Genomic DNA, 60,948 nt, shown 5'->3' with positions numbered 1-60,948 from the left:
TCTGGAAGCTTGTGTGGTTTTTTCTGCATTTTTATGGTTTTCTGTGACCATTGGGCCACTCTGCTGTTTTTTTAAAAAAAAATTCTGTGGGTTTTGAATTTCTGTGTGCTGGGTGGCTGGGGGAACAGTTGAGGAGGGGTTTGCAACAGTTGGGGAGGGGTTTGCAACAGTTGGGGAGGGGCTGGGGGAACAGTTGGGGAGGGATTTGCAATTTCTGTGTGGTGGGTGGGTGGCTGGGGGAACAGTTGAGGTTTTTGAAGACTTTGGTGATTTTTAAAGTTTTTCCAAAACTTCTTTTGCAGCCATTTGAGGATTTTGAAGACTTTGGTGATTTGCAGCCATTTCGTAAGTTAAACTTCTAAAACTTTTTTGGGGTTTTTTGGATTTTGGGTTGGGTGTTTGGAATCCAAGGACTTGGTTCTGGGTTTGAATTGCTGAATTTCTTTTTCTTTTTCTGAGTTTATGAAGGTAAGAGCTGTGCTGCCATGGGACCCAAGAAGACTGCTGCTGCGGAGGCCGGCAAAAGGAAGAAGGAGAAGGTGACGTTGGAAATGAAGAAGGAGATCATCTGGAAGCACGACGGTGGAATGCGTGTGACAGACCTCGCCAGGGAGTACGGCAGGAACCCATTGACCATCGGCACCATCCTGAAGATGAGGGAGAAGATCCTTGCGACTGATGCAGCTGTTCTGGAGGAGGTCGAGAAGTTGCTGCTCATCTGGTTAGAAGAGAAGCAGCGTGCAGGGGACACAGTGACTGAGGCCGTCATTTGTGAGAAGGCCAAGGCCTTGCACGCTGACCTCGTCCGGGAACAGCCAGGAACCTCAGGCGAGCCAGAAGTCTTCAAGGCAAGCAGAGGCTGGTTTGACCGCTTCAAGGCAAGATCTGGAATCCACAGCGTGGTCAGGCATGGAGAGGCTGCCAGTTCTGATGTTCCTGCGGCTGAAGACTTTGCAGCGGAGTTCCTGGAGGCTGTGAAGGCGGAGGGCTACGTTCCACAGCAGGTCTTCAACTGCGACGAGACCGGGCTGTTTTGGAAGAGGATGCCCAAAAGGACTTTCATCACACAGGAGGAGGCCAAGTTGCCTGGTCACAAGCCCATGAAGGACCGTCTGACCCTGCTCTTCTGTGCCAACGCAAGCGGCGACCTGAAGATCAAGCCCCTGCTGGTGTACCACTCAGAGAACCCACGGGCCTTCAAGAAACACAAGGTTGACAAGGAGCAGCTGAGTGTCATGTGATGATCGAACAGCTTGGGTCACACGTGTGCTGTTTGTGGACTGGGTCAATCTTGCTTTTGGCCCTGCTGTCAAGCAGTACCTGCTGGACAACGACCTGCCGCTGAAGGCTTTGCTTCTGATGGACAATGCTCCTGCTCATCCTAAAGGCCTTGAGGTGGACTTGCTGGAGGAGTTCAGGTTCATCAGAATCATGTTCCTGCCGCCTAACACCATGCCACTGCTCCAGCCGATGGATCAGCAGGTCATCGCCAATTTCAAAAAACTCTACACCAAGGAGCTTTTCAGGCGATGCTTCGAGGTGACTGATTGCACCACCATCACCCTGCGGGAATTCTGGAAGGACCACTTCGACATCGTCACCTGCTTGAAGATGATCACCACGGCCTGGAACGGGATCAGCCAGAGAAATTTGAATTGCGCTTGGCGCAGCCTGTGGCCGGACTGTGTGGCACCAAGTGACTCTGATGCACCAGAGTCAACAGTGGTGCAGGACATTGTTGCCTTGGGGAGGACCATGGGCCTGGAGGTCACAGAGGAGGACGTCAGCGAGCTGGTGGAGGAGCACGACCATGAGCTGACCACCCAGGAGCTGGTCGAACTGCAGGCACAGGCAGAGGTTGTGCAGGAGCAGGCCTCGCTGGAAGAGGAGGAAGCAACTGAGGAACGGCTGTCCTCCAAAGAACTGAGGGACATTTGCCAGAAGTGGAAGGAGGTGCAGGCTTTTGCACAGCGGCACCACCCTAACAAGCACGTGGCACATGACCATGCGAACACTTTTGATGCGACGGTCATGTCGCCTTTCAGGGAGCTGCTGAAAAGGCGGATGAAGCAGCAGACCATGGACAGGTTCCTCAGCAAGAAGCAAAGAGTGGAAGAGGAACCTTCTTCGAGTGGTCCCCCAGAGTCTTAGAAAATGTATGTACTGTGCACTTTGTTGATTTTTAAATGTTTTTCTGTCATGTTTAGAAACTTAATTTATTGTTCCTTAAATTTTTGAAATGCTCTTTACAGTATGTGTGACTTTAAAGAGCACTTAATAAACTGTTGTTGTACCAAATTTGGCTTTGTTTGGACTTTTTTTGACCATAGGAACGCATTAATTGATTTTCAATGCATTCCTATGGGAAACCGTGCTTCGCAAGACGAAAAATTCGCTAGATGAAAAAACTCGCGGAACGAATTAATTTCATCTTGCGAGGCACCACTGTACCTGAGTCTTGCCCTGCCATGTCTGCTTATGCTAATCTTGTACCAAGGACTTGTCTGGACATGTTTGGCAAGGTTAACCCCTCCCCTTTGAACTGTATTCTGGGATGTGGTGGGAAAGTTTTAAAAGTCTTTGTCACCCCATCCTCGGGGTTCAAAATTTGCTCTTTGAACCTATTGCACAATAAACTTTGGTCTACAGCTATTTGCTCCGGTTGGCTAGACTCCTTCCTTTATTCCGCAGGGACCCGCGGGCTCTGCCCGACAAGCTGGGTGACTGAGCAGCCTCACACCCAGATTTTTCCTTAACAAGGACCAATCTCTCGAAGCATTTCAGCACTACAGATGTTAATGCAATAGGTCTGTAGTCATTTAGGCAGTTAGTTGCTGTTTTCTTTGTGACTGGGACAATGGCGGCTGCTTTCAAGCATGATGGAACACAAGCTGTTTGCAGAGAGATGTTAAAAATCCTTGTCAGGACCCTTGCTAGTTGATCGGCACAATTTTTTTACCACTATCCCCAGCATCCCACCTGGACCAGCAGCTTTACTGGGATTCACCACCCTCAATGCAGCTTTCACTTGAATAAGTGGCTGAGAGTTTGTAGGCTGGCAGGCAGGAACTAGCAGGTGAAGAAGATGTTCAGCTCCTCTGCCAACAAACCATCAGCCTTAACTGTGTTCATCGTATTGTCCTTGTAGTTGGTTAGATGCTGCAGTCCCTGCCACACTTGTTTCGTGTTGTTATCGGCTAGGCATTTCTCCACCTTAAGCTTATATTGTTGTTTTGCCGCCTTAATGCCTTTCCTGAGCTTTGTTCTTGCCCCTCTGTACAGTATATATCTGTGTTCCCTGCCTTGAAGGCAGTATCCCGAGCTTTCAGGAGTGACCTTACTTCAGCAGTCATTCAGGGTTTGCAGTTCCCATAGACTCTAATGCACCTCTCCGTTGCTACATTATCGGTGCACACTTTGATATAAGAAAGTACAGTGACTGTGTACAGTATCTCTGCAGATCTTGATGTTCAAACATGCTCCAATCAGTACTTTCAAAACAATCCTGGAGCTGACTGAAAGTGCCCTCTGGCCAGATTCTAACTGTTTTTATAACTGGCTGTATTCTTCGGACATAAAAAAAGTGAAGAATGGTCGAATGAACCTAAGTGAGGGAGGGAAATTGCCCTGTATGCCTGCTTCAGATTGGAATACTGTTACGGAAAATCTGGGTGCGTAATTACCCTGCCACCCAGCTCGTTGGACTAAGTCCGCGGGTCCCTGCGGAGAAGAAAGGAGCTCAGCCAGACGCAGGAGCAAACTACGAAGATCCAAGTTTATTGTGCAACAGGTTCAAGACGAGATTGAACCCCGAGAATGGGGCGACATAAACTTTTAAAAGTTCCCTCCACGTCCCAGAATACAGTGCACGAAACGTCATGAATACATTATGGGAAGGTTGGGTTTCGCGAGTTACATCATGAATATATTTCACACGTCATGAATATATTTAAGAAAGGTGGGGTTACATTAATTAACATTTGAGATAAGGGAGGGGGGAACATGCAGAGCGAGAGATATACATAGATAAGCATTTATTGAGTACCGGTGGTGGCAAGACAATGGGCCAGAGATATGCATCGTCTGCCACCTAATATTGCCCGGAGGAAGGGTTAGGCGAAACGATCTGACAGGATTAAGAAGTTCCTGTGTACGTGACCTGCCGTTTCGGGGATTATGGAAGTAGGGGTAGCATCATGGAGTCCAAAGGGAACTGAGTTGAATGACACCAAGAGCGAAGAAATCGGAGTTACGGTTGATTTTATATCAATTTCCAAAGGTTTCAATGCTGTCCAACCCATTCCGTATTGTTGATCAAAAGCGGAAACAGAGTGGATACATTATAACAAGAATGGATACATTGTAGCAAGATTTTGACAGTTTTACGAGATCCGGGGTTTCGGATCCATTGTTCTCGCAGTGGGGGGCCGTCAGCAGCTTGTCAGGAGTTAAATGAGGCGTGCAGTAGCTCCCTGAGCTAGCTTCTGCAGGGCGAATGCATGGCTGTGATTGGCTAAAGCGCGGCCCAGTATAGTGAATGGGGATACAGTATGATACGGTCTACTCACGTTAGAAATAGGGCGAGAGGAAGGCATAAGAAAGATGGGGCTTATTTCGCCCGTATAAAGATAGGAAAGAGAGCCTTTTATTTATAAGGCAGGGGTATAGTGTGGTGCTTGTGTAACGGTGTGGGGGCTGAGGGTTCTAGGCAGAGCTGGGCACTGTCGAGGTCATCGCCTCGGGCCCCTTCAGGAAGCGGTGGGGAAGGATGGGTACCCCCCCCCTTTCCTCCTTCCATATCAAATACACATGATCCAAAATATTCTTCCCTCTAGTGGGGAAATTCACATACTGTTTGAACTTAGGAAAAACTGTCTTCAGGCAGGCCTGATTGAAATCCTCTGCCACAACAAGGGCACCCTCTGGATGGATTTGCTGCTGCCTAGAGATGACGTCATATAGCTTAGAAAGTGCCACTCTGACATTAGCATCAGGTGGAATGTAAACGGCTATGATAATTATCACAGCTACTTCTCTAGGCAGATAAAATGGCCTGCTTGTAACTACCATCAATTCCACATCTGGGGGAGCAGTACGTATAAGCTAGTCTGCTGTTAAGACATCAACCACTGTGTATATAAATACAGATTCCTCCTCCCCTAGCCTTACCAGAATTACTGTTTCTATCAGAGCGATAAATTACTCAGTTTGTCAGCTCCACCGCTGCATCTGGTACTGCTGAATGTAGCCAGGTTTCCGTAATAATTGCCACACAGCTCTCACGAAGAGGCTTACTTGCTGCCATCTGCAACTCTAGTTTGTCAAATTTATGGACAAGAGATCTGATATTAGTCAGGAAGACACTTGGCAGTGCTGGTCTGGTGGGTTGTTTTCGAAGCCGAGTCAACAAACCAGTTCTGCACCCATGCTTTTGTTTCCGCTCCTTTCTCTTTCGCTTCTGTCAGCACTTCCCCCTCCCGACGACAATCCATGGAGATCCTGGAGATCTCACTATGCAATTTGGTATACTGTGGGACCGCTGAAACCCTCTCGTTATCTCTAATTTCCTTTCAAGCCCGATGTTTACCAGCTCTATGTGTGAGTAGGTGAAGTCTGCTCCTTGCACCACATCCATACACATATTATTCCAAACAGCACACACCCTTCTCGGGAGCTCAAAGCTGCAGCGTGTGAACACGCCACCATACGTTATGTTAACGGAGAAATCCGAGGGCTCCCTTGGACAAAAAGCAAGGACACCAACCAGGAAAATTGGAGTAAAACAGCAGCCAGTAGGCTTGGTCTTTATTAAGGCTGTCGCGACAGGACTCCAACTCACTGCAAGACGAAGCAAGATGGAAGCCCCGAACAAAAGACCCCCAACTTTTATTAGGTACTAATCCCCATGCTATTGTTGGGATATGAGTACTACACAGCTGCGAACAAGCAGCTGGATGTTTACATCACATGATGGAACTAACTGTGAGACAGGATGTTCCAGGGATTTCTCAGGGATTTGTTCTCAGTGTAATATGAGACCTTCCTGTTGCTTGTGTGAAGGAGGTTTGATGCAGTTGCTCGGAGGAGACTGAGTCAGCAGACATGTTTTTTGTACAGTTGTACAGTCAGAAATAAAGTAGAGATGAAATAGACTTTCTGACTGTTTTTCTTTCTCCTGCTGCTATGCAAGGGAGCAAGGGGGTGTGCACCTTTCATCAGGGAGGTGTCGCCTATCAATATCTCCCTGGTCTGCCGGGATGCCAGCCAGGGTAGGTCACCGGAGACAGGCCCTGACAAGCCTGGGAAGAGGAGTCAGCCTTTCCCGAGGGGGCAAGTTTTCAACAGCTACACCCCTAAGACTACATCATGATCACATCATTGACACATCACAGAAAAGGAGGGTTTGAGGGAGGAGTTGGGGTGGTAGTGTGGTGTAGTGGTTAAGAGCGATAGTCTCGTAATCTGGGGAACCGGGTTCGTGTCTCTGCTACTCCACATGCAGCTGCTGGGTGACCTTGGGCCAGTCACACTTCTTTGAAGTCTCTCAGCCCCACTCACCTCACAGAGTGTTTGTTGTGGGGGAGGAAGGAGATTGTTAGCCGCTTTGAGACTCCTTAAAGGGAGTGAAAGGCGGGATATCAAATCCAAACTCTTCTTCTTCTTCTTCTTCTTACCTGAGTGTCCTGTCACCTGTCCAATTCCTCCTTTCCCCCTCCCCATGAGCACATTCCAGAGGACAAAGAGGAGTTCACGGTTTCCTGCTCCCAGAGGGAAGGGTTCGTCACTGTCCTTTGTTTTAGTCCGTACTGAATCCACTTCCATATGCAGGTTCTTTGTGAGTGAAATGGTCCACTGTCTGGCACCATCAGGGTTGGCATGCCAGCTGGGGTGGGCTGACGTGATGGTATGCTTGGGGGATTATGGCTGCCCTATGGCAAGCCTCCCCCTTCGATAGTCCTTCCTCCATGGTGCAGAACAAAAGTGGAACGGTACAGATCTGATATATGGCTGATTTTCTATGAATTTATAACAGAAAACACTTCAGAGGTAAAAACATTTTCACTTAAAGGAAGCACTTGGATACATTTTGATTGGATCAGTCACAGTCAATTAAACCCGGATACATTGCATTAGCAGCTGTCAACAGCCATTGAGAGGAAGACATAGGCCCTGCAGTACCTGCGTGGTCAACCTGCATTAAACTGGTCAATCTGCATTCAAGATAGCGAACGGGGTTTCATGGAAACAGGCTTACGATTCAAGCGCTTCCTTATTTACGGAAGACTTTTCAATAGAGTTTTATTAAAGGTAATGGCGCGTATGGTGTGTGTGTGGGGTGCTTGTGCAAACTGTATGTTGGGGGGGTTCCTGCAACAGTTATAAATTACATAATAATAAAAATGCATAATAAAATGCATAAAAATAAAAACACATGACAAAATACATAAAAATAGAAATACATTTAAAAAATACATAAAAAATAAAAATACACCATGAAATACATAAAAATAAAAATACACCATGAAATACATAAAAATAAAAATGCACAATTGCATTCCCGCTTTTGGGGGGTTGGGCTAGGAGAGGGTGCTAGAAAAGGGAGGTTTTTGGTGCAGTCTGAGCCACAACATGTTTTGCTCCCTCCTTATGTACCGGTAATCTTGACATGCCCTGGGGCGAGGTTTTGGCATATCTCGAAGCCACTTTCTGTTTTTCTAGTCTTGCTTCTGCTGGCAGCCAAGCCCCGATCTCTTTCCAGGGAGCGAGGAAAAGGCGTGTGGTGATCCCAGAATGATGGACAAGGGAAGGGTACCCCGGGGGTCATCTAGCCCAACCCCCCTCCACGAGATTCCCCCTGCAATGCAAGAATCCCCCAAGAGAAGGGACACCCAGGGTCATCTAGCCCAACCCCTTGCAATGCCAATACGAGGTTGGCAGTGGGGGCCAGGTGGGCGTAGCTTGCGCTCGGGTAGGTATGGCATCCCCCAGGTTAGAACATCAGGTTAGAGCCCCACCTAGTGGCTGTTTTTTCCAGCTCCCAAACTTCTCCCGCAATCCAGGTGGGAGACAGGTGCGCCTCGGAAAAGGAGTCAATCCGGTCTCACTCCGCTTTCCGTTCTTTCCCCCCTCTCGCTGCAGTGATCTGGATTCAACAGCCATCGGTGACAAGATCAAGCAGGCCCTGGTGAATGTGGACTTGAGGGGGCCGGCACCCGCCAGCCCAGCATCCATCACTGCTGCCCACCCCGCACCCATCCCTACCACCCACCCCGCACCCATCTCTGCTGCCCGCCCTGCACCCATCCCTGCCGCCCACCATGCACCCATCCCTGCCCCCTCGGAAGAAGCAGCCTGCGCCCGCCCACCATGCACCCATCCCTGCCACCCCCTCTGCACCCACCTCTGTGTTGGTTTCTGTTTATGCCACTGTGCAGTGCTTGGCGTCACAAGACTCTGTATTCCACACATTCCAGACTGTTGGAAGTCTCACGGAAGACGGGAGACGGATGGGATGTTACTGGTTTCCTGTTCTTTTGTGTTCCAGTTGCTCTCTGCTTTCACAGAGAGAGGATGTATATTCTTACTGTCTGCATAGTTAGAAAATAAAGCATAGCGATGTAGCTCATATTTCTTGGCTCCTTCTGCTGTTTTGGATACTCTGCTGAATGGGGAACGTGCCTGGAGCCTCATCAAAGGCTCAGGTCGTTAATTACCGTAGGAGGACTCGACCAGAGGATGAGCTTTTCCAGCTCGGTCGTAGAGGAGATTCCGACACTCTGCTGCCCGCCCTGCACCCATCCCTGCCACCTCGGAGGAAGCAGCCAGTGCCTACACCCATTCCTGCCACTCACCCTGCACCCATCTCTGCCCAATCTGGGGAAGCAGCTAGCGCTCGCCCACCCACCCTGCACCCATTCCTTCGGCCCACCCTGCACCCATCTCTGCCTCCTTGGGGGAAGAAGCCAGCGCCCACCCTCCCACCCCGCACCAATCTCTACCGCCTGCCCTGTACCCATCTCTGCCCCCTTGGGGGAAGCAGCCAGCGCCTGCCCACCCACCCTACACCCATCCCTGCTGCCCGCCCCACACCCATCTCTGCCGCCCGCCCTGCACCCATCCCTGCCGCCAGAGCTGCACCCATTCCTGCCACCTTGGGGGAAGCAGCCAGCGCCCGCCCACCCACCCTGCCCCCATCTCTACCACCCGCCCGCCCTATTCCTGCCGCCTGCTCCCATCCCTGCCTAATCAAGGGAAGCAGCTAGCATTCTCCCCCGACCCTGCACCCATCCCTCCCCCCACCCTGCACCCATCTCTGCCACCTGCACTGCACCCATCCCTCCCCCACACCCTGCACCCATCCCTACCACCCACCCTGCACCCATCACTGCCCCATTGGAGGAAGCAGCCAGTGTATGCTCGCCCACCCTGCACCCATCCCTGCCACCAACACTGCACGCATCCCTGCCAGCATCTCTGCTGCCCACCCTGCCGCCGGCCCTACACCCATCCCTACCGCCCACCCTGCACCCATCTCTGCCAGTCGCCCTGCACCCATCCCTCCCCATACCACGCACCCATCCCTACCGCCCTCCCTGCACCCATCCTTGCCGCCCTCCCTGCACGCATCCCTGCTGCCCGCCCTGCCCCCAACCCTACCACCCACCTGCCCCATCACTGCCGCCCACCCTGCACCCATCCCTGCCCAATCAGGGGAAGCAGCTAGCATTCCCCCCCACCCTGCACACATCCCTGCCCCCATCTCTGGCGCCCGCCCCGCCCCATCCCTGCCACCAGACCTGCACCAATCCCTGCCCAATCAGGGGAAGCAGCAAGCACCCTGCCCCATCTCTGCCGCCCACGCCACACCCATCCCTCCCCCCACCCTGCACCCATCACTGCCGCCTGCCCTGCACCCATCACTGCCCAATCAGAGGAAGCAGCTAGCATTCCCCCCCTGCACGCATCCCTGCCCCCATCTCTGGCACCCGCACTGCACCCATCTCTGCCACCCGCCCCACCCCATCCCTGCCACCAGACCTGCACCCATCCCTCCCCCCCACCCTGCACCCATCCCTGCCGCCCGCCCTGCACACATCCCTGCCGTCCAGCCCGCACCCATCCCTGCCGCCCACCCTGCACCCATCCCTGCCGCCCACCCCGCTGTTGGGATACTGCCAGGGAGATAAAGTCCATCTGAGCCCCCAAGCCGGCTGCCGGACAATCCATCGATCTCCCGTAGACACGCAGTATCAGCAATTAGTGACACGAAGCCTCAGAAATAGATTGCCACATTCTTAGGCTGGTGCACACTCTGTCAGCAGAATCCACACAGCAAAAGATGCACAGCAGGAGAGCATATTTACAGTTTATTCAATGTTGGTCAGAACAAAGAAAAACATGACCGCCTGATTCAGCGTTCAGGCACGAAGAAGGAAAAGAAAGCAACTGAAAACATAAACATCCTGTGAACAGGAAATACGCAGACTCTGTGACTCACAAAGCCTGCTCCCTTTTAAGGTGGAACGGAAATATCCTAACACCCGCACCCATCCCTGCTGTGAGATTTTGACCAGCTTCGGCCCATCTGAAGCTGATACAAGCTCGTCTTATCTTGAGCCCAAGCAGAGTAGTCCACACAGCAGAAGGATAAGCAGTATGTGCCACATTCTTAACTTTATTTCCACTCTATGCTGAGAGAATACAAACATGCATCTTGCCTCTGTGAGAGCAGAGAAGCAACTCGTCTCGGAAACAAAGAACACCGAGAGAACAGTGAAAAACAGGAAACCAGTGTACGTCACATCCAGTCTCCCATTTCCCGTGGGAACCCAACAGTAACTCGGTGGAATGTAAACAATTGTCTTGTGACAAGCATTTTGCTGCACAGTGAAGGAAGCAGAAACCAACATCCTCCCCCTTTCTGTGAACATCACTGGGCAGCATGTTCGTACAATATCAGTACAAACCCAACCTCTGCACATAGTGTTGATCCCTTGATACAACCTTGGACAATACATCAGCAGGAATTTCATTACCTGGCATATAGGACACCGTTACGAGTCCCTTCTGAACACATTCCCTAGCATGTTGCAGTTTCAATTGCAAATGCTTCGTGCTTTGCTTACAACCTTCAGAATTCAGCAAAGCCAAACATGCTTTGTTGTCTTGATAAACCTGGATTGGACATTTGACAGGAATTTTCATGTCTTTGCACAATTGTAACAACCATTCACAATCCTTAAGTGAATAAGACAGTGCATTCAGTTCAGCTTCACAAGTACTTAAGCTAACTGTTGTTTGCTTCTTGCATGACCAATCAAATAGACCCTGATTGTACATGTAGCAAACTCCAGACGTACTTTTCCTGTCTGTAGTGTCACTACCAAAACTTGCATCTGCAAATATCTCAAGACCACCAGACTTCTGATTGTTAAATCTCGGTCTGTAATGCATAGTGCCTTTCAAATAGCGAGCTATGTGTTTCAGAGCTTTCCAATCCTTAACAGTAGGATTGTTGACTTGTCTGCTTAGCAAATTAAAGCTAACAGCAATGTCAGGTCTTGAACATCTGGCAATGAAGTTCAGTTTACCTAGCACACTTCTGTACAGTGTAGTGTCAGAAAATGCTTCTTCAGTGTCATCTACCTGATAACCTGTTGTCATCGGTGTGTCTACAGGGTTAGCATCCATCAGGTTTAGTTTGCTTAACACTTCAGCAATTTTCTGTGACTGGTGTACTAGAATGTTACCATCTTGATCCCTCTCTATTTCCAGAGATAGGTAGTTGTTTACCTCACCAAGATCTTTCATGTCAAAGTGCTCTTTCAGTTGAGCTAGGGCGTTATTGTACATTGTGACATCCTTCCAAAAGAACAGAATATCATCAACATAAAACAAGCAATACAGCTTCTTTTGCCCCTCCTCTTTGACAAATACACATGTGTCAGAGACTGCCTCCAGGTCTCAGCTCACAGAAGACCAACGCTAGCCTGTAGAACTGTACAAAAGTCTTTATTGACATTTAGTTTCCATTTTCAAGCACTAGCGTGCGTCTCTACGTCTAGACCCTAGACCAGCAAAGCCTCGTCTGAGTCTCCGCCCCCTGTACACCAGCTTAAGACTCTAGCCTTACTCCACCTTCTACGTTTCTCCTTCCTCCTCTGGGTCCTACTACCCCCCTGGGTGCCTTCCTTCCTGGATGCCTCGGAAGCGGACCCTTCGGACTCCTCCCCTTCTCTCCGGCGGGCTTTGGGACCCGGCTCTCTCTCCGGACTGCCCATTGCGCCCCCCTCTTGTACATTTGAACTTGGCGCGCGCGCGCTGCCCCTGACCTTCCTTTTGACCGTTACCTCGCTCTCTGATGCAGGCGTGGCCAACCCTGACTCCTGTCCTTCCGCTGACGGAATGCTGCCTGCTGCCGATGTTTGGGACTCCTCCCCCTTACTGCTCTCCGGTGGAGAAGCTGGTCCCGATTTCCAGCTGCTGCTCTCTGAGTCCCCTCTGGCCCCTCCTTCCTGGGGTGTTCCCTCTGGCAACCCCCCTGCTCTGACCACTGGAGCCCCTTTCTGTGAATCCTCTGATTCACTGGAGAGACTTAGAGACCTCGGATGGCTATCATCGCTGACTTCTCCCTCCGAACCCTCTCCCTCGGTCTCTAATTCCTCCCTTTCCTGTCCCTCTGCTCCTGAACCCCTGACAACATGGATCAGCTTTCCCTTGCTGAAAACCTAGAGAAAACAATACTTCAGTGAGTTTTGTGTGCCAACACCGTGCACTTTGTTTGAGACCATAAAGGGACTTCTTCAGAGCACAAACAAATCCCTGTTTTATCTGTACGCCATCAGGTGGAAGCATATAAAGAGATTCACCTAGAGATCCGTACAAAAATGCTGTATTCACATCGTGGTGACTAACGTGAAGATTCTCTTCTGCAGCAAGCTTGAGCATAAGCCTAATGCTCTCATACCTCACGGTGGGTGAGTAGGTCTCATGATAGTCCTCACCTGGTACCTGTGAAAAACCTCTGGCTACCAATCTGGCTTTGTGTCTGACTATCTTGCCATTTTGATCTGTCTTTGCTTTGAAGACCCATTTGCTTCCAAGTAGTTTCATTCCCCTGTGTGAGTGCTTGAGGGCCCTGCTCTTGCCACTTACCATCTGGCCTGGGGCGGGGCCTGAAGCCTCATAAGGACTGCGTGCTGCTTGCTGCCTGCTGCCCAGGAGGACTCCCCTGAGTGAGTGCTTGAGGGCCCTGCTCTTGCCACTTACCATCTGGCTTGGGGCGGGGCCTGAAGCCTCATAAGGACTGCGTGCTGCTTGCTGCCTGCTGCCCAGGAAGACTCCCCTGTGTGAGTGCTTGAGGGCCCTGCTCTTGCCACTTACCATCTGGCCTGGGGCGGGGCCTGAAGCCTCATAAGGACTGCGTGCTGCTTGCTGCCTGCTGCCCAGGAGGACTCCCCTGTGTGAGTGCTTGAGGGCCCTGCTCTTGCCACTTACCATCTGGCCTGGGGCGGGGCCTGAAGCCTCATAAGGACTGTGTGCTGCTTGCTGCCTGCTGCCCAGGAGGACTCCCCTGTGTGAGTGCTTGAGGGCCCTGCTCTTGCCACTTACCATCTGGCCTGGGGTGGGGCCTGAAGCCTCATAAGGACTGTGTGCTGCTTGCTGCCTGCTGCCCAGGAGGACTCCCCTGTGTGAGTGCTTGAGGGCCCTGCTCTTGCCACTTACCACCTGGCCCAGGGCGGGGCCTGACAGGCCTCACTAGGACAGTTGTTACTGCCGGAGGGGCACAGAGTGTTTTTAAAATGTTTTTTAAAAATTTTCTTATGGATTTTTTGTATGTGGGGGGTGGGGGTGGGATGGATGTTTGTTTGGGCTTGGGGAATTATTTTTTATTTTGATGTTTTTGTAATTTTTACATTTTTTTGTTTGTATTGTTTTATTGGTTTTGTTTGTTTAAGGTGTTATTTTGTTCTTAGGGGGAGGGGTCAGGGCTGCGGCATGTTCCACAGGGGGGGATGCACTGGGGCAACCGATCTCAGTGATCACGGGTAGGAGGGTAGGGTAGGAGGAGGAGTTACGCTAAGACTAGACCATGTCATTACAGAGGGGGCAGGTTTAGTCGTTGTCTGAGGACTATTCCTGCCTCTGGGTCTGGTCCTGACCGGATGGATACTAGAATCAGCAAGGGATACCCACATGACCTGAAGGTGCTGCTGTGCAATGCCAGGTCAATGATTCATAAGACCACTGCCATCCATGACTTGATCATGGATGGAGGACTTGACCTGGCATGTGTAACAGAGACTTGGTTGGATGAAGCAGATGGGCCTGTCCTTGCCGCTGCTTGTCCACCAGGTTTCTCTTACGCACAGCAACCCAGGTCATGTGGGCGGGGAGGGGGGGTTGCAGTGATTTTTAGGAAGTCATTAGTTTGCACCAGGCGTCCTATTGGGAAGACCCAGTTTTCCGAGTGCATGTTCTGGAAGTTGGGCAATAGGGGCAGTACAGGATTCCTATTGGTGTACCTACCTCCCCGCTGCACCAAGGATTCCCTGCCCGAGCTGCTTCAGGTCATGGCGGATGTTCTCCTGGAGACACCTAGCTTGGTCGTCCTAGGTGATTTTAACATCCATGCCGACACGACCTTAAAAGGGGCCGCTCGGGACTTCGTGGAAAGCATGGCCTCCATGGGGCTGTCCCTGAATAAGTCTGGCCCAACCCATAGCCGCGGACATGCCTTGGACCTGGTGTTTACCTCTATGGATGTTGGTGATCTGACACTAAGTAAAAGCGAAACGAAAGAAGTGCCATGGTCAGATCACTTCCTGGTGCAACTGGACTTCTCTGCGACCCATCCCCTCTGCAGGGAGGTAGGACCAATTCGGATGGTCCGCCCCCGCCACTTAATGGATCCAAATGGTTTCCAGAGAGTGGTAGGGGATGCTTTATCCCATGTTGATGGCCTTTCAGCTGATTCCCTGGTGGCCCGCTGGAATGTGGAGTTAACCAGGGCTATTGACTGTTTGGCTCCGAAGCGCCCTCTCCGATTGCATGGAGCCCGGACAGCCCCGTGGTTTTCCATGGATCTGAGGGCAATGAAACAATCGTTGAGACAGCTAGAGCGCCGGTGGCGGATAACTCATTCCGAATCTGACCGGACACAGGTTAGAGCTCAACGTCGAGCCTACCAAGTGGCGATAGCAACGGCGAAGAAGAATTTCTTCACCGCCTCTATTGCATCTGCAGAAAACAGCAGCAGGAGACTTTTTCAGGTGGTTCACAATTTAGCGGAACCACCTGCAACATCGGGGCCCAGTACGGGCCACATGTTCTCCTGCAATGATTTTGCAAAGTTTTTTGCAGATAAAATCGCTCAGATTCGGGAAGAAGTAGACTCCACCATGGGAGCAGGGCCGGGGCGGGAGAGTGCTAGAGTTCTGTCTAGTCAAGTTGAGTGGGATCAATTCCAATCTGTTACCTCCGAGGATGTGGACAGGCTGCTTGGACGAGTGAAACCAACCACCTGTCTCCTGGATCCTTGCCCATCCTGGCTTATAAAAGCTAGCCGGGAAGGACTGGGCGATGGGCTTCGTGGGGTGGTGAATGCTTCCCTCCGTGAGGGAGCCTTCCCAGACCCGCTGAAAGAGGCGGTTATTAAACCGCTTCTTAAAAAACCATCTTTAGATGCGGCCACGATGGCCAACTATCGCCCAGTCTCAAATCTTCCATTCTTGGGCAAGGTGATTGAGCGAGCGGTTGCCGAACAACTCCAGGCACGCCTGGAAGAAGCGGACCATTTGGATCCCTTCCAGTCGGGATTCAGGCCTCATCATGGGACTGAAACTGCCTTGGTCGCACTGGTTGATGATCTCCGCCGGGCTAGGGACAAAGGTGAGAGCTGTTTCCTAGTTCTGCTGGATCTCTCAGCGGCGTTTGATACCATCGACCATAACATCCTTCTGGACCGTCTTGAGGGGCTGGGAGCTGGAGGCACTGTCATACAGTGGTTCCGCTCCTTCCTCCTGGGCCGTGTTCAGAAAGTGGTGGTGGGGGATGAGTGTTCAGACCCCTGGGCTCTCACTTGTGGGGTGCCTCAGGGTTCTGTCCTCTCCCCCATGCTTTTCAACATTTACATGCAGCCGCTGGGAGAGATCATCAGGAGGTTTGGGCTGGGTGTTCATCAGTATGCGGATGATACCCAGCTCTACCTCTCTTTTAAATCAGAACCAGTGAGGGCGGTGAAGGTCCTGTGTGAGTGTCTGGAGGCGGTTGGAGGATGGATGGCGGCTAACAGATTGAGATTGAATCCTGACAAGACAGAAGTACTGTTTTTGGGGGACAGGAGGCGGGCAGGTGTGGAGGATTCCCTGGTCCTGAATGGGGTAACTGTGCCCCTGAAGGACCCAGGTGCGCAGCCTGGGAGTCATTTTGGACTCACAGCTGTCCATGGAGGCACAGGTCAAATCTGTGTCCAGGGCAGCTGTTTACCAGCTCCATCTGGTACGTAGGCTGAGACCCTATCTGCCTGCGGACTGTCTCGCCAGAGTGGTGCATGCTCTGGTTATCTCCCGCTTGGACTACTGCAATGCGCTCTATGTGGGGCTACCTTTGAAGGTGACTCGGAAACTACAACTAATCCAGAATGCGGCAGCTAGACTGGTGACTGGGGGCGGCCGCCGAGACCATATAACACCGGTCTTGAAAGACCTACATTGGCTCCCAGTACGTTTCCGAGCACAATTCAAAGTGTTGGTGCTGACCTTTAAAGCCCTAAACGGCCTCGGTCCAGTATACCTGAAGGAGCGTCTCCACCCCCATCATTCTGCTCGGACGCTGAGGTCCAGCGCCGAGGGCCTTCTGGCGGTTCCCTCATTGCGAGAAGCAAAGCTACAGGGAACCAGGGAGAGGGCCTTCTCGGTAGTGGCGCCCACCCTGTGGAACGCCCTTCCAGCAGATGTCAAAGCGATAAACAACTACCTGACATTCAGAAGACATCTTAAGGCAGCCCTGTTCAGGGAAGTTTTTAACGTGTGATATTTTACTGTATTTTTGGTTTCTATGGAAGCCGCCCAGAGTGGCTGGGGAGGCCCAGCCAGATGGGCGGGGTATAAATAATAAATTATTATTATTATTATTATTATTATTATTATTATTATTATTATTATTATTATTATTATTATTATTATTATTATTCCTGGAACTACTGGAACTAGCTCCCATGTTTTGTTTCTCTCTAAGGAATCAAGCTCAGCCTTCATGGCATTTAACCATGGCTCAGCATCCTTTGAATCCAAATCTTGGATTTCCTGGAAACTTGAAGGTTCAAATACCTTCTTGGAGCTTTTAACAGTTGCTACTGCTGTTTTAGCAAACTCATCAGCAAATCTCTTTGGAGGTCTGCCTTTTGTGGCTCTCTGAGACCTGCGAATTAGCCTTAAGTCTTCAACACTCTCCTCTTCCTTCTTAGGAGAAAAGTGGCCTATAGTGAACAATGGTTCCTCCAATTCTTGATCAGAGCTTTCAGAGGGTCGCATAGAGGCTTTCGCACTCTTGAAATCCTCTGAATCACCCGATTCAGACTCAGAATCAGGACCTTCATCAGTGGATTGTTGGGGCAGCTGTGGCTGTTGTTGTTGCTGCTGTTGCTGTTGCCTATCCTCAGTCTCATCACTGTCATCAGGATAACATTGGAAAATTCCCACATTCTCCCCCCACTTGGCCTAATTGTCTTAGAGTCAGTCATCATTATTCTGTAAGAACCTTTCTGATAACCTAGAAATATACCATGCAATCCACGCTTGCCTAACTTGGAGCTTTGTGGTGTGTGAACCCACATTTCAGAACCAAAAATTCTCATGTGTTTGATGTATGGTTTCTTGCCAAACATCTTCTCATAGGGGGTACAACCAATCGCTGAAGATAACCTGTGATTATAACTGTAAACAAAACAGGCCAAAGATTCGGCCCAGTAACTCTCTGGAAGATTGGCACCATGCAGCAAGGTTTTTAACCCTTGAAGCAATGTTTGATTTACCCTCTCACAAAGTCCATTCTGCCATGGCGAACGAGGACTAGACAAATCGTGCTGAATTCCTTTCTCAGTCAGAAAAGCTTCAAACTGCTGAGAAGTGAATTCCCCCCCGCGATCAGTGAAAAGAGTCTTTATCTTCTTACCATGCACATTTTCCAACCAAGCACAGAATTCCTTGAACCTTGGAAAAGCCTCTGATTTCTGCTCGAGATTGTACACATAAATATACCTGGAAAATGCATCAATGAGAACCATGAAGTAGCTGTTTCCACCCAAAGAGGGCGATAGTGGACCAACCAAATCAGCATGCACTACCTGGTATGGTTCTGTAGCTTGCCTACTAGACACCTTACCTTTCGCAGCCATTTTCACCTTGTTTGCTGCGCATGCCTTACACTTCATGTGGTACCTGCAGGGTTTAATAGTCATACCTTCAACCAAGGCAGGCATTTTAGATACTGCCTCAAAATGCAAATGACCAAATTTCCTGTGAAAATCATGAATACATCCTGCATGCAAACTTTTGTTAGAACCTGCAATGCAACAAGTTTCATCCTGCACATCATCATCAAAATACAAAACAAACAAACGATCAACATATTCAGCATGCAATACATAATCGTTTTTCTTTGTGATGGTGCACTTCTTGTTCTTGAAGGAAACGTCAATTTTCCGTTCATTCAGCTGCACAACACTGAGTAGATTGTGTGCAGCATCTGGAACGTAGAGAACATCTTGTATCGATAAGTCCAAACTGTGAAGAACAACAGTTCCGTAGCCTTGACTGGGGATCGTGTGGTCATCCGCCTGGTGAATCGCACCTTCCTGCGGTGTAAAAGACACGAACAGTCGCTTGTCGTTGCATAAATGTCTTGTGGCTCCTGAATCAATCACAAAGAAAGATCTAGACGTCTTCTGGACCTTTGCAACCTTTGGAGTGAAGCGTGAGACCATTGCCTTGAGCTGCGTTGTCCTGGACACTGGACCTTTGCCTTTGCCTTTTCCACGCGTTGAGCCTTCGCTGCGTTGCTCTGTCTTGGCCCTGGGAAATCTGCATTCCCTCTTCATATGGCCTAGACGTCCACACGAGTAGCATTTCACTGCCTTCAAAGCTTTGGCGCCATCAGGTGGTTCCACTGCATTCTGGGATGACGTCTGTGAAGACTCCCCCTTACCGAAGCAGCTAGCACCTCGCCTGTCCGCTTCATTCAGAACAACAGCAGTAACATGTGCTACTGTGAGCTGAGCAGTTGGCTGAACAGCAATCTGAGTGGCAACGGACTCCCAACTTGAACCCAAAGAATGTAGTATCATGAAGGAATACACAGCCTCTGGAAAGGTGAGTCCTCTCTGTTGCAGCTCATGTCTCAGATCCTTTTTGGTAATCATTCCCAGGAGTTTCCTGGAAAAGAAAAGAAAAGTCAATTTGGAAGACCATGGCGGCATAATTCTCGAACTCAGCTCTTCCACCAAGGTTCCTGATCTGGGGTCAGGGTGGGTGAAAACTGTGCTTTTAATTGACTCGATTTAAATCCAATCCACCCTGGTCTGGAAATTTAGGATTCCAAAAAGGAAACCTTCCTCTGCTTGTCCATATTGCACCCAGCACCCACTTCTCTTGCACCTGGCACCTCTCACACCCAGCACCTGAGTGTCTGGCCCACGGCACCTCTCACGCCCAGCATACTCGTGTCTCGCACCTAGCACCTGGTTGTCTCACACCCAGCACTTCTCACACACCTGGCACCCACGTGTCTCACACTTGGCACCTCTCACACCCAGCACCCATGTGCCTCGCACCTGGAACCCACATGTCTCGCACCCGGGACCCCTCACACCTGGTACCTGCCTATCTCACACTTGGCACTTCTCCAACCCGGCACCCGCTTGTCTCGGACGTGGCACCCCTCACACCCAGCACCCACCTGTCTCACACCTAGCGTCTACACTCGGCACCCATGTGTCTCACACCTGTGTGTCTTGCACCCTGCACCCCTCACACCCGGCACCTGCCTATTTCGCACTTGGCATCTCTCACACCCAGCACCTGTGTGTCTTGCACCCGCCACCCCTCATACCCTGCATCCACCTGTCTCACACCTAGTGTCCGCACTTGGCACCTGTGTCTTGCACCCGGCACCTCTCACACCCAGCTCTCGCATGTCTTGCACCTGGCACCCGTGTCTATCGCACCCGGCACTTCTCACACCCAGCACCCCATCCGCCTCGCACCCAGCACCTCACCCATTCTGCGTCACCAGGCACTGTCGGAGGCCCAGCTTCTGGAAGATGTCCACCATGATCTCCATGGGCGTCTGGTCCGTGACAGTGAAGGGACTGAGGTAGAGGATGGGGCGGAGATTCAGGATGGGCGGCAAGTTTGGGGGCAGCGCAGGCGAGTGATTGGAGAAGGAGACCAGTGAGGAGGTCACGATCACCTCTTGGGTCTGGCGGGCATTTTCTGGAGGGGGAGGGAAGAGAGAGGAGGATTAGTCTGGGTGCAAAACTCAGCCGATTGAAATTTCCCCTTTTTACAGAAAGGTTTAGCCTTGCTGGCATTTCAATCAATTTCAATGGGAATTTGAAGCTGGATCTTGACCAGAAATCGAGGAAAATGCCCGCGATGCTGAACCTGTGCATAAAAGTGGATTTCTCGAACCCCTCACCAACAGAGATGAGCAGGTCCCTCCTCAGCACAAAGCCCACCAGGCGCTTCGATTCCCGGGAGAGCACCACTGGGTACCCGCTGTAGCCAGTGGCGCCCAGCACCCCCTCCACATCTCCCAGGGTCATGGCACCCTGCGGCAGGGCGGTCAGTGGCGGGGGCCCATGGCGTCGGCGGCCAGGGTCTTATGTGTGAATTCCTCCTTGGCCTTGAGGAAGGGGTAGCTGTTGAGGCGGATGTGGGAGTCGTAGATGCCCAGGAGCCCGGCTGCAGCATCGGTCACCCACTTGCTGGTCACAGCGGGGGCCATGAAGGGGACGATGTACTCCAGGCCGCCAGTCAGCTCAAACATGATGACCACCAGGGAGATGGTCATGCAGGTGACGCGGCCTAGATGGGGAGAGAAGAACCGGCAATGATGTAAAATCAATATTAAAAATGAAATCAAAATTCTAAAATGGAAATTGAAATAAAAAATTTAAAATTTGAACTGGGTTTTTAAAAAAGATAAATTGGGTTTTTTAAAAATGTAAATTGGGTTTTTTCCTGGATTTAAATTGGATTTCGAGGATTTAAGTTGGATTCTTTTTATTTACGTAAATGGGATTTTTTAAAATTTAAATGGGTTTTTAAAAATTTTGATGGGATTTTTTTTTATTTAAATCAGCTTTTTGATTTAAATCTGATATTTCTAATTAGGTCAGGTTTTTTAAATTTAAATCTGATTTTTCAAATTTATATTGAATTTTTTTATTTAAATCTGATTTTTTGATTTATTTAAATTGTTTTTTTTTCAATTTTAATTGGATTTTTAAACCCAATCAGATTTTTAAATGTTACGGTAAAATCCTGGGTGCGGACTACACTGCCACCCAGTCCGTCGGACTAAGTCCGCGGGTCCCTGCGGAGGAAAAATGAGTTCAGCCGGCACGGGAGCAAACTACAGAAGATCCAAGTTTATTGCGCAACAGGTTCAAGACGAGATTGAACCCCGAGAAAGGGGTGACCTGAGTTTTTGAAACTTCCCTCCATGTCCCAGAATACAGTGCAAAATACATCACATTCGCGTCATGAATACATTAAAGAAAGGTTGGGTTACACGGATTACATCATGAATATTTTAGGGAGAGGTTGGGTTACATAGATTACCATATGGAGGAGGGAGGGGGGAATATGTTGGGATACTGCCAGGGAGATAACGTCCATCTGAGCCCCCAAGCCGGCTGCCGGACATCCATCTGCCTCCCGTAGTCACGCAGTCACGCAGTATCATTTAGCGACACGAAGCCTTAGAATCCACATTCCTAGGCTGGTGCACACTCTTTCAGCAGAATCCACACAGCAAAAGATGCACAGCAGGAGAGCATATTTATAGTTTATTCAACGTTGGTCAGAACAAAGGAAAGACATGTCCGTCTGCTTCAGCGTTCAAACACAGACAGGCAAAACCGAAAGGAATAGCAAACATAAACATCCTGTAACAGGAAATACGCAGACTCTGTGACTCACAGCCTGTTCCCTCTTAAGGTGGAACGGAAATATCCTAACATCCTCCCCCCTTTCCGTGTAACCTGTAGTACCTGTGGTTCAACCCAATTGCAACCTCTGTGCGTAAACCTTAAGTTGTTCTCTGTTAACAACCTTAGACAACAGATCAGCAGGAATTTCATTTCCTGCCATGTAGGACACCTGAATCAGTCCCTTTTGAATACACTCTCTTGCACGATGTAGCTTAATCTGCAAGTACTTGGTTCTTTGCTTGCAACTCTCCGAGTTCAGCAAAGCCAAACAAGATCTATTGTCTTGGTACACTTGTATAGGACATTTCACAGAAACCCCGATGTCCTTAAACAGTTGCATCAACCATTCACAATCCATGAGTGAAAATGACAAAGCATTGAGTTCTGCTTCACAGGAACTTAGGCTCACTGTCGTCTGCTTCTTGCACAACCAGTCAAACAGGCAGTGGTTGTACATGTAGCATACTCCAGAAGTGCTTGTACCATCCGTGCTGTCACTTCCAAAACTTGCATCTGCAAAGATTTTAAGACCTCCAGTCTTCTGACTGGTGAACCTCAGCCTCTAGTGCATAGTCCCTTTCAAATAGCGGGCTACGCGCTTCAGAGCTTTCCAATCCTGAACAGTAGGATTGTTAGCATGTCTGCTAAGCAGGTTAGTGCTTACAGCTATATCAGGTCTTGAGCATCTAGCAATGAAATTCAACTTGCCTAGAATGCATCTGTACAGCGTAGTGTCAGAAAACGCTTCAGCAGTACTATCTACCTGGTAACCTGTCACCATCGGTGTGTCTGCTGGGTTTGCATCAACCAAGAATCAGAGAATCATAGAATCATAGAGTTGGAAGAGACCACAAGGGCCATCGAGTCCAACCCCCTGCCAAGCAGGAAACACCATCAGAGCACTCCTGACATATGGTTGTCAAGCCTCTGCTTAAAGACCTCCAAAGAAGGAGACTCCACCACACTCCTTGGCAGCAAATTCCACTGTCGAACAGCTCTTACTGTCAGGAAGTTCTTCCTAATGTTTAGGTGGAATCTTCTTTCTTGTAGTTTGGATCCATTGCTCCGTGTCCGCTTCTCTGGAGCAGCAGAAAACAGCCTTTCTCCCTCCTCTATGTGACATCCTTTTATATATTTGAACATGGCTATCATATCACCCCTTAACCTCCTCTTCTCCAGGCTAAACATGCCCAGCTCCCTTAGCCGTTCCTCATAAGGCATCATTTCCAGGCCTTTGACCATTTTGGTTGCCCTCCTCTGGACACGTTCCAGTTTGTCAGTGTCCTTCTTGAACTGTGGTGCCCAGAACTGGACACAGTACTCCAGGTGAGGTCTGACCAGAGCAGAATACAGTGGCACTATTACTTCCCTTGATCTAGATGCTATACTCCTATTGATGAGGCCCAGAATTGCATTGGCTTTTTTAGCTGCCGCGTCACACTGTTGGCTCATGTCAAGTTTGTGGTCAACCAAGACTCCTAGATCCTTTTCACATGTACTGCTCTCAAGCCAGGTGTCACCCATCTTGTATTTGTGCCTCTCATTTTTTTTGCCCAAGTGCAATACTTTACATTTCTCCCTGTTAAAGTTCATCTTGTTTGTTTTGGCCCAGTTCTCTAATCTGTCAAGGTCGTTTTGAAGTGTGATCCTGTCCTCTGGGGTGTTAGCCACCCCTCCCAGTTTGGTGTCATCTGCAAATTTGATCAGGATGCCCTTGAGTCCATCATCCAAGTCGTTGATAAAGATGTTGAATAAGACCGGGCCCAAGACAGAACCCTGTGGCACCCCACTAGTCACTCTTCTCCAGGATGAAGAGGAACCATTGATGAGCACCCTTTGGGTTCGGTCAGTCAGCCAGTTACAAATCCACTGAGTGGTAGCATAGTCAAGACCGCATTTTACCAGCTTCTTTACAAGAATATCATGGGGCACCTTGTCAAATGCCTTGCTGAAATCAAGGTAGGCTACATCCACTGCGTTCCCTTCATCTACCAGGCTTGTAATTCTGTCAAAAAACGAGATCAGGTTAGTCTGACATGACTTATTTTTCAGAAATCCATGCTGACTAATGGTGATCACAGCATTCCTTTCTAGGTGCTCACAGACTGTTTGCTTAATGATCTGCTCCAGAATCTTCCCTGGTATTGATGTCAGACTGACTGGGCGGTAATTATTTGGGTCCTCTCTTTTCCCCTTTTTGAAAATAGGGACAACATTTGCCCTCCTCCAGTCTGCCGGGACTTCGCCTGTTCTCCAGGAATTCTCAAAGATGACTGCCAGTGGTTCTGAAATCACATCTGCCAGTTCTTTTAATACTCTTGGATGCAGTTCATCTGGCCCTGGAGACTTGAATACATCTAGACTAGCCAAGTATTCTTGTACTATCTCCTTAGTTATTCTGGGCTGTGTTTCCTCTGCTGAATCATTTGCTCCAAATTCTTCAGGTCGGGCATTGTTTTCTTTATCGGAGAAGACTGAGGCAAAGAAGGCATTGAGGAGTTCAGCCCTTTCTGTGTCCCCTGTTTGCATTTCACCATCTTCTCCTCTGAGTGACCCCACGGTTTCTTTGTTCTTCCTTTTGCTACGAACATACCCATAAAAGCCTTTTTTGTTGCTTTTAACCTCTCTAGCAAGCCTGAGTTCATTTTGTGCTTTAGCTTTTCTGACTTTGTGTCTACACGTGCTGGCTATTTGTTTGAATTCCTCTTTGGTGGTTTCCCCCCTTTTCCATTTTTTGTACACATCCTTTTTTAATCTTAACTCAGTTAAAAGTTCTTTAGATAGCCACCCTGGCTTCTTTAGGCACCTTCCATGTTTCCGTCTCATTGGTATTGCCTGAAGTTGTGCTTTTACTATCTCCCTCTTAACAAACTCCCAGCCATCTCGAACTCCCTTTCCTTTTAGTATTACTGTCCATGGGATCTCACCCAGCACTTCCCTAAGCTTTATGAAGTCGGCTTTCTTAAAGTCGAGAAATTGAGTCCTAGTATGCTTGGCTGCTCCTTTCCGCTGTATAGTAAACTTCAGAAGAACATGATCACTCACGCCTAATGATCCTTCCACTTCTACCCCACTAACCAGGTCATCAACATTGGTTAGGACCAGATCTAAAATGGCTGTTCCTCTTGTTGCTTCTCCCACTTTCTGGACAATGAAGTTGTCTGCAAGGGCAGTGAGGAATCTGTTTGACCTTATGCTCTTGGCTGAGTTTGACATCCAACAAATATCCGGGTAATTGAAGTCCCCCATTACTACTATCTCCCTTCCTTTTGCATGCTTGGCCATCTGTTCCAGGAAGGCATCATCTATGTCCTCCGTTTGGCTTGGGGATCTATAGTAAACTCCCACAATGAGGTCACTGTTATTCTTCTCTCCCTTAATTTTGACCCAAATGCTCTCACTTTGGCTTTGAGGTTCTAAATCTTGGATCTCTTCACAGGTATACACATCCCTGACATATAACGCCACTCCTCCTCCTTTCTTGTCTGGTCTGTTTCTTTGAAATAGATTGTATCCCTCCATTATTACATTCCAATCGTGGGATTTATCCCACCAGGTTTCAGTGATTCCTATTATGTCATATTTAGTTTGCTGTACCAGGAGCTCAAGCTCATCTTGTTTATTTCCCATGCTTTGCGCATTAGTGTACAGACATTGAAGTCCATTAATCATTCCCCCGTGTCTCTTATTTAAGGATTTTCTCCTCCCACCACTAGGTCTGCATGCTCTTTGCTCCATTCGGTCTATGACATTTGGATGATCACCAAATTCAACCTGGTTAATACATCAGCAATTTTCTGTGTTTGGTGTACCAGAAAATTACCTGCTTGGTCCCTCTCCACCTGCAGAGAAAGATAGTTGGATACCTCACCAAGATCCTTCATGTCAAAGTGCTCCTTCAGTTGAGCTAGGGTGCTTTGGTAGAAAGCCTGATTCTTCCAAAACATCAGAAGATCATCAACAAAACATAAACAATACAGTTTGTTTTGCCCCTCCTCCTTGACAAACACACATGGATCAGCTTTGCCCTGGTGAAAACCTAGAGAAAGCAACGTCTCAGTGAGTTTTGTGTTCCAACACCTGGCACTCTGCTTGAGACCATATAAGGATTTCCGCAGTTTACAGACCATTCCCTTCTGTATCTGCATTCCATCAGGTGGAAGCATAAACAGCTCCTCGTTCAAAATCCCGTACAAAAAAGCTGTATTAATGTCATGATGGGAAACATGCAGTTTCTCCTCCGCAGCGATCTTGAGCATCAGCCGAATGCTCTCATATTTGACGGTGGGTGAGTAGGTCTCGTGGTAATCCTGTCCTGGTACCTGTGAAAAACCTCTGGCAACCAATCTGGCTTTGTGTCTAACAACCTTGCCATTCTGGTCTGTCTTGGCCTTGAAGACCCATTTGCTGCCAACCAGTCTCATACCTGGGACTACCGGTACCAGTTCCCAAGTTTGGTTCCTGTTCAAGGAATCAACTTCAGCCTTCATGGCATTAAGCCAAGGCTCAGCATCTTTAGAGGTTAACTCCTGAACCTCTTTGAAGCTTGAAGGTTCCCACACCTTCTCTGAGCTACTAAGAACAGCAGTTGCTGTCTTAGCAAACTCATCAGCAAATCTCTTTGGAGGTCTGCCTTTGGTCACCCTTTCAGACCTGCGAACCAGACGCAAGTCTTCTGGATTCATCTCCTCTTTCTTAGGAGAAAAATGACCAATGGTGAACAGTGGTTCTTCCAGTTCATTGTCAGACGCATCAGATGGTCTGACTGAGGCCTTTGCGCTCTTGTAATCTGCTGTGTCATCACTGTCACTGACAGCAGCAGCAGCGCCACCCACTGAACTGGAATCCGAACTCTGATCATCATCATCATCATCATCATCATCATCATCATCATCACCCTCAGTTTCCTCAGCTTTCTCAGCATGATCTGCTTTCTTCACATCACCTTCATCCTCCTCTGGGTAACTCTGGAAAATTCCCACATTTCCCCCCCACTTAGGATTGTACTCAACACTCCTTGTGAATTTTATGGATTTAGAGTCAGTCATCCATACCCTGTATGCACCTTTTTCGTACCCCATGAACAAACCATGTGCCCCACGCTTCCCAAGCTTGTTGCTCTGCGGGGAGTGTGCCCACATGTCAGAACCGAAGATTCTCAGGTGCTTGACGTTCGGTTGTTTTCCAAACATCTTCTCATACGGAGTACAACCAATAGGTGATGACAGTCTGCGATTATAGGTATAAACTACCGTCGACAGAGCTTCCCCCCCAAACTTCTCAGGGAGGTTGGCATCATGCAACAAGGTTTTCATTCCTTGCAGCAACGTTTGATTTGCTCGCTCCGCAAGCCCATTCATCCATGGCGATCTAGGCGTTGTCAAGTCATGCTGGATTCCCTTCTCAGTCAGGAAAGCTTCAAACTGCTGAGAAGTGAACTCCCCGCCGCGATCGGTAAACAGACAGCCGATACGTTTACCGTGAGCATTCTCCAGCCAAGCACAGAATGCTTTGAACCTAGGAAATGCTTGCAATTTCTGCTCGAGCATAAACACATGAATGTACCTAGAAAAAGAATCAATTAGAACCATGAAGTACCTTGCTCCTCCCAAAGAGGGCGCAAGAGGACCAACCAGGTCTGCGTGAACTAGCTGGTAGGGTTTGGAAGCCTGCCTGCTAGACTCCTTGCCTTTTGGAGCAACCTTCACCTTGTTCTCTGCACAAGATACACATTTCATGTGAAATTTACAGGGTTTGATGTTCAAACCTTCAACCAATCCAGGCATCTTGGCCAGCGCCTGCCAAGACATGTGACAAAATCTTCGATGTGCATCGTGAATGCATCCTGCATGAAGAACCTTGTTAGTTTGTGCAACACAACAAGAATCAGCATTAGACACAACAGCATTGTCATCATAAGTTATACAGAATAAACCATCTATAAACTTAGCATGCAAAATGTCCTCTTTGCCTTTCCTGATGACACAGACGCTCCTCTTGAAGGAAATCTCAAAACCACGCCCAGTCAGCTGTGGGACGCTAAGCAAATTGTCCGCAGCTCCAGGAACATACAGTACATTACTGATGGTTGTATGCAAACTTGCAAGTTTAACAGTCCCTTCTCCTGCAATTTGCAACGTCCTACCATCAGCCAGGTGGATCTCTCCTTCTTGAGGCTTGAAGGAAATAAAGAGATGGCGGTCCTTCGCAAGATGGCGCCTGGCGCCTGAGTCCACAACAAATCTGGCCTTTGGAGCAGTCTTTGCAGCAAGCAAAACCTTGTTTTCCACTGGTGTGGGCTTTTGCAGCTTGCCCCCCTGCTCCTGGCCATGAGACTTGCCTTTAGCCTTTGGTGAAGCAATGCCAGCTAACAAAGCCTTGTTTTCCACTGGCGTGGGCTCTTCACCCCCCTTCTGCTTCGGGCCATCTGCAGGCATCTTGCTCTGTTTACCTTTGGCCTTCCGGCCTCTGCAAAGGCGATGACCTTGGTTCCCACGAGAAACAGAGCTCTCAGCTGCCGACTCCTTGGCTCCCCCTGGAGACTGGAATGCTGCCTGGGATGACATCACAGTCTGCTCCCCCTGCAGCTTGCAACCGGTGCCCTCAGCATCCCTGCATTCACTCGCATTCTGGGAAACAGCCAGGACCTCCGATGCAGTCAAACTCTGGGCATTCAGACACTGAGCTGGGATGACTGGCAGATGGGCAGCTTTCAAAGCATTCCACATCTCACGTGCCGTCACGTTGCCAGCAAGCGTAGCAATTTCCTCCAGAGAGACGGATAAGACTATTATGTCAATGGCCCTCAAATTCTGGGCCTCCCATTTCTCTGTCAGAGGATTGGGGGGGGCTTCACTCACAGTATGCCAGACTCGATACTGACGCAGCAGACTCTCACACCATTTTGCCCAGGTCTGATAATTGTGCCGATTTAACTTTGGGCACTCAGTGGCCTCTGAAGCTTCAAAAGCGTGGAAAAACTCCATTCCAGCTTTTTACTTGAGCCGTGAGCCTTTATGCCTTCAAAAACTTCTTATCTTGGCTCCCATTAATCACGAAGCCTTCTGGCTCGGCTCCCAGGCCAATTAAGCCTTGCCGGAGATCAAAGGCTCTTTGCGGCCCAACAGAAAAGCCTTTGCTTTTGCTTTTCACATACCTCAGCAGTCTGACGCAGTTGTCTTACTCTCCTGTAAGTGCCGTGAATCTGGGCCCGAAACCTAGTTGTTGGGATACTGCCAGGGAGATAACGTCCATCTGAGCCCCCAAGCCGGCTGCCGGATATCCATCTGCCTCCCGTAGTCACGCAGTCACGCAGTATCATTTAGCGACACGAAGCCTTAGAATCCACATTCCTAGGCTGGTGCACACTCTTTCAGCAGAATCCACACAGCAAAAGATGCACAGCAGGAGAGCATATTTATAGTTTATTCAACGTTGGTCAGAACAAAGGAAAGACATGTCCGTCTGCTTCAGCGTTCAAACACAGACAGGCAAAACCGAAAGGAATAGCAAACATAAACATCCTGTAACAGGAAATACGCAGACTCTGTGACTCACAGCCTGCTCCCTCTTAAGGTGGAACGGAAATATCCATGCAGAGTTGGAGATATGCGCAGATAAGCGCTTCCTGAGTGCCGGTGATGGGAAGACAATGGTCCATGTATGCATAGTCTGCCACCTGGCATTGCCCGGAGGAAAGGCTTGGCAGAGTGATTTGACCGGATTAGGGTCTTCCTGCGTACGTGACCCCTCGCTAGAAGGATTATGGAAGCGGTGGAAAGTGTCATAAAGTCTAGAAGAAACTGTGTCCATTGACACCAGAACCAAGGAAATCGGTGCTGTGGTTGATTTTTATATGAATTTTAGAAGTTGTCAGTCCATTTCAGCCTATTCCCATACTGATAATAGAAATCGGAAACAAAATAGATACATTGTTGCAGAATTTGACACTTTCAGGAGTTCAGGAGTTTCGGATCCATTGTTCTCCCAGCAGGGAGCCGTCAGCAGCTTGTCAAGAGGTTAAATGAGGCGTGCAGAAGCTCACTGAGCTGGCTCTGCAGGAGGAATGCATGGTTCTGATTGGCTAAAACGTGGCCATTATAGTGAATGGAGGATACAATTCGACAATTAGAAATGGAGCGAGAGAGAGGTTTAAGGAAAGATATTGGGCTTATTTTCGCCCGCATACAGGGAGAGGAAACCATTCATTTATAGGGCCGGGGTATAGTGTGGTGCTTGTGTAACGGTGTGGGGGCTGAGGGGTCAGGGCATAGCTGGGCGCCGTCGAGGTCATCGCCTCGGACCCTTTGGTGGCCAGCGGAGGGGTGAGGAAAGGTACCCCCCCTTTCCGTATCATAAATTTAAATTAAATTCTTTTATTTAAATCAGACTTTTTTTATTTAAATTGGATTTTTTTAAAAAAAATTAAATAAGAGAGAAAGCGGGAATGTCAGGGCTGGAAGCTGCTCTCTTCACCAGAAACCATGGCAGACTGCTGACGGTTTTATAGTCTTTATTTACAACTATATACAGAAGGCATGATGATTAATCAATCAATCCGAGTCACTCACTTCAGATATAGGTAATGGCTTCTTCTTCCTCCTCCAGGGGTCTGCATAAAAGGCGGATCTAGACGGATCCTCATGGATCCTCCACTTTTAAAAAAATAATTCCAACAAATGCAGTGTCAAATCACACCTAGAAGGCACGCCTACAAACTGGACTATAAAAAACGTGCATCCAACACTTTGCCACGCTGCAGCACCACAAAAACATGGATCCGAGGCACGGATCCTTATGAATTCATATGATTTTTATATTGAAACAAAATAAAAACACCATGCTACTGTAGACCACATCTTAGTCGGTAGGAGGAACCAAAAAAATCACGCATCCACTGTTTCGTGGTGCCGCAATGGCGCAAAAACATGGTTAAAAAACACGGATCCTCATGAATCCTCATGATTTTTGCACTAGATCAGCCCAAACTCACTGTCAAATTACACATCATGTCCAGGGGCACAGCATCCACCACAGAAATCACGGATCCATGGCTTCCTGGCCATACAATGGCCCAAAAACGTGGTTTTCAAGAACGGATCCTCATGGATCCTCACACTTTTTGCATTGGGCCAACCCAAACCCACTGTCAAATCACACATCATAGCCAGGGGCACAGCCTACACCACAGAAAACTCGGATCCACTCCTGCGTTGCCATACCGTGGCCCAAAAACGTGGTTCCGAAGCACAGATCCTAATGGATCCTCATGATTTTTGCACTAGATCAGCCGAAAGTCATCATCAGATCAAACATCATGGCCAGGAGCACAGCATGCAACACAAAAATCACGGATCCATGGCTTCCTGGCCATACCGTGGCCCAAAAACGTGGTTTTGAAGCACGGATCCTCATGGATCCTCACACTTTTTGCATTGGGCCAACCCAAACTCACTGTCAAATCACACATCATGTCCAGGGGCACAGCTTACACCACAAAAAACTCGGATCCACGGCTTCCTGGCCACTCCATGGCCCAAAAACGTGGTTTTGAAGGTCGGATCTGCACGTATGCTAACGCTTTTTGCATTAGGCCACCCCAAATTCACTGTCATATCAAACATCATGTCCAGGGGCACAGCCTACACCACAAAAAACTCGGATCCACGGTTATCTGGCAACGCCATGGACCAAAAACGTGGTTTCGAAGCACGGATCCTCATGGATCCTCATGATTTTTGCACTAGATCAGCCCAAAGTCACCATCAGATCAAACATCATGGCCAGGGGCACAGCATCCACCACAAAAATCACGGATCCACGGCTTCCTGGTTATACCGTGGCCCAAAAACGTGGTTTTGAAGCACGGATCCTCATGGATCCTCACGCTTTTTGCACTAGATCAGCCCAAATTCACCGTCAAATCACACATCATGTCCAGGGGCACAGCTTACACCACAAAAAACTCGGATCCACGGCTTCCTGGCCACTCCATGGCCCAAAAACATGGTTTTGAAGGTCGGATCTGCACGTATGCTAACGCTTTTTGCATTAGGCCACCCCAAATTCACTGTCATATCAAACATCATGTCCAGGGGCACAGCCTACACCACAAAAAACTCGGATCCACGGTTATCTGGCAACGCCATGGACCAAAAACGTGGTTTCGAAGCACGGATCCTCATGGATCCTCATGATTTTTGCACTAGATCAGCCCAAAGTCACCATCAGATCAAACATCATGGCCAGGGGCACAGCATCCACCACAAAAATCACGGATCCACGGCTTCCTGGTTATACCGTGGCCCAAAAACGTGTTTTTGAAGCACGGATCCTCATGGATCCTCACGCTTTTTGCACTAGATCAGCCCAAATTCACTGTCATATCAAACATCATGTCCAGGGGCACAGCCTACACCACAAAAAACTCGGATCCACGGTTATCTGGCAACGCCATGGACCAAAAACGTGGTTTCGAAGCACGGATCCTCATGGATCCTCATTATTTTTGCACTAGATCAGCCCAAAGTCACCATCAGATCAAACATCATGGCCAGGGGCACAGCATCCACCACAAAAATCACGGATCCACGGCTTCCTGGTTATACCGTGGCCCAAAAACGTGGTTTTGAAGCACGGATCCTCATGGATCCTCACGCTTTTTGCACTAGATCAGCCCAAATTCACCGTCAAATCACACATCATGGCCAGGGGCACAGCCCGGATCACAAAAAACTGAGATCCACGGCTTCCTGGCCATACCGTGGCCCAAAAACGTAGTTTTGAAGCACGGATCCTCATGGATCCTTACGCTTTTCGCATTGGGCCAGGCCAAACTCATCGTCAAATCACACATCATGGCCGGGGGCACAGCCTGCACCACAAAAAAGCTCGGATCCACGGCTTCCTGGCAACTCCATAGCCCAAAAACATGGTTTTGAAGCACGGATCCTCATGGATCCTCATGCTTTTTGGAGCATCTCCACGCCCATTGTTCTGCCCAGACACTGATGTCCAGCACCAAGGGCCTTTTGGTGGTTCCCTCACTGTGAGAAGCAAAGCGACAAGGAACCAGGCAGAGGGCCTTCTTGGTAGTGGCGCCCGCCCTGTGAAATGTCCTCCCATTAGATGTCAAAGAGATAAACAACTACCTGACATTTAGAAGACATCTGACGGCAGCCCTGTTTAGGGACGTTTTTAATGTGTGACTTTTTAATGTATTTTTATTTCATTTTTTTTGGAAGCCACCCAGAGTGGCTGGGGAAACCCAGCCAGATGGGCAGGGTACAAATATATTAGTAGTAGTAGTAGTAATACTTTGTAGGATTTGATAATCTTTATAGGTCTTTTAAATTTCTAATCTATCTATCCCCTCCCCCTTTTCCCTTTCTGTACTTCCCCATCCTTATAAAATTGAATATATATATATTTTTAAAATTTACGGCTCCACAGTTTTCTGGGTCGCCCCATATTCATTACCCGACCACCTATGCTGCTCATGGCCAGATCACTTTGGGGCACTGCTATGCTGTAAAAAGATTCTCATGAAGCACAGATCCCCATGGATCCTTAGATTTTTTATGTTTGGTCACCCTGAAATCACTATCAAATCACACATGATGTATATGACCACAGAATGAACCACAAAAACCACAGAGCACAGCCAAGGAACAAACACTATATTAAATACTTTAATCCTCATGGATCGCCATGATTGTTAAATGGACTCCACCAAATTATATTGTAAGATCACACCAATGTCCATGGAATGACCGAAATACAAACGCTATCTGAAATGGTTCTGCATTAGCAAGAACATTGAATTAAAATGACATTCATATTCATAGCTTCCACTGTGAAGAACAGCACCTGGAAATTTTTGACGCTGCTAAACCTCAAGAATATCCAAGGCAGAGATTGTGATGATCTTACCTGTGAATGTAAATTATCAAACCAACTAGATCAGGGGTCTGCAACCCGCGGCTCCGGAGCCGCATGTGGCTCTTTTACACCTTTGCCGCGGCTCCGGGGCGGATACTAGCGAGGGGAGGAGGCGCATTGTGCGCCCCGACACTCCCACTGTGGCGGGCGCTGTACTGGCTGTGACGTCGCATGGGGGCGGTGCGTGCGTTAGTCACGCACCGTCCCAACGTCTCCTTCCCGCCCGCTGTCAGATCGGAGGGCAGCGGCGCGCATGCTTTAAATGTTGCAATGATTTTGCGGCTCCCAGTTTTCCCCCCCTTCGGAAACGGGTCCAAGTGGCTCTTTTTGTCTTAAAGGTTGCAGACCCCTGAACTAGATGGAGACCACCAAAGTTACCATGAAAAACAATCACCTGTCTTGCGTCAATTCAGCTACAAATGGTTTTGGGACAAAAGTTGGTTGCTTTGCGGGGGTGGTAATTATAAATGGTGGTTTAACTGCAAGTTTTCTTGCCAACAGATTTTGTCAGTGCAAACTTTGAAATAGGGGTTTCCAATGTGGTGCCCATGGGCATCATGGTGCCTACTGACAGCTTTCCTGAAGTCCACCATGTGTTTTTAGAAAAAGAACAGGATTAGTGGTGAATTGTGCCCAGCATGACTTCAGATTGTTCATAGTACATTTGATTGACTGCAGGGGCATACGAAGGGGCAGCGGGGTGATGGTGCCCCAGGGTGCCATGCTGGGGGGAGAGTGACAGTACGGTCGCTGTACTGGCTGCCGCTTGTGTGGCGTCCGTGTGGGCTGCCGCTCTTGCGGCAACTGTACAGGCAGCCCCTCTCGCAGCGACCGTATGGGCCATATGGGCAGCTGCTCTCACGGTGACTGTACAGGCTGCTGCTCGCATAGCGTCCATACAGGCAGCCCCTCTCACGGCGGTCGTACAGGCTGTATGGGCAGCCGCTCTCCTGGCGACCATATGGGCTGCCATGCATGCACAGTCCATACAGGACATTGTGTGCGCACCCATCACCCAGGACTTGTTACCATATTATAGCTGCCACAAAATCTATCGGCATGCCACCAGAATGTAGTGGTTTGGAGTTACTTGTGCGTAAGCCGACCCCGTTTGGGTGCTTGGTTGCCTGGTTAAACCCTTCGGACTGCACAGCCCATCTCCGCTTGACTGCCTCAGTCACTGGCAGAATCTGTCTGTGGGCGTTTCTTAAACCTCTGCCAGCATAAAAGCTGTTTGACACCTAATCGTCTCCGCCTCTCATTGCACGGGAGTCTCCTGCGCAGGGTGGGCGTGGGTAGCGGAGTGCCTGGGCTCTCTTCACTGACTTCCAGGGAAGAATCCCGGAGCCCTTCCACCTCCTCTTCCCATTGCTCTCCTGGACTCTTGGTGTCACGCGTATTTCCTTCCCCTTCCACCAAGCTGAGTCTCCCCCTTGTGCTGGGACCTTCACCTGCAGAATCTGAGACCCTCTTCTTCTCCCGTGTCTCTGATGTCAGTTCCCTGACACAGAACCAGGGAAGCCTTGCCAGTTGCAGCTCACACAGTTGAAGTGAAATAAAAGACAGAAGAGTAGATCGGGAAGAAAGTTCCCCAGACTGCAGGAAAAGATAACAGTAGCTCCAGCAGCTGACTCAGTGCAGGCTGCTGAGGGGTTTGACTCCTTAAGATCACCAACTGACGATGAGACACCTGGAAAGCACTCAGCCTCAGATAACCTCCACTCCAAAAAATGGGAAAGAGGATTTGACAGTGATCAATATTGATTCTTTTGATACCAGCTCCATATTCTCAACACAAACTGAGAAATGTTTGGACAAATCACTGATTTGTACATCAGTTCCCCCATGGCACAACTGTACCTTCCCCACACTCAGTCTACAAACCATGGGACTTGTGGGTTCAGTTGGCAACATCTGTGTGTATGACTATGACATAAACACACTGAAAGGATCAAACTGGATAAATGACCGCATAATAGATGCCTTTCTTGCCTCCAGGGTGATCATGGCCAAAGAGCTAGGTCATGATGGAACAATTTTCCCACTTACCATACTTGCCACTGTTCAGATATTTATGTAGCTGTATGTCTGGAGCCCACACGCTTCCCTCTTGCGCGCTCCCCTCAGCTCTCCGGTCAGCTACTTGTAGCAGAGTGTACGCAGCGTGAAACTGTTGCTGTGTGTGTGTGTGTGATAAATCAGGCTTCACGCAAGCGTTCCTTCTTATCTGTTTCTGGTCTTTATTCGTGTAGAAAAACAACTCATTAATCTCCCAGAGACAAAGCGCACATCTTGCTTCTCTCTCCGTTGCGGCACGGAACAACAATGAGACACAGAGCAAACACTTCCCTCTGTGTACTAAACCACGCCTCAGAATGTGAGACGTCACTCAGAACTTCTTAACCCTGTAAGTTCTGATTCTCTCCACAGCCACTTCATGCAGATATGTCAAAGATTGCCAGTGCAAGCTCTGAAGAACTGTTTGAGATTTGGAGTGCTAAAGAAAGATGTTTTGATTATTCCAGTAAATGACAGAGAAGTCCACTGGATACTGATAGTAATCATTTTTAAAAGGAAGACCATGTTCTATCTAGATTCCAAACATGGATTGAACCACTCTGTGATTGATGCAATAACATCCTTTTTAGCATGTCTGTATGAGATGGATTCAAAATATCCCTATAGTTTTGCGGCTGGTCATTTCTTGCACCAACTGATATACCCAGGCAAGGTAATTCCAGTGACTATGGTCCTTTCACATGTACCATTGCCCATCTGATTGCTTCTGCTGCCCAATTACAGTTCATACAAAAGGATATGGCTGCCATTAGACCCTGGATTGCAAGAGAAATAATACAGTACTGTGGGAAAACCTATTTTGAAAGACAAGACAAATATTTTCAAGTGGAAATTGATGCTGTTCCTCCCAAGAAGAGACAAATCTTGAACGAGAGTTACATTACTGTGCCTCGATCATGCCCAGAGGGATGGAAGGATACACTAGCCTATTGCTCAGATATTTTACCTTCCTTGTTTGAAGGCTGCTGGTCACTATGTTTCTTGAAGGAAGGGTGCAGGAGGCCCAGTGGTGACCTAACTATGGTTTACTGTGAAGGAAACTGCCAGGACTGGTACCACTGCTTTCGCATAGACATTGATTCAAAAGATCTTCCAGAGGTTTTTGTGTGTCCAGACTGTCAATCCACTGTGGCCAAATAGATTTTGAAACTGCAAACTGTCATATTCCACAGGTTGGTATAATACAGCAAAATCCAAACATATAGTTTTCATCATCATGGCAGGGATGGTCCTTTTCCATAGAATTCTTATTTATGAAGTTAGTTTTTATATCATGATTTTCTCTACTTGAAGAAGTCTCAAAGTGGCTAAAAATCTCCTTTCCCTTCCACCCCCACAACAGACACCTTGTGAGGTAGGTGGGGCTGAGAGAGTTCAGAGAGAAGTGTGACTGGCCCAAGGTCACCCAGCAGCCTGCATGTGGAGGAGCGGGGAAGCGAACCCAGCTCACCAGATTAGAGTCCACCGCTCTTAACCACAACACCACAGAAACGTATCTCTTAAAACTCTGGAGCAAGCTGTTCAGTTCGGCCTCATAGTGATACTGATTTGTGGAGGGAAGGTTGGTGATGAGCAAGATCTGTTCCCATTGCCCAACACAGAGACCATAGAGCAGTTTCTTTTGGGGGCTGATCCTGCAGAGTGTTTCTGTTCAGAATTTCCGTGGCAGAATTTGGCTAAGTGCCTTTATAAACATTCAGCTTCTCAAATCGAACCCCATCATGAAACTTTCAGGTGTAGCTGTTGGAGGTGGAGGGCAGAGAAGGTGCTAGTCCTTACCTCCCTCCTCCCAGCCCCATGATCAGTTGCCCAATGGGCTGAATTTCAGGGCTTTTGCATGTAAAGGGCAAGCTTGTTCTTTACTTGTTTAGATCTTTAATCTTGGGAACAGATATTTGGCTCCATGACCACAATGACCAAAAGGGTCAGCTTCTAGAGGACTGGAAAGATCATGATTGTACTTCCCCTACCCTCAGCCCTAACTCCGTTGAGTATTTTTTGTTATGAGACTGAGTGTTTGGGGCTGATCCTGTAGCATTCTTGTCTGGGGGCTTGATGGAAAAACAGAAAAGTGACCCTCACCTAACTCTCCAATGCCCTTCAACAATAATGCTGTAGGAAATATTGCTAAGCCCAAAGGGAGGCAAGAATTTGCTTCAGCTCACCTTGTTAATGGCAGAGCAAAAGCTATGCGTGTGTCATTCTCAATCAGTCTACTTTCAGGACTGATTTTAGAACCCTCTTATATCAGGCCACATGGTCACTGGAGGTGGCCCCATCATGCAAACATGACTATCCACACAGGGACCATCTATTTTTGTTTTTTTCTGATACTGGATTTTAAGTTACAGTTACATCTTTTAAAACAGCTGTCAGTATATCACACTGTATTCCACTTGCCTTCCAAAGGAACACGTGGCTCTCCCCACATAGCGGGTTAGGTTGAGACTGCTGATCCAAAGTGATCAGTAATTTTTACGGTAATTACAATCCTGCTTTCCCTTGTACCAGCTTACCTTGACTTCAGTAATGCCTTTGAAGAGGTCCCCCATGATATTATTGCAAAAAAACTAGTAAAATGTGGGCTAGACAAAGCTACCGTTAGTTGGATTTGTAATTGGTTGACGGGCTGAACCCAAAGAGTGCTCATCAGTGGCTCACCTTCATCCTGGGGAAAAATGACTATTGGGGTTCCACAAGGTTCTGTCCTGGGCCTGGTGCTATTCAATATTTTTATAAATGATTTGGATGATGGAATAGAGGGCGTGCTAATCAAATTTGCAAATGACTGCAAACTGGGAGGGGTTGCTAATACACCAGAGGACAGGATCAGAATTCAAAATGACCTGAATAGCCTAGAGAGCTGGGCCAAACCCAACAATATGGAGTTCAATAGGGAGAAATGTAAGGTACTACACCTGGATAGAAAAAATGAAATGCACAGGTGGGGGACACTTGGCTAGACAACAGTACCAGTGAAAGGGATCTGGGAGTCTTAGTCGACCACAAGCTGAATATGAGTCAACAGTGTGATGTGGCAGCTAAGAACGCCAATGCAATTCTGGGCTGCATCAATAGGAGTATAGTGTCTAGATCAAGTGAAGGAATGTTACCACACTATTCTGGTTGGTCAGACTACACCTGAAATACTGTGTCCAGTTGAAGAAGGATATTGTCAAGCTGGAGCATGTCCAGAGGAGGGTGACCAAAATGTAAAAGGTCTGGAATCCAAGCCCTATGAGGAGAGACTTAGGGAGCTGGATTTGTTTAATCTAGAGAAGAGAAGATTAAGGAGTGACATGATAGCCATGTTTAAATATTTGAAGGGAAGTCATGTTGAAGAGGGAGCAAGCTTGTTTTCTGCTGTTCTAGAGACTAGGATGCAGAATAATGGATTCAAACTATGGGAAAAGAGATTCCACCTGGGCGCGGTAATCCAGTCAGGGAAAAAGGGAGGCATACTAAGTTTAGGGCACCGTTTCCAGCCCTTTCCCCTTTTCGGGGTGAGGCTAGTGGATCCTAAAAAGCGCTGCTCAGTCATGGATACAGCTGCTGTGCTGCTCAACTGCCCCATTCCTTGAGTCAGAACGACTGAACGCCCATGTGTCGGTTCATGACTAGGGGCTTCACATTCCTGCCCCACTCACCATGACAAGTGAGAGAACTGAGATAGATTGCGCTGAGCCCTGGTCTCATTAGACAAAGTGTTCCACCAAAAAGGCTCTGGCTCTGGTTGAGGACAGCTGGATATGTTTTGGGCCAGGGACCACCAGTAGGTTGCTGTTAGATGAGCGTCACACTCATTGGAAGATAATTCCCACAGATAAGAAAGGTCACAGACTGTTTAGGGCTTTAAAGATTAGCACCAAAACATTGAACCTGATTCAATACTCCACCTGGAGCCAATCCAGCTGATGAACAACCAACTGAATGTGGGATCTCCACAAAGTCCAAGTAAGAACTCATGCATCTGCATTTTAGACCATTTGGAGTTTCTGGAGCAGTCTCAAGGGTAGCCCTGCATCTCTCTCTCTCACTCTCTCTATCACATTTATACCCTGCACTCCCCGGCTCAGGTGTACAGCAAGTTAAAGTAGTCTAGTCTGCAGGTGACTACTGCATGGATCACCATGGCTAGGTTGGAAAGGGACAGGTACGGTACCGATTGCCTAACCTGACATAGATTCAAAAATTCCAGTTTGGCTACACTTGTGACCAATGCCTCCATAGAGACAGAAGCATCCAGAATCACACCGGGATTCCTGATGGCAGCTACAGGTGACTATTGCGCCCCATGAAGAGCTGGGAGCTGGCAAACCAAACTGAAATTATTCTGGCCCAGCCATTGGACGCCCATCTTTAATGGATAGAGATTCAGCCGACTCCGTTTCCTCCATCCCAGCACACCCACCTAAAAATTGGCCAATATATCCAGGGTAGCATCTGGCCAGGGCCATGAAGCAGTAGATCCATGATGTTTGTGGTCAGATCTGTAGTTATGTACAAGATATTTGAATAAAGCGTGACTTTGGGGTTCCCCAATGCAAAAAGTGTGATGATCCATGAGGATCTGTGCTTCAAAACCATGTTTTGGGGCCATGGAGTGGCCAGGAAGCCGTGGATCCGTGATTTTTGTGGTGCAGGCTGTGCCCCTGGCCATGATGTGTGATTTGATGGTGAGTTTGGGCTGATCTAGTGCAAAAAGCGTGAGGATCCATGAGGACCCATGCTTCAAAACCACCTTTTTTGGTCCACGATATGGCCAGGAAGCCGTGGATCCGAGTTTTTTGTTGTGCAGGCTGTGCCCCTGGATATGATGTGTGATTTGACAGTGAGTTTGGGTTGGCCCAATGCAAAAAGTGTGAGGATCCGTGAGGATCCATGCTTCGAAACCACGTTTTTGGGCCACGGTATGGCCAGGAAGCCGTGGATCCGTGATTTTTGTGGTGGATGTTGTGCCCCTGGCCATGATGTTTGATCTGATGGTGACTTTGGGCTGATCTAGTGCAAAAATAATGAGGATCCATGAGGATCCGTGCTTTGAAACCACGTTTTTGGTCCATGGCGTTGCCAGATAACCGTGGATCCGAGTTTTTTGTTGTTTAGGCTGTGCCCCTGGCTGTGATATGTGATTTGCCGTTGAGTTTTGGTTGGCCTAATAAAAAAAGCGTTAGGATCCGTGAGGATCCGACCTTCAAAACCACGTTTTTGGGCCATGGCGTTGCCAGATAACCGTGGATCCTAGTCTTTTGTGGTGCAGGCTGTGCCCCTGGACATGATGTGTGATTTGACAGTGAGTTTGGGTTGGCCCAATGCAAAAAGTGTGAGGATCCATGAGGATCCGTGCTTCAAAACCATGTTTTTGGGCCACGATATGGCCAGGAAGCCGGGGATCTCAGTTTTTTGTGGTGCAGGCTGTGCCCCTGGCCATGATGTGTGATTTGACAGTGAGTTTGGGGTGGCCCAATGCAAAAAGTGTGAGGATCCGTGAGGATCCGTGCTTCGAAACCACGTTTTTGGGCTGTGGTATGACCAGGAAGCCACGGATCCTAGTTTTTTGTGGTGCAGGCTGTGCCCCTGGACATGTTGTGTGATTTGACAGCGAGTTTGGGTTGGCCCAATACGAAAAGTGTGAGGATCCATGAGGACCCATGCTTTGGAACTACGTTTTTGGGCCACGGTATGGCCAGGCAGGCGTGGATCCGAGTTTTTTGTGGTGTAGGCTGTGCCCCTGGCCATGATATGTGATTTGACAGTGGGTTTGGGTTGGCCCAATGCAAAAAGCATGAGGATCTATGAGGATCCGTGCTTCAAAACCACGTTTTTGGGCCACGATATGGCCAGGAAGCTGTGGATCCGTGATTTTTGTGGTGGATGCTGTGCCCCTGGCCATGATGTTTGATCTGATGGTGACATTGGGCTGGTCTTGTGCAAAAATCGTGAGGATCCATGAGGATTCATGCTTTGGAACCACGTTTTTGGGCCACGGTATGGCCAGGCAGGCGTGGATCCGAGTTTTTTGTGGTGTAGGCTGTGCCCCTGGCTATGATATGTGATTTGACAGTGGGTTTGGGTTGGCCCAATGCAAAAAGCGTGAGGATCCATGAGGATTCGTGCTTCAAAACCACGTTTTTGGGCCACGGTATGGCCAGGAAGCCGTGGATCCGTGATTTTTGTGGTGGATGCTGTGCCCCTGGCCATGATGTTTGATCTGATGGTGACTTTGGGCTGATCTAGTGCAAAAATCATGAGGATCCATGTTTTTTAACCATGTTTTTGCGCCCCTGCGGCCCCACGAAATAGTGGATGCATGATTTTTTTGATGCTGTCTACAGAGTAAGACATGGTCTACAGTATCATGGTGGTTTTATTTAATTTGAATGAAAAAATCATATGAATTCACGAGGATCCGTCTAGATCCGCCTTTTACCTTTTTCCATTTAGAAATAATAATAATAATAATAATAATAATAATAATAATAATAATAATAATAATAATTGTTGTTGTTGTTGTTAGGGCTAGGGATGAGGGTTAGAGATGGGAATAGAAGTTATGGATAGGATTATTATTATTATTATTCTGTTGGGATCCGCCCAGAGTGGCTGGGGAAACCCAGTCAAATGGGCGGTGTATAAATAAATTATTATTATTATTATTTAATAGAAACTTGTTTTTGCCCGATTATCCCACGTTTTTCCCCAAGCCTTCCCATCTCTAAACCTGAGATTATTATTATTAGGGTTAGAGATAGGGATAAGGGTTAGGGACAGGGATTATTATTATTATTATTATTATTATTATTATTATTATGTTGGGGGCCGCCCAGAGTGGCTGGGAAAAAGTGTGGGATAATTGGAAAAAAACCAGGTTTTTATTAAATAATTATAATAATTTATTTATACACCGCCCCTCTGGCTGGGTTTTACTTTTTTCATTTTTTCTGGGGGGCAAAGGCTTAAAAACCCCCACCATAACCCACCCCCCAATTTTCCTTTTTTCCCCTCCAGGCCTTCCCATCTTTAAACCTGAGCCTGCAGGACTCCTGGCTGCAATTCTCGGAAGCTTTCCCAAACTGCCCAGAGATCTTGGGTAGGGATGGGAAGGCCTGGGGAAAACCAGGTTTTTCCCCTGATTTTTTTCTATAAAAAATGTGGGAGGGGGGAGTGTGTGGAATATTCAAACTATGTCAAACTGTTTTTTCCAATTTTCCCTGGGGAATAACAGGAAAAAACAAGTTTTTCCCCAGGCCTTCCTTCTCTAATGTTAGGTGAATTCCTTTATTTTTTAATTTAATGTTATTGTTTCATTGTATCTCATCATTATTAGTGATTATTAGCATTTTTATAATTATCATTATTTGTATTATATTATTATATGATATATTATTGCTGTTATTTCTATCCCACCCATTTCATAAAGAAATAAAAAATGAATCAAGGAAGAACTATGATGGCTTTGGGGCAACCCAGGCCAAATAATAAATTTGTTGTTGTTGTTGTTGTTGTTGTTAAATTCGGGGACCAAAACATACATATTCCAAGATCTGTATTATTTATATCCCACCCATTTCATAAAGAAATAAATCAAGGAAGAACTGTGATTATTTTCAGGTAATCCTCTCAGATGGGCAAATACAAACAATAAAATGATATTATTGCGGTGGATATTGTTGTTGTTACATTTTTATGTTTGTACTATTATTTATTTCCCCCACATTTCATAAAGAAATAAGAGTCACGGAAGGACTCGGATTAGGTCTGCATTTCTAAATTAACATTATTATTAATTAATATTAATATCAATTATTATCATTTGCTACATAATATTACTTAATATTATTACTTGCTTTGATTAATTAATAGTCCACACTAATATTATCATATATTACTATTAACCAACATCATTATGGATTAATATTAATTAATATTGTTTAGGAATAGTCCATATTTTAAAATAAATATTATTACTATTTTTTTAGGGGGTGAGAGATGTCACAAACACAAGATCGATATGAAGATTTGTGTATTGGCATAAATTTGCATATAAGTTTCACATCTTTCTACATAGACAATGTAATTTCCATATATCTATACATATATAGTCTTTATTATGAATGATATATACAGGCATGTAAAAAAAGGGAGGTTCTCTGTGTCCAGGGGGAACCCCAATGGTCATCCAGTCCAACCCCGGGCAAGGCCACCTCAGTGCCAATCATTGCAATGGGTGGAGTCATCTGACCGTCTCCCGGCTTCCTCCTTTCCTTCGTCCCTCCCTCCATTTTTCCATTCTTCCCTGTTTCCTTCGTCCCGCCATCCCTTTGTCCTTCCTTCCTTCCTTCCTACCTACCTACCTACCTACCTACCTACCTACCTTCCTTCCTTTGTCCCTCCCTCCATTTTTCTGTTCTTCCTTCCCTGTTTCTTTCCTTCCTTCCTTCCTTCCTTCCTTCCTTCCTTCCTTCCTTCCTTCCTTCCTTCCTTCCTTCCTTTGTCCCTCCTTCCTTTTCTCCTTCCTTCCTTCCTTCCTTCCTTCCTTCCTTCCTTCCTTCCTTCCTTCCTTCCTTCCTTCCTTCCTTCCTTCCTTCCTTCCTTCCTTCCTTCCTTCCTTCTTTCCTTCGTCCCTCCCTCCCTTTCTCTCTTCTTCCTTCCCCATTTCCTTCCTTCCTTCTTCCCTTACTCCCTTCCTCTTTTCTTCCTTACTTCTTTCCTTCATTCCTCCCTCCCTTTCTCTCTTCTTCCTTCCTTCTTTCTTTCCTTTGTTCCTTCGTCCCTTCGTCCTCCCTCCCTTTCTCTGTCCTTCCTTCCTTCCTTCTTTCCTTCCTTTGCCAATCCTTGTGACGGGTGAGGTCACCCGACCGCCTCCTGGCTTTCAGAGCGGGGGGGGGGGGTTGGACTAGATGACCGCTGGGGTCAGCAGACGGAGCCCTGGGCACCTCAGCGAGAACGGCCTCCTCGTCACATTTCCCTGAACATCCTCTCGGTGTGCCGCCGGTCCCGTCAATGGGCGCCCGGCTCCTCGCCCACCTGCCTGACTGCCGACTCCTCCGCCGCCCTCACCAGGGCTGCATAGTTCCTCGCCACCTCCTCCACCTGGGCCAGCAGCACCCGCCGCCACGCCTCTTTGCCTGCCGCCCCCGCCACCGTCTCCACCAACCGCACCAGCACCCGGAAGCTCCTGGCGACAGCTGGCAGCAGCTGCGCCGGGCTCTTCTCAGTGCTCGCCACCTGCTGGCAGGCGGCCCTCAGCTCTCTGAAGGCCAGCGCCAGCTCCTGCCGCCCCTCATCCGGCGCCAGCACCCCGTTTCCCCCTGCCACCGCCGCCGCACACTGCTGCAGGGCGCTCAGCAGCTGCTCGGCGTCGAGCCTCACCGCCGAGAACCCACCGGGGAAGGAATACTCCCGGTCGCGCAGCTCCTGGATGCGCTCAAGGCTTGACGCCACCCGCAAGTTGATCTCCTGTGTCTGGGACACGGTGTCTGGGATTGGCAGCACTGAGTAGCACAGCTCGTCAGCCTCGTTGACTGCCCGTGCCGAGAAGCAGGAGGGAACCAAGCAGCAGCCCTCTCCACCCGGCGCCAGTTGCCGTGGGCACACTTCCTCCGGGAAACACGGCGTCAGGTGCTCATCCAGCGCCGGATTGCCCTCTTCTGGAATGGCCCCTTCCCCACCGGTGTGGCGCCACAGCTTCTCGTAGCGGGCTGCTGCCACCGCCACACACTCGGTGCCCAGACAGGAGGCGCTCTTTTCCGTGTCTCTCGGCTCCGGGCTACTCTGGACTTGCGCCACCCGCTGTGGGCAACTCTCCCTCCCTCGACAGTTGCACTGCGACACACTGGGTGCTGTCGGCACAGGGCCGGCACCCGCCGGGCAGACAAAGCCCCCTGGCGCCGGACCCTTCAGGAGCTGCTCCAGAAACTCCAGCTCGAACTGCTTTACTTTGCGGAGCTGCGCCCGGCGCTCGTCTGTCTCCTGTTTGAGCCGCGCCAGGAACGTCGCGGAGAAGAACTTACGGAAGCGGAACGCCGGCCGGGATACCTGCGGGTGCGCCGGGACATCTGGGTCCTCACCTTGCAGCGCCTCGAGTTCGAGATCAGGCGCTTCCCAGGGCGGGGGAACCATAGCATATCTCCGAATCCTCTCCGCCGGCGCCTGGCAGCTCTCTGTCTCCTTCTGGGGATGCTCGGGTTTGGGGTTTGAGGGGCAAGCCTGGGAGCTGGGACTTGGTTCGGCCTCGGCGAACTGCACTGGTGAGGACCTCCCGGTCTTCGCTGGCGAAGTGGGCGCCCCGCAGCCTGGCAAGCAGAAAGCTAGCTCCTTCTGGGCCAGGAAGCCGTCCCGGTTGACCCCCTGCGCCAGGAAGTAGGTGGTGTTCGGGGAAGCGGCATCGTCACGGCTGCAGTCGGGGTCAAGGGTGGCCAGGACTATGAGATCTGGAGAAACCACACGGGGCGGGAGCGTTAGGATGTTGAATAACAACGCTATCCCTAATCCCTGTCCCTAACTCCTATCGCTATCTCTAACCCTTATCCCTAACCCTAATAATAATAATAATAATAATAATGCTAGTCCTAATTACTATCCCTATCTTGAACCCTTATCCCTAACCCCAATAATAATAATAATAATAATGCTAGTCCTAATTACTATTCCTATCTTGAACCCTTATCCCTAACCCCAATAATAATAATAATAATAATAATAATAATAATAATAATAATAATAACAACAACAACAACAACCCTATTCCTAATCTCTATCCCAGGGGGTGGGCTCGACGCCCTCTTTAATACCTGTTGCCGGCGCCAGCAGCCTGTTCTCCGCCTCCGCCAGGGCTTCCAGGGCCTGCAGGGTGGACACCAGCGCCTCGTCGAGATCCTGGGCTCGTTCCCGGACCGTCCGGGACCCTGGTGAGGCTGCCTGGATGAAGGTCACCGGGAGCTGGCGCCCACCGTCCTCACTTGGTGCCGCCCGCCGGCATCGGGCGTCGTCCTCGTCAGAGCTGTTGTCGCCGAAGCCAGGTGGCGGTGCCGCGATGGCTGGGGCAGCGCCGGGGTCGTCCTCGTCGCCCTCGCTACCCGGCAGTGGCAGCACCGTCAGGTCCAGGCCAGCACAGCCGAGGCTCCCTCCAGGACCGTCCACTGAGCGGGTTCGGGTGCGCTGGGCACCGCAGTCCTCACCCTCGGCGCCCGGGAGTTTCAGCACAGGGTCCGATTTGGTCCTGGGCCGGGTTTCCTCATAGCCAAAGATACGGTTCTGGTTGAGGTCGGGGTGGTGGCGGTGCGGCAGTTCTGCCGGTGCAGCGGTGCGGTTGCTGCCAGCGCTACGGTTCCCAGCCTCCTTCTCTCTGCCTGGAAAAGGAGAGAGAGCAAGCGGAGGGTGAGTTTGGTTGACGGGGAAGGGGCTCTGGGGTTGTATAGCCCAACACTCTTTACCCAGGATGGAAAGAAGCTGTCCTGGGGCCTGATTCGAACCCGGAATCTCCCGTTTGTCCATAGGGCATTCATATTTTCTGTTGTTGTTGTTATTGACATCTCCATTCTCAGCGGAGAAATGTAAAAGCATGATTGTTGTTGTTTTCTTGTTGTTGCTGTTATTGTTGCTGTTATTTAGAGTGAAATGAAAGAGTAAAATTTAGGAGAAATGAAAGAGTAAAATTGTTGTTTTGTTGTTGTTATTACTTACGTCTCTATGCTCAGCGGAGAAATGTAAAAGCATTAATGTTGTTTTGTTGTTGTTATTTAGGATACGCCTAATTTCATAGGAGAAATGTAAGGGTGTTATTGTTGTTGTTGTTATTATTAAGATTGTCCCTATTTTGTTGGAGAAATGTAAGAGTAAATATAACAACAACAACAATAGGGACCCAGGCTGGCTTCCCTCAATCCAGAATTTCATCCCCTCCAGAAAAATCCTCTCGGCTGCTTGGAATTTCCCTTGCTTGGAAACATACCTGCCTTGGTCATGGGAGGCGGTGCGACCAGGAAAAGCGTCTTTCTGGAGTTGGCCAGTAGGTGGCAGTAGCCGGAAATGAGGCCAGCAAAATTGGTGGCTTCCGGCCACTCCATCAGAAGCACCAGTGGCTGGGGAGAGAAGTAGTATTGGAATCATAAAATCATAAAATATTTATCATTATTATTAATGGAATAATAGGACCATACAATATTCTAGTTTATTACTATGTTATTATTCTCATCATAGTAAAACCCAAATACAGTGGTACCTCGGGTTACATACGCTTAAGGTTACATGTGCTTCAGGTTACAGACTCTGCGAACCCAGAAATAGTACCTCGGGTTAAGAACTTTGCTTCAGGATGGTAACAGAAATCGTGCTCTGGCGGCACGGCGGCAGCAGGAGGCCCCATTAGCTAAAGTGGTACTTCAGGTTAAGAACAGTTTCAGGTTAAGAACAGACCTCCGGAACGAATTAAGTACTTAACCCGAGGTACCACTGTATTATTTAAATGAAAAATCTGTTTTAAATGAAAAAAATCTGATCTAAATCATAAAAATCCGCTTTAAATCAAAATCTGAATTAAATCGAAAGAATCTGATATAAATCGAAAGAATCAAATTTTTTTTTAAATGTGCTTTAAATAGAAAAAATCTGTTTAAATAAAAAATCTGTGCATAAAAATGTGATTGAAATAGAAAAAATGTGATTGAAAATTTCAAAAATCTGATTAATTTTTTTTTTAAAAAAAAAAGAAAATCCAAGTGACGGAATGGCCCCTAGATGGCCCTCCAGCCTGCTCACCTTGGCGTCCACGATGCCAGTCTCCACCCTTGCCACGCCCAGGTTCTCCCGGAAGAGTTGGACTCTGCTGATCTGGCTGAATTCGCACAGGACGGTGGTCAAGTTGGTGTGGAGGTCAATGACGTGGCTCACGCCGTGGCGGGGGCCCACCAGAATGGTGGGCGCCGCGTCTTGGCCGTCCTACGAGAGTCAAAGTAGTCATACTTGAACCTGGAACCCAGAATACAAACCCAGAACCAGAACTGAACCAGGAACTGGAACCTGGAACCAGAATCCAAGCCCGGAACCCTAACCAAACTGAACTGGAAACCAGAACCGGAAACCGGAAACCAGAACCTGGAACCAGAACCCAGGAACTGGAACTGAACCAGAAACCGGAACTGAAACCAGAATCTGAGCCCGGAACCCTAACCAAACCGAACTGGAAACCAGAACCAGGAACTGGAAACCAAAACTGGAAACCGGAACCCAGAATATGAACCCAGAACCCAGAACTGGGAACCAGAAAACAAAACCTGGCACCAGAATCTGAGCCAGGAAACCGAAACCAAAGCAGAACCCAGAACCCCTACCATCCCGACGGTCTGGAAGATGACGCCGGAGAAGGTGGGTAGCCGGTCGAGGAGGCGCAGGTACTTGAGCTTGGCCCGGGTGGGGGAGACCTGTGAGGAGAGAATCGGGGGACCCCTGGGGTCATCCAGCCTGACCCCGGGTTTGAGGTGGGGTTAGGGTCCCGCCCCGGGGGTTAGGGTCCCACCTGGCTGCTGCGCCGCTGGTGTGCCTTCAGCTGATGCGAGAGCGACCGGCGCAGGAGCTTGTCCTTGGTTGCCGGCAACAGAGAGGGAGGCAAGAAGGGCTCCAGACCCCACTCCTTCCTGGGGAGAAAGAGGAAAGGCACGCACTCCAACTCCCTCCCTCCCTCCCTCCCTCCCTCCCTCCCTCCCTTTCTCTTTCCTTAATTCCTTCCTTCCTTCAATCCTTCCTTCCTTCTTTCCTTCATTCCTCCCTCCCTTTCTCTATCCTCCCTCCCTCCCTTTCTCTGTCCTTCCTCCCTTCCTCCCTCCCTCCCTCCATCCATCCATCCCTTTCTTTGTTCTTTCTTTCTTGTTTCCCTCATTTCTTTTTCTATTCTTCCTTCAAATCCAGAGTTTGGATTTGATATCCTGTTTTATTACTACCTGAAGGAGTCTCAAAGCGGCTAACATTCTCCTTTCCCTTCCTCCCCCACAACAAACACTCTGTGAGGTGAGTGGGGCTGAGAGACTTCAGAGAAGTGTGACTGGCCCAAGGTCACCCAGCAGCTGCATGTGGAGGAGCAGAGACGCAAACCCGGTTCACCAGATTACGAGTCTACCGCTCTTAACCACTACACCACACTGGCTCTCAAGGAAGGAAGGACAGAGAAAGGGAGAGAGGGAGGAAGAACAGAAGGGGGGAGGGAGGGAGGAAAGAAGGAAGGACAGTTTGCTGTCCTGGGTGAGGGAACGGATTGGTCTGGATGACCCTCAGTGTTCCCCCTGGAACTCACTCACTCGACGTTTCTGAGTGCCACCTTGTGGCTGGGACGGGCAGCCGAGACGGTGATGTAGATGTGTAGAGCTGTCAGGACCAGAAGCAAATCCGGATCGGGGTGGGTGCCAAACCGCTCCCGGATGATGTCGTTGCGGCTCTGGAGGGGGAAGGAGAAACATCACCTAGAGCTGAGAGCAGGGGGCTGGGAAGCAGCGCCTAGTGGTTAGAGTGGGGGGGACTGAGAGCACTAGTGAGCTGGAAGCAGGGTCTAGTGCTTACCCACAGCAAAATAATAATAATAATAATAATTATTATTATTATTATTATTATTATTATTATTATTTATACCCCACACCTTGGAGGGGCAGTGAGGACCACTAGGCAGAGCAGCCAGCTAGAAAGAAGGAAGGATTGGGACCCTCTAACCACACATTTATACACACACTGCTGACCTGGATGTAGAGGTATTCGAAGGCAGTGGCGTCTCGCTGCAGCAGCTCAACGGGGTCTTTGGGATAGAAGCTGACCCGAAAAAGGCATCGCATGCCTTGGTAGTGGGTCCGTTGAACGACCTGGGGGGGGGGAGGAAGGAGAGCTCTGGCAAGTGGGGTGGGCTATATGACCCTGGGGTCACTTTCCCCGTCCATCCTAGTAAGATTTAGGAGGGAGGAAAGAAGGGAGAGCGGGACGAAGGAAGGAAGGAAGAACAGAGGAAGGGAGGGAGGAAAGAGAAATGGAGAAAGGGACAAAGGAAGGAAGGACAGAGAAAGGGAGAGCAGGACAAAGGAAGGAAGGACAGAGAAAGGGAGGGAGGAAAGAATGAAGGAAGAAAGGAAGGAAGGAAAGAGAAAGGGAGAGAGGGACAAAGGAAGGAAGGACAGAGAAAGGGAGGGAGGGACAAAGGAAGGAAGGAAGGAAGGAAGGAAAGAGAAAGGAAGGGAAGAAAGAAGGAAAGAAGGAAGGAAGGAAAGGGAGAGCGGGACAAAGGAAGGAAGGAAAGAAAGAACGAAGGAAGGAAGTACAGAGAAAGGGAGAATGGGACAAAGGAAGGAAGGAAGGAAGGAAGGAAGGAAGGAGAAAGGGAGGGAGGAGGGAATGAAGGAAGGAAGGACAGAGAAAGGGAGGGAGGAAAGAAGGAAGGAAGGAAAGAAGGAAAGTAAGAAAGAAAAAGGAAGAGAGGAAGGAAGGGCAGAGAAAGGGAGAGAGGGATAAAGAAAATTGTGTATTGATATTGATTTGTAATGATTTCTTGGGTCTCTGGACCATAATAAAGATTGATTGATTGATTGATTGATTGATTGATTGATTGATTGAAAGAAAAGAAGGAAGGAAGGAAGGAAGGAAGGAAGGAAGGAAGGAAGGAAGGAAGGAAGGAGAGAAAAAGGAAGAGAGGAACAAAGGAAGGAAAGAAGGAAGGAAGGATGGAAGGACAGAGAAAGAGAGGAAAGAAGGAAGGAAGGAAAGAAAAAGGGGGAGAGGGACAAAGGAAGGAAGGTCAGGGAGGGAAGAAGGAAGGAAGGATGGACAGAGAAAAGGAGGGGGAAAGAAGGAAGGAAGGAGAGAGAAAGGCAGGGAAGAAATAGAAAGGGAGAGCGTCAGGAAGGAAGGAAGGAAGGAAGGAAGGACGGAAGGACGGACAGAGAAAGACAGAGAGGGAGGGAGGACAGAGAAAGGGAGGAAGGAAGGAAGGAAGGACAGAGGAAGGAAGGGAGAGAGAAAGGGAGGGAGGGACGAAAGAAAGAAGGAAGGAAGGAAACAAGGAAGGAAGAACAGGGAAAGGGAGGGAGGGAGGGACGAAGGAAGGAAGGACAGAAAATGGGAAGGAGGAGTTTCCAGGTGGAAAAATCGAAACTAGAAACTGAACTGTTAGAACCAAAAATTAAGGTACTATCAAGAATGTATAACTTGCTGTTGAAATGGAACACACAGGATGAAACAGTTAAATCAGCTATGATAAAATGGGCGCAAGACATTGGTTATAACATTATGTTTGCTGACTGGGAACAGTTATGGACCACCGGTGTGAGATTCACGGCATGTAATGCCTTGAAAGAAAATATTATGAAAATGATTTACAGGTGGTACATGACCCCAGTCAAGCTTGCAAAAATATATCATGTGCCAGACAATAAGTGTTGGAAATGTAAAGAAACTGAAGGAACATTCTTTCACCTTTGGTGGACGTGCCCAAGGGTTAAGGTCTTCTGGGAAATGATCTATAATGAACTAAAAAAGGTATTTAAATATACCTTCCTTAAGAAACCAGAGGCCTTCCTTTTGGGCATTGTCGGCCAAATGGTCTCAAAGAAGGATAGAACTTTCTTTATGTATGCGACAACAGCAGCAAGAATACTCATTGCAAAGTATTGGAAGACACAAGATTTGCCCACTCTGGAAGAATGGCAGATGCAACTGATAGACTACATGGAATTGGCAGAAATGACTGGCAGAATCCGAGACCTGGGAGAAGAGACAGTGGAAGAGGACTGGAAGAAATTTAAGGACTATCTGCAAAAGAACTGTAAATTGTATGAATGCTAGAATGATGCAGGATAGAAAGATAACTTGGCATTAGTAACCTAGTGGAAAGAAGTATGAAAAGAACTGAATTATAAGAACAAAGACGAAATTTGATCAATATTATGGCAAGTCTAAATATTTAAATATTTGATAACAAAGGGTAAAATTGGAGATATAATATATGAAAGGTCCAAACTAAAACAAGATTTGAGAGAAGGTCAAGTACTGCTGAACATGATTTTGTAAATGGGAACGCAGGAAAGGGAGATGCGAGGGAGTCTGAAAGGAAGGTTATGGAAATTTGGTTTTTGAAATTTAATTTGTGTGTATTTATTTTATTTTGGTGGTGGTGGAGAAAGGGAGGCAGGAAGGAAGGAAGGAAGGAGAGAGAAAGGGAGAAGAGACAAAGGAAGTAAGGGAGGACAGAGAAAGGGAGGGAGGGAGGGAGGAGAAAGGGAGGGAGGAAAGAGGGAAGGAAGGACAGAGAAAGGGCGGGAGGAAAGAAAGAAGGAAGGGACAAAGGAAGGAAAAAAGGGAGAGAGGGACAAAGGAAGGAAAGACGGCAGTAATGAAGGAGGACAGAGGAAGGGAGGGAGCGACAAAGAAGAAAGGAAGGAAAGAGAAAAGGAGGAAGGAAGGAAGGAAGGAAGGAAGGAAGGAAGGAAGGAAGGAAGGAAGGAAGGAAGGAAGGATAGAGAAAGGGAGGGAGGAAAGAAGGAAGAAAGGAAGGAAAGGAAGACAGAAAAAAGGGAGAGAGGGAGAAAGGAAGGATGGAAGGAAGGACAGAGAAAGGAAGGGAGGATAGGGAAATGTAGGGAGGATAGAAGGAAAAAAAGAAAGAAGAAAGGACAGAGAATGGGAGGGAGGAAAGAAGGAAGGAAGTGGGGAAGGAAGGAAGGAAAGAACGAAGGAAGTAGAGAGAAAGGGAGAGCGGGACAAAGGAAGAAAGCAAGGAAGGAAGGAAGGGCAGAGACAGGGAGGGAGGGAGGGAGGGAGGAAGGAAGAAAGGAAGGAGAAAGGGAGAGAGAGAGAGAGAGAGAGAGAGAGAGAGAGAGAGAGAGAGAGAGACAAAGGTAGGAAGGAAAGAGAAAGAGAAAGGGAGGGAGGGACGAAGGAAAGAAGGAAGGAAGGAAACAAGGAAGGAAGAAGAGAGAATGAGAGGGATGGACAAAGGAAAGAAGGACAGAGAAAGGGAGTGAGGAAAGAAGGAAGGAGCAAAGAAAGGAAAGGAAGGAAGGATGGAAGGAAGGAAGGAAGGACAGAGAAAGGGATTGAGGAAGGAAGGAAGGAAGGAAGGAAGGAACAAAGAAAGGAAAGAAGGAATGGGAGGAAGTAAGGACAGAGAAAGGGTGGGAGGGAGGAAAGGAAGGTGGGAGGAAGGGAGAGAAGGAAGGACAGAGAAAGGGAGGGAGGGACAAAGGAAAGGAGGAAGGAAGAAAGAAAGGAAGGAAGGAATGACAGAGAAAGGGTGGGAGGAAAGAAGGAAGGTAGGATGAATGACACCTTATTTGGAGGATGAATGACACCTTATTTGGAAACGAGGAAGTTTGTAAAAAGGTCCAGAAAACTTTGAAAGACTATTTTGAAATTAATATGAAGACCAACGTAGAAAAAAGAATAATCTGGGACGCAAGTAAAGCCGTTATGAGAGGATTCTTGATACAACAAAATGCAATAAAGAAGAAAAGCCAAAATGAAAAGAAAGAAAATTTTTTGGAGAAGATAAAAGATGGGGAAAGGAAATTAAGATCAAAACCAAAATCGCATGAGATTCTGAGAGAAATTAAGTTACATCAAACACAATATATGGAGTTGATGAATCAAGAAATAGAATGGAAAATTAAGCAAATGAGACAAAAGACTTTTGAATCTGCAGATAAATGTGGTAAATTGTTGGCTTGGCAAATAAAAAAGAGACAAAAATTGAATACAGTTACAAACTCAGAAGTGGATGGAAAAAACATTTATAATCCAATTGAGATTAGGAATTGCTTCCAGAGATATTTCAGACAACTTTATTCACAAGGGCCGCAGAAGGATATGGACATAGACCAATTTCTTGGAAAAAATGGATTGAAAAAGATTTCACAGGAAAGTAAAAGAGTCTTGAACCAGGAAATAACAGAACAGGAGATTGAAGGTGCCATTCAAAACATGGCATTGGGCAAATCTCCAGGACTGGATGGACTGACTTCCAGATACTATAAAGTTTTGAAGGAGTGGTTATTACAACCTCTGAAGGAAGTTTGTAATGAAATTTTGGAGGGGAAAAGGGCACCAGATACGTGGAAAGAGGCTTATATTACACTCATACCAAAGACAGAGACTGAAAAGACTCAACTTAAAAACTACCGCCCCATCTCGCTATTAAATGTGGATTACAATTTTTTTGCTGACATTTTAGCAAAGAGACTGAAAATAGTTTTGATGGAGGAGATTCATAGAGACCAAGCAGGCTTTCTCCCGAGAAGACATTTGTCAGACAATGTAAGGAACATAATTGATATTTTGGAAAAGTTGGAAGTGAACATAAACACTAAAGCAGTTTTGATATTTGTGGACGCCGAGAAAGCCTTTGACAATATTTCTTGGAGCTTCATGATGAAGAATCTCCGGGGGATGGGGGTAGGCCAAGGGTTTGAAAATGGTATAGGTGCAATATACTCTGAACAAAAAGCAAAGTTGATTGTAAATAATGTGGTTATGGAAGAATTTAAGATAGAAAAAGGGACAGGTATTAGAGAAAAATTTAACACTGATTGAAAGGGAGAGGTTTCAGAATGAGACAGGTTTAACAGTAGTCAAGAAAGTGAAGTATTTGGGGATAAATATGACAGCTAAAAATGTGAACTTATTTAAAGACAATTATGAGAAATCTTGGACAGAAGTGAAAAAAGACTTAGAAATCTGGTCAAATCTGAAGCTTTCCTTGTTGGGTCGAATTGCGGTTATAAAGATGAATGTATTGCCTAGAATGTTGTTTTTGTTTCAAACATTGCAAATAGTGGACAAGATGGACTGTTTCAAGAAGTGGCAGAAAGATATTTCTAAATTTGTCTGGCAGGGCAAGAAGCCCAGAATAAAATTTAAGATTCTAACTGATGCAAAGGAAAGGGGGGGATTTGCCCTGCCAGACTTTAAACTGTATTATGAATCAGCAGCTTTTTGCTGGTTGAAAGACTTGCTACTTCTTGAGAACACAGACATTTTGGATTTAGAAGGTTTTAACAACACTTTTGGGTGGCATGCATATCTGTGGTATGACAAGGCTAAAGCTCATAAAGGCTTTAAAAATCATATTGTCAGGAAAGCACTATATAATGTCTGGACTAGATACAAAGACTTGTTGGAAAATAAAACTCCAAGGTGGTTGTCGCCAATGGAGGCAAAAGCTGTTAAAAAGCTTAATATGGAGTCTAAATGGCCGAGATATTGGGAAATTTTGGAACAAGAAGGGGACAGATTGAAATTGCAGAGTTTTGAGAAACTAAAAGGAAAAGTGAGAGATTGGCTTCATTACTATCAAATAATGGAGGTTTTTAAGATGGACAGGAAAATTGGCTTCCAGGTGGAAAAATCAAAATTGGAGACTGAATTGTTAGAATCCAGTACTAAAAACCTGTCAAAAATGTATAACTTGCTGTTGAAATGGAATACACAAGATGAAACGGTTAAATCAGCAATGATTAAGTGGGCACAGGATATTGGTCATAACATTATGTTTGCTGACTGGGAAAAGTTGTGGACCACCGGGATGAAATTCACGGCATGTAATGCCCTAAGAGAAAATATTATGAAAATGATTTATAGGTGGTACATGACCCCAGTCAAGCTTGCAAAAATTTATCACCTGCCTGATAACAAATGTTGGAAATGTAAAGAAAATGAAGGTACATTCTTTCACCTCTGGGGGACGTGCCAAAAGATTAAGGCATTCTGGGAAATGATTTATAATGAATTGAAAAAGGTATTTAAATATACCTTCCTGAAGAAACCAGAGGCCTTTCTCTTGGGTATTGTCGGCCAAGTGGTGCCAAAGAAGGACAGAACATTTTTTATGTATGCTACAACAGCAGCAAGAATACTCATCGCAAAGTACTGGAAGACACAAGACCTACCCACCTTGGAAGAATGGCAGATGAAGGTGATAGACTACATGGGACTGGCAGAGATGACGAGCAGAATCCGAAACCAGGGAAGAGAAACAGCGGAAGAAGATTGAAAAAAATTTAAGGACTATTTAAAGAAATACTGCAAAATTAATGAATGTTAGAATGACGCTGGATTAGAGAATATGTGGTTATAAGCGGTAATGGATAAGTTAAAAAGAAAAAGAAAGGTTAAAATTAAGTGAAAAATAAGGGAAGGATTTGCTGAAGAGTAATTTAGAAATTGGAATACAGAAAGGGGAGGTAAGAGGAAGTCGGGGAAGTAAGTTATAAGAAAATAAGGGTTGAAATTATACTTGTTTTTTATACTTTTTGTATGTCATTTTTATTGTATTGTATTGTTTTGTTTTTGTTGTTATAAAAAACTTTTGAAACTTTAATAAAAAAATTTATAAAAAAAAGAAAGAAGGAAGGAAGGTAGGAAGGAAGGACAGAGAAAGGGAGGGAGGATGGGAGGAAGGGAGGAAGGACAGAGAAAGGGAGGAAAGAAAGAAGGAAGGAACGAAGGAAGGAAAGAAAGAAAGAAAAAGGGAGAGAGAGACAAAGGAAGAAAGGACGGCAGGAAGTAAGGAAGGAAAGAAAAAGGAAGAGAGGAACAAAGCAAGCAAGGAAGGAAGGATAGGAAGGGAAGGAAGAAGGATGGAAGGACAGAGAAAGGGAGGGATGGAGGACGGAAGGAAGGACAGAGAAAGGGAGGGGGAAAGAAGGAAAGAAAGAGAAATGGAGAGCGGGAGAATGGAAGGAAGGAAGGAATGACAGAGAAAGAGAGGGAGGGAAGGAGGACAGAGAAAGGGAGGGAGGAAAGAAAGAAGGGAGAAAGGAAAGAAGGAAGGAAGGTAAGAGAAACGGAGAGAGGGGTAAAGGGAGGGAGGGAGGGAGGAAGGAAGGACAGAGAATGGGAGGGAGGAAATAAGGAAGGACCGAAGGAAGGAAAGAAAAAGGGAGAGAGGGACAAAGGAAGGAAGGATGGCAGGAAGGAAGAAGGAAGGACAGAGGAAGGGAGGGAGCGACGAAGGAAAGAAGGAAGGAAGGACAGAAGGACAGAGAAAGGGAAGGAGGAAAGAAGGAAGGAAGCATGGAAAGAGAAAAGGAGAGTGGGATAAAGGAAGGAAGGAAGGAAGGAGAGAAGGAAGGAAGGAAGGAAGGAAGGAAGGAAGGAAGGACCGAAAACGGGAGGGAAGGATGAAGGAAAGAAAGAAGGGAGGGAGGAAAGAAGAAAGAAAGGAAGCAAGCAAAGAAGGAAGGAAGGATGGAAGGAAGATAGGACAGAGAAAAGGAGGGAGGGCTGAAGGAAAGAGGGAAGGAAGGAAGCAAAGAAGGAAGCGAAGGAAGGAAGGAAGGAGAAAGGGAAGGTGGGATGAAGGAAAGAAGGAAGCAAAGAAGGAAGGAAGGAGTGAAGGAAGGACAGAGAAAGGGAGGACGGAAGGAAGGAACAACAGAAAAAGGGAGGGAGTGATGAAGGAAAGAAGGAAGGGAGGAATGAGGGAAGAAAGGATATAGGGAGGGAGAGACTTAGGAAAGAAGGAAGGAAGAAGAGAGAAAGAGGAAGGAAAGAAGGACGGAAGGAAGGAAGGAAGGAAGAACAGAAGGGAGTGAGGAAAGAAGGAAGGAATTGAGGAAGGAAGGAAGGAAGGAAGGAAGGAAGGAAGGAAGGAAGGAAGGAAGGAAGGAAGGAAAGAAAGAAAGAAAGAAAGAAAGAAAGAAAGAAAGAAAGAAAGAAAGAAAGAAAGAAAGAAAGAAAGAAAGAAAGAAAGAAAGAAAGAGAAAGGGAGAGACGGACAAAGGAAGGAAGGAAGGAAGGAAGGAAGGAAGGAAGGAAGGAAGGAAGGAAGGACAGAGAATGGAAGGGAGGAAGGAAAGAAGGAAGGAAGGAAGGAAGGAAGGAAGGAAGGAAGGAAGGAAGGAAGGAAGGAAGGAAAGAAAAAGGTAGGAAGGACGGAAGGAAGGATGGAAGGAAGGACAGACAAAGGGAAGGAAGGAAGGAAGGAAGGAAGGAAGGAAGGAAGGAAGGAAGGAAGGAAGGAAGGAAGGAAGGAAGGAAGGAAGGACAGAAAGGGAGGGAGGGAGGAAGGAAGGAAAGAGAGAGAATGGGAGAGTGGGAGAAACCAAGGAAGGAAGGACAGAGAAAGGGAGGGAGGAAAGACAGAAGGAGGGAAGGAAGCAAGGAAGGAGGGAGGGAAGGAAGGATAGAGAAAGGGAGGGAGGAAGGAAGGAGAGAAGGAAAGATGGAAGGAAGGAAGGAATTAAAGAAAGAAAGAAAAAGGGAGAGTCTGTGATTAAGGTGAATGTGCTGTCAAAGATGCGACCAGGAGGAGGAGGAGTATCAGGAAGATTGGATTAAATTAAATGATCACTTAGTTAAATATGTTAAGTTAACTGAAAACAGCTTGCAGATACTTAATTGGTTTAGGATTTAGTGTTAAGTTAAGTGATGAATTAATATGTTTAATTTCATAATGTGAAGATCTAAGGATGTTAATGCTTAAGTTAAATTATATGAGAACTGTGATTTGGAAAACCGTTAAAAGGACATGCAATGAAATTCAACCAAGGGGAAGCGAGGAAGTCACTTCACAATGTTAATAAGTGTAATTTTTAATAAGGCTATCATTTATGTTTGTTTGTCTTATGTGTCTGTTTGTTTATAATGTGAAAACCAATAAAAAATTTGGAAAAAAAGAAAGAAAAAGGGAGAGCGGGACAAAGGAAAGCAGGAGGGAAGGACAGAGAAAGGGAGGGAGGAAGGAAGGAAAGAAGGAAGGAAGGAGGGAAGGAATGAAGGACAGAGAAAGGGAGGGATGGAGGGAGGGGGAAGGAAGGAGGGAAGGAGGGAAGGAAGGAAGGAAGGAAGGAAGGAAGGAAGGAAGGAAACAGAAATGGAGAGTGGAAGGAAGGAAGGAAGCAAAAAAGGAAGGAAGGGAGGACAGAGAAAGGGAGGCAGATACAAAGGGATGAAGGAAGGAAGGAGAGAAGGACAGAGAAAGGGAGGAAGGGAGGGCAAAAGGAAGGAAGGAAAGAAGGAAGGAAGCACAGAAGGAAGGAAGGAGGGAAGGAAGGACAGAAAGGGAGGGAGGGATGGAGGGAGGGATTAAGGGATGAAGGACAGAGAAAGGGAGGGAGGAAAAAAGAAAGGAAGGAAGGAATGAAATAGGGAGAGAGGGACAAAGGAAGGATGGAAGGAGGGATGGATGGAAGGAAGGAAGGAAGGAAGGAAGGAAGGAAGGAAGGAAGGAAGGAAGGAAGGAAGGAAGGACAAAGAAGGGAGGAATGGATGAAGTAAAGAAGGAAGGAAGCAAAGAAGGAAGGAAAGAAGCAAAGAAGGAAGGACAGGAAAAGGGAGGAAGGAAGGAGGGAGGGAGGGACAAAGGAAAGATGGAAAGAAGCAAGCAAGGAAGTACAGAAGTAAAGCAAGAAAGAAAAAGGGAGAGAGTGACAAAAGAAGGCAGGGGAACAAAGGAAGAATAGGAGGAAGGGAGGGAGGAAGGAAAGAAGGAAGGAAGGAAGGAAGGAAGGAAGGAAGGAAGGAAGGACAGAGAAAGGAAGGAAGGAGGGAGAAAGGTAGAGAAGGACAAAGGAAAGATGGAAGGAGGGAAGGAAGGAAAGAAAGAAAGACAGAGAAAGGGAGGGAGGAAAGAAGGAAGAAAGGACAGAGGAAGGAAGGAAGGAAGGAGGGAGGGAGGGAGGGAAGGAAAGAGAAAAAGAGGGACAGAGGGACGGAGGAAGAATGGAAAGAGGAAGGAAGGAAGGAAGGAA

General features: G+C 47.7%; 2 protein-coding genes and 1 pseudogene across 2 annotated transcripts in view; 1 reads left to right on the top strand and 2 right to left on the bottom strand.

The window, feature by feature from the left end:
• Nucleotides 1-8,201: 8,201 nt before the first annotated feature.
• Nucleotides 8,202-12,944, top strand: LOC144326324 (uncharacterized; the record flags this gene model as incomplete). Its single annotated transcript, XM_077922867.1, has 3 exons — nucleotides 8,202-8,595; nucleotides 9,400-9,689; nucleotides 12,936-12,944. Coding segments are annotated over 3 exons (693 nt in total), but the record flags the coding sequence as incomplete, so codon positions are not given.
• Nucleotides 12,945-18,707: 5,763 nt separating this feature from the next.
• On the bottom strand, nucleotides 18,708-35,133 carry LOC144326323 (H(+)/Cl(-) exchange transporter 5-like; annotated as a pseudogene).
• Nucleotides 35,134-44,243: 9,110 nt separating this feature from the next.
• LOC144326262 (FERM and PDZ domain-containing protein 3-like) overlaps nucleotides 44,244-60,948 on the bottom strand; it is a 155,268-nt gene continuing 138,563 nt past the window's right edge. The window contains exons 8-15 of the mRNA XM_077922814.1: nucleotides 50,959-51,078; nucleotides 50,527-50,663; nucleotides 49,768-49,869; nucleotides 49,567-49,681; nucleotides 48,995-49,174; nucleotides 48,189-48,318; nucleotides 47,029-47,586; nucleotides 44,244-46,668 (exon numbers count right to left, since the gene is read on the bottom strand). Of these exons, the coding sequence (XP_077778940.1) occupies nucleotides 45,236-46,668; nucleotides 47,029-47,586; nucleotides 48,189-48,318; nucleotides 48,995-49,174; nucleotides 49,567-49,681; nucleotides 49,768-49,869; nucleotides 50,527-50,663; nucleotides 50,959-51,078 (2,775 nt within the window). The 3' untranslated portion in view covers nucleotides 44,244-45,235. The remainder of the gene's footprint in view (nucleotides 46,669-47,028; nucleotides 47,587-48,188; nucleotides 48,319-48,994; nucleotides 49,175-49,566; nucleotides 49,682-49,767; nucleotides 49,870-50,526; nucleotides 50,664-50,958; nucleotides 51,079-60,948) is intronic.

Source organism: Podarcis muralis, chromosome W (genome assembly GCF_964188315.1).
Source record: "Podarcis muralis chromosome W, rPodMur119.hap1.1, whole genome shotgun sequence".
Lineage (NCBI taxonomy): Eukaryota > Metazoa > Chordata > Lepidosauria > Squamata > Lacertidae > Podarcis > Podarcis muralis.
Note: the sequence above shows the minus strand (reverse complement) of the source record. Positions and strands in the feature narration are given on the sequence as shown.